The 71,371-nt window shown below is 45.8% G+C and overlaps 1 protein-coding gene and 3 long non-coding RNA genes across 4 annotated transcripts; 2 read left to right on the top strand and 2 right to left on the bottom strand.

The window, feature by feature from the left end:
• Positions 1-22,112: 22,112 nt before the first annotated feature.
• LOC128342190 (uncharacterized) lies at positions 22,113-26,323 on the top strand. The gene is made up of 3 exons (XR_008314825.1): positions 22,113-22,169; positions 22,614-22,770; positions 23,337-26,323. It is a non-coding gene; the product is annotated as an uncharacterized LOC128342190 (long non-coding RNA).
• Positions 26,324-31,991: 5,668 nt separating this feature from the next.
• LOC128342457 (uncharacterized) lies at positions 31,992-36,321 on the bottom strand. Its single transcript, XR_008314988.1, has 3 exons — positions 35,552-36,321; positions 34,383-34,550; positions 31,992-33,229 (listed from the first exon to the last, which is right to left on the bottom strand). It is a non-coding gene; the product is annotated as an uncharacterized LOC128342457 (long non-coding RNA).
• Positions 36,322-45,300: 8,979 nt separating this feature from the next.
• LOC128343702 (uncharacterized) lies at positions 45,301-51,875 on the bottom strand. Its single transcript, XM_053293138.1, has 10 exons — positions 51,836-51,875; positions 51,713-51,743; positions 47,930-48,144; positions 47,743-47,783; positions 47,370-47,462; positions 47,145-47,224; positions 46,685-46,775; positions 46,297-46,383; positions 45,537-45,641; positions 45,301-45,349 (listed from the first exon to the last, which is right to left on the bottom strand). Exons 1-8 carry the CDS (start codon positions 51,873-51,875, stop codon positions 46,342-46,344), a joined length of 633 nt encoding a protein of 210 aa, XP_053149113.1. The 3' UTR covers positions 45,301-45,349; positions 45,537-45,641; positions 46,297-46,341.
• A 1,133-nt stretch (positions 51,876-53,008) lies between these two features.
• LOC128341846 (uncharacterized) lies at positions 53,009-67,918 on the top strand. The gene is made up of 3 exons (XR_008314613.1): positions 53,009-53,070; positions 57,245-57,313; positions 67,856-67,918. It is a non-coding gene; the product is annotated as an uncharacterized LOC128341846 (long non-coding RNA).
• Positions 67,919-71,371: the final 3,453 nt, after the last annotated feature.

The following is a 71,371-nucleotide window of genomic DNA, read 5'->3' as shown; positions in this document are numbered from 1 at the left end:
CTTAATACATCGATAGTGTACCCTTTAGGCACCACAATCCTCTTTGTTTTTCATACAAGATGAATTGCTAAAGATTTTGGCCACAATCCTACAAAGCGATGTGTGGGAAATTAGTTGTTTCTGCAGCTCAACACAGCTTTGAATTTCCTCCCACCTCCCCACAGCAACAACCCCCCACCCTCCGCAAAGCCTCTTTGGAGCAGCAGCCAACAGAAGAGTCCACTTATTTTGCTTGGGCTAACTCTCTGCCTCCCCACATCCAGCAATCCTCTTGCTTGCCTGAACACCATAGAAAAAACCAGTCCACTGGTCTTGCTGCTTCTCTCCCACCCCACAACTCCTCCCAACTCCCCACAATACGAATATGACACATATTTATATACTGCTTTTCAACAAAAGTTCCCAAAGTGGTTTACATAGATAGATAAATCAATAAGATGGCCCACAATAAAACACCACCCCTTTTGGGAGCAGCAGCAAACAGAAGCATCCACTTCAGTTGCTTTAGCTGCCCCCCTTTCCCAACTCCATTGCCTTCCCACTTCCCCAAATCCAGCGAACCTCCCTCACAGCAGCAGAAAACATAAAGAGACAAGTCCGCTGTCCAGACGATCACTGAAAATCGAGATGGGCTCCTCTAGCCCGGTTTTCAGTGATCGTCAGAATAGCTTCAAAGGAGTGCGCATGTCGTCATATTTCTCATGCAGTTAGTGCTAAACCATGACATTCCTCTTGGGAAGCTGTGGCTCAGAAACGGACAGATATGTAAGCTGCTGTGACCACATCCATCCCTCAAACATACCCATGAAGTGCCGTTTGAGAATGGAAGCCTTCACCTGGGCCGGGGCTGCCCCTCGCTGAAGGTCTTGGAGCAGAGACTGGATCGTCAGCTGTGCTGGGGATTCTCTAGCTCTGGATTCCCAGCGTCATGCAGCAGATTGGCCCAGGTGGCCCAGGTGGCCCACAAGGCCCCCTCCAACTCCCCCATTCCCCACTCACTCCAGACAGAATCTCTGCTTCTCCTTGGGTTCTGAAGAGCTGAAGGCAGGTCGCCTGGTCTTCTGTGTGCATGATAGGTCTCTGTGTATTAGGATACCTCTTCCTTTAGTTAGGATGCTTTCTGAATTTGTGGCTCCAGGTCAACGTCAGTGCTGAACTGCTGTTTTTTCAAAATGTACCTTCTCGATTATTCTTTCTACAGAGGAATTTAGTTGTTTCTCTCAGGGAACCAGTCAAGGCACAGAGCAGAAATCCTGTTTTTTCTCTGCTACTTCAGTTTGCCAGAAATAGATCCATATTTTTAAAAACCAATGATCTTGCTGACTTCCAAGAATGAGAGGAGAGCTGGTCTTGTGATAACAAGCATGACTGGTTCCCAGAGCTAACCAGGGTCCGCCCTGGTTATATATGCATAGGAGACTAGATGTGTCAGCACTGTAAGATACTCCCCGTAGTGGCTGGAGCCACTCTGGGAAGAGCAGAAGGTTCCAAGTTCCTTCCCTGGCTTCTCCAAGATAGGACAAGATTTATTTATTTTTCATAGGACAAGATTTTTTTAATTGAACCAACAAACTACCAAAGCATACAGTACGTTGCCAAAGCACAATGATATACAAAGTGGTTGTTTGTACATGATATATCTACCAAGATTGACACACAATGATTTGGAAACCCACAAGGTTATGAAGTATATGCAGGTAGTACTGTAACTCGGGGGTGGGGGATTTCAAGGCACATCAGGTAACTGGGGGGGGGTTACATCCGACGTCCATTTCCACAATTTGTCCCATTGCTGTTTAGAAGAGATACTCTTGTCTTTTTGCACATAACCATACAAACTGTTCCAGAAGAGATTTACTGTCTCATCTGCGTGAACCTCTTGGTTGCGCCTTCCCTCTCTATTCCTATGCAGGAGCATTGCATCAATGACATACAGGTTTACTAACCTGATTACGAGGAGGGGAACATTCCAATTCCCTAGTATGAGTGTTGGAAAGTTAAAGGACTTTGCGCTGTCTCATGCCTCAGACAGTGGAGGACAGACTAGTAAGTCAGAGGGCTAGAAGGTCAAAGACATTTGCTCATCACTTCCCGCTGCTCTGATGCTATCCCTTTGAAATGTAGATGACAAATCTCAGGGACTTCCTTCCTTCTTCTCTTCTCTCTCTTGCTACCTGGCTCTTTACCTTGCAACATGGCAAGTCTCTTGCCCTGCACCATATGTGCAGAGAAGATGGTGAATCCATCTGCATCCACTTAGATAGATGGATTAGAGATCCTAAATCCTCACTTTCCTATCTAGAATGGAGTTCCTTAATAAATGCCTTTTATATTGATTTGAAACTAGCAATTGGCTCCAAGTTACTTTACTCTTAGCACACAGGCATGCCTCACTAAATCTGCTGTGTTTGTGCCTCTGTGCACTCTACTATATTGAAAAGAGATTCTCTCACCACAGAGAATTTCCAACAATGAGGGCACCCGTTGTGTCCCGTTTCCTTGAAGGTTTCTTTCTGGGACCTCAAAAAGAGGTTCTGTGGCTCAAACCCGGTGTTAGTTCTTCCCAAGTCTGTTTTTCCAAATCAGGCCACTCTAACAGCTTGCTTACTCCCTGCCACACTCTTTTGGCTGCCACACACTCTTTGAAGAAATGTGAGTGGGTTTCCCTGAAAGTTTTACCTAGCTCACTAGCTTTCTGTTTGCAAGTAATTTGAGGGCACTCTTGCTGCTCCTCTGGGAGCCATGGCTTGACCGCATGAAGTGGTAGTACTTGATGGTATAAGCACCACCTTGTTTCCCATCAATGGAAAGGGACTTTTTTCTCCTTGAAGAGAGCGATAGGGTGATCGGGTTGCAACAACAAGTACTGTGAAGTGCGGTGTTTGTAGCATTTACCTTCTAAATCAGGTTTTAAGAAACCCACTTCTAGAATCTCTCCATAAATTGTTTTCCTCAGCTGCTTAACTGAGGAGGATCCTTTAAATAGATCCGGTTCAACCTTCCATTTTTAAAGTGTGGATAACAAATCTCTCAAGTAGTCTGGGTGTTCTCTTTTTCATACTTGTGTGATATTACCATTGAAAGATCGTTTCCCCCCACCATGCTATGCCCCATGCTGACTTGCGCCAATGCAGAGCGAAAAGCGAGACCCAGGTTTTTTGCAGGAGGTTGGACATATCATGGACATTCACGAAAATCCAGTTTCCAAAATTGTAGGACATGAATTCAGTTACAAAATAGGGTTGCAGGGCAGGTAGGGCTAGGCCTCCCGGCTCAACCTCCTTAAATGCTAGCGCACGGGCCAAAGGGAAGGACGCTGTGTGCCATACTAGGTGGAAGATCTGGCTTTTTCAACTCTCTGAAGGAGATCGAGCAGGGGAGGATAGACTACCGCCAGGTTATGCACCGGGGTATCAGGTACGTCCGGATGTAAACCGCTTTCTGGTACATGGCAAGGCTCCATTTTTTCCACATGGTGATTTTAAGCATTACTTTTTCTTCCCAATCGGTCCAATTCCCCCAGCGCCGACTTTTCCCTTAATCCCATATTCAATCCCCAAAATGTTTACTGTATCTGCCCACTTCAGTTTGGACTCTGGGGCCCCTTTGTCTTTACATTCAGAGATGGGTAGGCACGAGAGTTGCTGACGTCCGGGCTCCATTTTAACAAATACACTTTTGTCAGCATTTGATTCTGAGCCCGAGATCTTGCCATATTCCCAGAAGAGGTCCAGTATTACAGAGATTTCATTTTCATTCGATAACAGTAATGTAACATCATCGGCATGAGCTACAAATTTTACCCTAAACTCAGAGTACGGTTCTGAGTGGACAGGTGGTTCGGCTATCCCCTCACTCTCCCTCCTCCTCCCTCCTGGGAAGATCTCGCAGGGCGGAGGGATAGATAGGGCTGAGAGAGATTCCTGCCTGCAACCTTGGAGAAGCCACTGCCAGGCTGTGTAGACAATACTGAGCTTGATGGACCTATGCTCTGACTAGATGGCAGCTTCCTATGTTCCTAAGAATCATGGTCACTGAGGTAATCTCTTTCATTGAACCAACTTCTGTTGGTGAGAGCATACCCAAGCTTTTCAGCTTTTCAGAATTTTTCATGTGGACATGGTTTGCTCCGTGCTTTCCTTTGAGCTTAACATTGAGCCTTGACTTGACGGTCCCTTCGATTTCAATGAGACTGAAGGGCAACTAACCTGCTTTGGAATGGAGCAGTAGTACATTGTTCAGTGTGAAACCCTGTCAAGTGCCCATTGCTTTATGCTGGCTGGTCAGCATTTCAGACTCGTGTAGGGATGATGATACACACTGGCCACATTCACATGTAAGACAAAACCAACGGTTGTCGAACACGTGGTTAATTTTTCTGACTCTGAATCAGCTCGTAGACGTACACCCCACCTTGTTTCGGCTGGCTCCAGTTTCGGGGCAGGGTGTCCCCTCTCTCCTCCTGTGCCAAAGCACCCCTGCTGGATGGAACAAAGGTGTGGAACTGCCAGCAGCGTTGCCAGGGATGCCACGCTGCTGGACTGGGAAGAGGAGGGGGCGAGGACCTACCCATACTGGTGCTGGGTGTGGAACATGCGCTAGAAGTAGGTGTGCCAGCACCCTCCCCCTGGTTATTGAGCCTCCTCTGCTTTGCTTCACTAACCCACTCAACCAGGGCTGATGGCATTGCCCTTCATAGTTGGGTCAACACAGGCAGGCCAAAGTATGGTCTCCTGCGTCACTCAGTTTGTTGCATAGCTTCTCCACCCACCCAGTCCTCAGCCAACCTGCCAGGGCTTTGGCGTCCCTAATGGTCAGGGAGGTCTGGAGTTCTCTCATCACCTTCTCCAGGAGAAGTGTGGTGGGCAGAGCCTGGCTAAAAGGCATTGCCTCAGTATACTCTTTGTGGCAAACAGGGAGGGCTCGAGTGCCAAGACTGGCCCAGACATGAGCTACCACTCCAAGTTGGAGAGGACACACACACACACACACACCCCACGATACTTTGCCAAGTTGTGGATGGCCACCTGTTGCTTTAGCAGGTGCTGGAGCAAGAGAAGGGTGGCGACCCACCAGTTCTCAACATCCCCATGGATGAGGTGTCGAGGGAGGTCAAGCTCACGCTGCTGCTCACAGAGCATGCGCCTGCCCTTCTCACTCCATTGGAAATGGGTTGCAATCTTGCAGCACTTCTCCACAAGCGCAGCCGTGGAAGCAGAAGGACCCCTTCAGGGGCTCCAGGAGGAGACCATGATCAATGATATAAAAAACTGCTGAGACTCAAGAGATGCAAAAGGATCAACAGAGCCTATGGATTCCTAATTAGAGACTCCTATGGATTCCTAATCCAACAGGCCGACCAGGGGCGGAGCCACCATCATGCGAACGGGTTCAGAGAACCCAGGCCACCAATGGAAAGGACTGCTGAATTCTGCAAGGGGGGGGCGTGGCTCGGGTTCTGGAAGAGCCCCTATCAAACTCCCCCCGCCCATGCCCGGGCCCTGACCAAGCACTCCAATGTTCTTTTCAGGCAGCGCTTGCTGCCTGAAAGCACCTATTTCCCTGTCTCTCCCTCCAGCAAGGGAGAGAAAGGGAAATAGATGCTTTTAGGCAGCAAGCGCTGCCTGAAATGACAGGGGAGAAAGGCAGGTTGCTCACCTGTAACTGTAGTTCTTTGAGTGGTCTTCTGTGCATTCACACATGGGATTGGAAACTGCACAGATCCACGGTCCGGAAACTTCTAAAGCTTTACCTTATAAGGAAAAAAGAGTGGGAAAACCAGCTCCCCCTGTCTGACAGCTTGCCTGATTCCCTCAGTCCTGAGACCTCCGCAGCTCCAAACCTAAGCACATACAAGAACACGTTGCAGCAGGGAGGATGGGTGGCTTGTGTGGTCTTTGAGAAGACCACTTGAAGAACTACAGTTACAGGTGAGCAACCTGCCTTTCTTCTTCATGGGCTCTGTGCACCACACATGGGATCATAGCAAGCTATCGTACCTGGATGGAGGGTGCAGCCCAAACCCAGGAGAGAAATAACGCAACAAAGGAAATCAAAGAAGCAAACTTTATTTCTCAATGGAAGCAGAACGCAGAACAGAGGCATCAAACATTGCCTGAGACCTGGAGTGAAAGTCCAAAGCATCATGTCGGATGAAGGTAGTTGGACGTGACCATGTAGTGGCCTTATAAATGTCAGACATAGAGACAAGGTTATAGAAAAGCGATGAGGTAGCCATTGCCCGCATGGAGTGTGCCCTAAAACAGACAGGCAGGGGTTCTGAAGCCAATTGATACGCCAAGGAGATAGCCTCCTTGACCCAAGCGGCAATCCTTTGCGATGAGACTGGTAGTCCCTTTGATGGGTCTGCATATGAAATGAACAAAAACTTAGATTTGCAGAAGGATTGCGTTCTGTCTTTAAAGAAGGCAAGAGCCCTCCTAACGTCCAGTGAGTGATATGCACGCTCCTCATCTGAGGTAGGTGTAGGGGGAAAGGTAGGCAAAGAAATATCTTGCAACATGCGAAACTCAGAAGCCACCTTGGGCAAAAAAAACATCAGGCTCTAATACAACTCTATCTTTATGGAACACCAAATAAGGGGCATCAGAGCGCAATGCTTTAATTTCACTCACTCGTTTAGCTGAGGTAATTGCAACGAGAAACACTCTTTTTAAGGACAACAGTTTAAAGTTACATGTAGCCATGAGTTCGAAAGGAGCCTTCATTCACTGCTTCAGAACCAGTAGAAAATTCCAAGGTGGGACAGATTTAGGGCCAGGCGGAAACAAATGGAGCATCCCCTTCAAAAACCTGTTAACCAATTTGTGAGAGAACAAACCAGACACAGAATGCCTGTCGGCTATAGCCGCTAAGTGAACCCTTAAGGAAGAAACAGACAATCCTTTGTCTTTCAGAGACAGCAAATCATCAAAAATGAATGACAAAGGAGCTTCAGTCGCAGAACCACCCTTGTCAGCCATAGACTTAGAGAAGCAAGTCCATTTGGCTGAGTAAGATTTCAAGGTGGAAGGCTTCCTTGCCGCCATCAGCACTGCCTGCACCGGCTCACTGAAGGAGGTTGCGCCTCTATCCACCAGGCAGTCGGATGCAGAGACTCCACGTCCAGCTGGAGACAACAGCTGCCTTCCCCCATCAGAGGGTATGGTAACGATGGAAGATGCTGGTACGTCCTGAGTGACAACTGAAGAAGTGTGGTGAACCAGAGTTGCCTGGGCCACCATGGTGCGATTAGGATACATATGGCCTCGACCAGGACAATTTTCGGTAGGACTCTTGGTATCAAGGGGAATGGAGGAAACATGTCCAGGAGTTGGTTGCCCCAGTGCAGGAGGAAGGCGTCCTCTTCCAACTCCGGATCCCTTCCCACCCTGCTGCAGAATTGCACACACTGAGAATTCTGGGCTGACGCAAATACATCTAAACGCAGAGCTCTCCACTTGTGGAAGATCTTGCACAGCATGCCTGGATCCAGGCACCATTTGTGAGAAAGGATGTTTCACGACTCAGTGCATCCACCAAAGTGTTGACATTCCCTTGGATGTGTACTGCCAAAGGCCAAATTCCCCACTCCAGGCACCACATCCAGAGTCGCATTGCCAGACTGAGCAGAGAAAGAGATGCTGTCCCTCCCTGTCTGTTCAGGTAAGATCCGGCCATAGTGTTGTCTGTGAGGAGTACAGCAGATCCTTCTATCCAATGACAGAAAGCCTTGAGCACCAAGAAGATCACCCTGAGCTTGAGATAACTGATGTGATGGCATCGTTCTGCCTTTGTCCAAGTCCCAGCGACCACTAGGTCTTTGAAAGGCGCTCCCCATCCCGTACTGGGGATGGCATCTGTGGTGATCATAAGGGTGGGCCTTCGCATGTGGAATAGAGTCCCTTGAGTGAGGTTGGACGTGCATGTCTATCAGGAGACTGCCCCCTGCGAGGCGCTGCAAGGAGCCACTGTTGAGAGTGTCTTTGCGGGCGAAAGCTGCGCAGAAACCAGGCCTGTAAAGTCCTTAGGCGAAGAAAGGCCTGGGGCAGTGCCACAGGGGATGATGCCATCAGCCCAAGCAAGTGTTGGATAAACCTGGCCTGGTGTCTAGGATAGCATATTCTTCTGGTTTGAACAGCAGTTATCTCTCACCCTGCAAAACCAAACAGAAAACAAAACATGAAGTCTCTGGCATATCAAATGGCTCTTCAATCATTCCCACTCTCTCCTTTCTGATGCTCATACATTTACCAAACTCCTCCTCTTCGTCAAATTCTTCCAACACAAGGTCATCTGAAGAGAAGAGAAGAGACTTGATTTTCTTATTTGAATTGACTTGGATCAGAGGTAAGGAGGGACTCGTGCATATTGAATCAACGAAGGAGGGTCTACAGGGATACAGTTCCGCCCTCCCCACTTCCCTGGAAATAGCCCAAGTTACCTTGGATGCTGCTCTTGGATGCTACCGGGAAAGCATCCTTCCGTGTTTTCAGCTGCAGAGATAGAGATGCATTTTATTTATTCAATATGTGGACTTCTTTTTCCATGTCTATGAGTATCAAAAAGATGATCCAGTTGGGTGCAAAGCTGAGGATTACCAAAGATGGAGCGTGGCTCTTTGGGGCACTGGGCAGCCAGAAGAGACCCAGGGGGAACCCAGCTCTCTGCTGTTCCTCCTGCCACTGCTGCTGTCCCAAGGGGCATTGGGTGAGCCCCAGTGGAAACAGCCCTTCTGCAGCAGGTGTGCTGCCAGGCAGCCCCAGGGTGACCAGAGACCAATAGGAGGTCTTCTTCTGAAGCTGGCACCTGGCAGGGGTCCCAGAGGATTCTGAAGAAGAGCCAAGCCATGTCCACAGAGGGGGACTTACATGAAAAGCTGGCAGGCTGGCCGCATGTTGCAGGAGACAGCTGCAGGCTTCCTGGGCCAGAGCCTGTAGCTGGGGATCCTTTGCAGTGCTGTACCTTTGGAGCTCCTGTGGGTTGAAAGAGCAGCTCAGTCATTGCACTGGCCTCAATCATCCCTGGCCATGCGACTGAGAGCTAAGCCCGGAAGGAATTGGCCCCATTACAGGATACCCATTGACTGACTGCCCAAACAAGTTTCAGAGGGATCTATTCCTGTACAAACATCCCCCCCAATTCAGTTCAGTCAAGGATGAAGACAGAAGCCCCATTCACACCTGATCTTCAACATTTGGACGACGACTGGACAGTGCACAAGTGCAGAAGTGTACACAGGGACAGCTATACAGACAGGCTGTTGAAGGCAGGCACTGCTAGACTCTTCCCATCTGGAGGACCATGCCATATTGGGGCCTCTACCCTGGTTCACTTTTTAAAGGAATGCAACTACAGTCATGCAGACAAAATCACGTCCAAGTGTTCAGACACCTGTACACACGTACTGCCTAATGTCCGAATAGGGCACATTACACATTCAATTGCACATTACACATTCAATTGCACTTACCGTCAAGATGCTGGTCAAGTTGTGGACCGAGGGGGCCTCCTCCAGAAACCCCCTAATCATTCTCTGAAGAGATTGAAAGGTCTCATTCTAGGGGGGAAAGAGAAGATCAGGCATGAGTAGGAGAGACAACACATCTTAAGAACACAATACTGAAAAAGCACTCATGCTTATGGCAGTATGGTGTTTGATTCCAGTTGGGCCGAGAAACCACCAGGCTATTTGGAAATAGGAAAGGCTACTCACAATGATCCCGGAAGATCAGAAATGTAAGGAAGAACCTCTGCAGGCAGTCAAACCATTGCAAGGGCCCCAGGAGTAGAAGCAGCAGGAGTCTGTGCCGCAGGAGGAAAAAGCTCAAGGAGAACTTACCTGTGTCCCTGGCTCCAGGTAGTTGGCCCCGGACACCGCCACGTGCAGCACTGCCGACCGCAGCTCCTCAGGCAACGGCGGCTTGATTTTGCTGGAAGGGGGGAGGGGGAATATAAGATTTCATCGTGTGAGCAGGGCTGGTGATTCAGCCAAGGGAAGCTCATGGAGAGAAGAGGAACAGGGCAACAAAGCCAGTGTCAAGACGGTTGGTCTGTGACGGTTTCTCCTCTTTTTTCAAAAATGACCAATCCAGGCCTGGGGAGGCCTTGATGCCGATAAGGCTAGAGGACTTAACAAGATGTTACAAACCCCCTTATAATTCATTGTCATCTTTTTTCAAAAGGGCAGATCCAGTTACAGATCTTGTCTAGTTTGCCACTGCCCTTTCCTGACACAAACCCCTCCGATTTAAGCCCTGATGACTATGAGTCTACCTCAGCTCCGTGACGGTGTCCAGGGTTTTCCTGAAGAAGGAGCCAGGGTCAGGATGCGCGGTAATATCCTCCATTATCTCCTGGGAGAAGGTAAAGAGCAGAGGAGAGTTGATCACTACCCACATGGACCTCATTGGGATAGCTCCAACAACAACAACAACAACAACAACAACATTTTCACACTGTCTTTCAACAAAGGTTTCCAAAGTTGCTTACATAGAGAAATAATCAATAGAACAACAAACAAACAAACAATCAAGATGATGCCCCAAACACACAGTCTTGGCAGTCAGGTTTGGACTGAGCCTGCGCTTGGTCATTCTCTTCCATTCTCTGCTGCATCTCACTCACCAAAATGAATTCGACAATCTTCAGCTTGCTGAACTGCAATGTATCCGACTCTGCGCCATTGACTTGCACCGCAATGGAATTAAGAAAGGATGTCCACCAGAGAATGAGCTGAAAATCAGAAGCATTGAGCTGTTAGTGATGGAAGGACTTCTCTGTGGCTTCCTGGAAATGGACCAGACAGCCTTACTTTGTGGGTTGCTCTCAATCCCTTTCTGGGGACCCCACCCCCTCCATGGATTATTCTGCTGCTTCTCAGGGAGATTGCAGAACTGGGAAAAGGATCAGAGCAGAGGGTGGGTGCTCCCAGAGGGGCAAATGCCTCTCACAGAAACGACCTGGGCTATGTGGAGAAAGGCCCTCTACTCAATGATACCCTACCTTAGCTCTTTCCTTTTTTTGCCATGTGGTGCTCAAGGCTGGAAGGGAAGAAGAAATTCAGCCCACACATTTAAAATGAAGGCCCACAAATCTGCCAGTTTGCTAAGCACTAGCTGTCCCACCCTCCCCAAAGAGCCACCCGCAGTCCCAACCATTCCCCAGGAGCCTAGGGCACCTCCTCACCAATTGTGACTCCTGACGATGTTTGGAAGCCCTCTTCTGCAGTTGGAGGAGAAGCCAGAGTTGGAGGAGGAGCCGAAGTTGGCTCAACACGGTTCCTCCTCTTGAAGAACCTCCGTCTGGGGGGCTTCCCCTTGGAGTCACGTGTGGGGGAGGTCTGAAAGAGCTGCCTGCAGCACTGGCAGACCCTTCGCAGCCTAGAAGAGAGCAGGGAGAAGGTGAGAAAGAGACCCTTAGGCAGACATTTGGAGGAGAGGGGGCCAATGGGACAGGGAAGGATTGCAGAACAGAAGGAGGGCAGCAATACAGGTAGCCCAATAGGCTTCCAGGTATTGCACCGTCTTCTTTCTGGCTGAGGAATGACGTAGAGACAGCTGCCAAAATGCATTGGTGCAGAGACCTTTGGAACACTGTGTGCTGTCCTGTTCAACCCAACGCACCAAGCTTATGTTAGCGCTTGGAAAGGTATAGGAAAGGACCATGAAAGAGCTCAGGGGTGCAGCTCCTTCCCGGAAGGGAAGAGGTGGAGGCAACTGGGACCTTTTCATTTAGAAAGAAGAAAAGAAGCGGGGGCATGACAGAGGTTCACCCTCTCTTCACATCGTGCATCATGTTTGGGATGGGTTTGGGGACTATGCTGCCACAAGATGAAGTGAAGGCCAGTGCCCTAGCCAGGAGTCACTTTTCACTTGCAACTCACACAGTTGTGCCGGCTGCATTGGCGCTGCTAGGGACACCCTGCTGCTGGACTAGGAAGTGGAGATGACACTGCCGCTCGGTGTGGACTGCACACTAGAAGTAGGCACTCCCCCAAAAGGCTGAGCAGTCCTAGGCCTCCAAAGGCGTGTGACAGACCCAACATGAAGAGTAGCACACTTCAGTAACAAGGATTTATGATTAGATAAAAAGGAAAAGGTGTGTAATAAGAACAAGTGTCTTTTCATAAGACAGTCTGTAAGAGAGAGTTTTCATTCAGCATACTGATAACACCCTGCACCAAATCTCTGGAGGATCTCTCCCAGCGGTCTCATGTAGGTGTTAAAGTACTTTGGAGACAATATGGAGCCCTGAGGAACACCATAGGAAAGTTCAGATTGGAAAGAGCAACGGTCTCCAAGGGACCCCGTGTGGAATCTGCAAAGCAGTGCCTCCCACCCCCAAAGCCACCACTGCAAAGCAGTGCCTCCCACCCCCAGCCCCCTCCGACACTCCATCACCAAAGATGATGATTTCAGTATGACAGCCGATCTGCGTAAAGATGTGCTTGTTTGATTGGACTGTGTAACTGAACAGGCCAGGCTTGCAGCCTCTTGCAAACTCAAGAAGTGTTCTACCATATGGCCTGAAAGACTAGAACATAGGCAAATCCATGTGATCAATGAGCTTGGGGGAAATGGACTTAGGAAGGACTTTAAAGTGGAGTCATGCAGAGAAGCTGCCACAAGGTGTCAGTGTTGCATACTTAATCAAGGGGTGAGACCCAGCTTTTCTGCATGCCAGACACAGACAGAGTCACAGCGTCCTTTGGAGAGAATACATTCTGATGTCATAGGAACATAGGAAGCTGCCATAGACGGAGTCAGACCATAGGTCTATCTAGCTCAGTATTGTCTACACAGACTGGTAGTGACTTCTGCAAGGTTGCAGGCAGGAATCTCTCTCAGCCCTATCTTGGAGAAGCCAGGGAGGGGACTTGGAACCTTCTGCTCTTCCCAGAGCGGCTCCATCCCCTAAGGGGAAGAGCTTACAGTGCTATTCTCCCATTCATATGCAACCAGGGTGGACCCCAACTTTGCAGAAGCCGCTGCCAGTCTGTGCAGACAATACTGAGCTAGATGGACCTATGGTCTGACTCAGTCTATGGCAGCTTCCTATGTGTTTTCTAAGTCCTTGCAAAGCAGATTGTCAGCTAAAGCAATAGACAAGACACCATTGGGCTTGGGCACAAAGCCTCTCTAAACCATGTCAAAATGTTGGGATCAAAGGCTTCTGCATACGTCCGAAAGGCCAAGAGAACCAAACTCAATCACAAATGCGAACTGGGAGTGTTGGCTGGATATGCGCCTGGCCAAAAGGGATAGAGAATCCTTGATCCTCCAAGTGGAGAGGTCAGGATCTACAAGGTGGTGTCATTTGATGAGAGACAAGGGCCAACTAGAGGTGATGTACCAGAACTTGTGCCAGAGATCCAGGTGAAAGAGGAACCACGTGGGTGGAGTCTCATGATGCAAGAGCCAGACCGTGAATCCAAAGAATCTGTGCCACAAGCAGAAGGAGGTTCAGAAGGGGATACAGATTCAGAAGGGGCTGCACAGCCGGAGCCCCAACTGAGGCACTGCCAGAGCCCCAACAAAGGGGCTCCACCCAAAAGGTTCTCACTCGGGACCAAAGGAGGAGAGCTACAAGAACCCACCACATGGCGAGAGAAAGAAAAGATGCCAGCTGACAAAAGGTGAGGAAATGCAGCATTCGAAGAAATTGACACCCTGCACAAAAATGAGACTTGAAGACTTGTGTCAATCCCCGCAGGAAGAAAGACTGCGGGATGCAAGTGGGTCTTGAAAGTCAAGCAGGATGCAGAAGGGGAGGCAGAGCGCTACAAGGCGAGGCAAGTAGCCAAGGGATACTCCCAGAACTATGCTGAGGACTACAATGAGACCTTTGCACCACTTGTGACAGACACTTCAATTAGGACACTGCTCAGCGTGGCAGCGGCCAGAAAGATGCAAGTTGAACACATGGATGTAAAGACTGCCTTCCCTCATGGGGAAATCGAGGAAGACATCTACATGCAACAGCCACCAGGCTATGAGCTACCTAGAAAGAAGGGGCTTTGTGCAAACTAGAAAGGAGCATCTATGGCTTCCAAACAAGCAGCCAGAGCGTGGAATGAGAAACGAAATCAACTGCTCCTTTAGGAAAGGTTCTCGTAAGGAAAAGCTGACCCCTGCCTATATTCAAGAAAAGCTTTGCCATATATGGGCAAAACTTAAGTACCCCCAAATATACCTAGGATACCAATAGGGCTGGCTCATTATTAGAGAATAGCAACTCAGGCTTGTATTGTGCCAGCTCAGATGCAGCTCTTTGATTAGAACCTTGAAGTCCACTCCCCTCTTCCACAATCAAGCGTGATTTCAGTGCATGACAAGCAACACCAAACAGCTTGGGATGTCCCATGTGCAGCCTGGCTTGCTCTGTACAGGCCTCTGCTACGGGGGAAACTTGTCTCAGGCTAGTTAGATGGTCATGAACATGTTCCAAAGCACAGCTTGGGGCACTCCCTTCTTCTTTGTCTGCTCCGCTCCTTCCTTCCTTCCTTCCTTCCCTCCCCATGAAGGAAGTACAAGTTGCAGGCTTTTAATCTAAGTTTGTAACTTCTTTAGAACAATCTGTTTTAGAACAGTTTCTTTTTAAAAAACACTTTAAAAAACACTTAAAAACACTTTCTCCAGGCCTCTACTCTGAGCTCATCCAACTGGATTACTCTGCTAAATGAGGGAGGTGGATTCAAATTCCCCTCTACAATTGGGACATCCGCCAAGCACGTCACAATAGGCGTGTTCACAGCTGGTGCCCTTCCTGATCGGGCAGGCAGGTGGGCGGGGGACTCTAGTCAGACCTGGCCAGGAAGAGAGGGAGCCAGGCAAAGCTGTTATGGAATCCTACTTACTTTGCAAAGAAGTCTTTCCTCATCTTCTCCCCCATTTCCCTCCCTGTCTAACTATTCCCCCCTGACTAACTATCCCTCCTTTTACTAAAAGCTGACTGTCCCTCCCTCCCCCGCTAGACCCCTCCCAAAACCACAACAAACAAACAAACAAACAAACAAACAAAAAAACAAACAACAAAATAACAAATACTAACACTAACACTGAATAAATAAATAAATTGATAAATAAATGAATGGATGAATAAATAGATGGATAAATAGATGGATAAATAGATAGATGGATAGATAGATAGATAGATTTGACAGAAACAGAAACGGACTCTCTACACTCTCTTTCCTCGCTATCTCTCCAACTCCTCTCCACCTCACCTCCTCCCTCCTCGCCTAACTCAACCACAAAGAGCAGCTGAGCCCTGGAGGTGTCATGAAAGAGGATGTGTCATCAGCCTCAACAATGGCCATTGGTCCTCTTGCCTCTAGAGGATGTGTCATAAGCCTCAGCAATGGCCATTGGTCCTCTTGCTTTCAGGACTTGGAGGCATCTCCTGCCAACTGGGCAAAGAGGACCCTTTTAAAAGTGGGGATTCTCTTCACTGAGCAGGGGAGGGGAGCACCTGGCTCTTTCCACCCCCTGCAGAGTAACCCCCCAGTGATGGTTGCTGGTGTCTATCTTATATTTCTTTTTAGATGGTGCGCCCTTTGGGGACAGGGAATCCATCTTCCTTCCTTTCTTATTACTCTATGTAAACTGCTTTGGAAACTTGTGTCAAAAAGAGGTGGTGAAGAAGAAGAAGAAGAAGAAGAAGAAGAAGAAGAAGAAGAAGAAGAAGAAGAAGAAGAAGAAGAAGAAGAAGAAGAAGAAGAAGAAGAAGAAGAAGTTCTTTCAAACCTCACCCTTCATGTTCTAATGTCGGTTTATCTGAGAAATCAGAGGGCTCTCTTGACCACCATGTTTAAAGCAAGACCATCACAGGTCCCTCATAGCAGACACCCACACCACCATCCACTGCCCTTCATCCAAACAGCTACCTTTGTGGCTGAGCTCTGCTCTTGTTTCTGCAAGACACAAGGACTCCTTCCTTCAGTGCCATCTTGACACCCATTCACACCTGCGCGGACACACATCTCTTTGCTTTCTCCCCCCTCCCCCACACTGGCTCTGTCCTCTGCTCTTTCCAGAGTGTGGCAATGCTATCATGTGCCCACCAGGAGGCAGCACAGAGCAGGTCGGGCTACCAATTTTACTTTAATAAAATAAAATAAAATCAATCAATAAAAATCTGGAGTTCTACAAACCTTTTCTAAAAAGCGTGTTTACTGTTTTGGTGGGAAGGAATTCATCAATGAATAAATGTTTCAAGTGTAAGGCAGACATCCAACACATTGAGTGAAGCTATAGTTCTTTTGTTTAGAAGCATGATTTATATCCTGTTTTTTCAATAAAAAATTCTCAAGCAGGGGCGTGGCTACAATTGAACAATGGGGGATAAATGTCCCTGAACGCCAGGGGGAGAGGGACCAGCTGGCTTTGGTGACAGCTTGTCCTTTGCTTTCCTGCTCATGCCTCTCTGAAGAAGAGGGGGTAGGGGCCAATCTTCACTTTTTAGCTAGGGCCCACTTCAATCTGCCATGCCCCTGTTCACAGGACAGCTTGATTTTGCATCTCATTCTCAAACGAATGATTGCACGACTATTGCTGTCATCATGAAATCATCATCTTTGGTGATAAGAGTGTCTGAGGGGGTTGGGGGTGGGAGGCACTGCTTTGCCACTTTCATATGGAGAAGACATCACCTCCCTAATTTGCCTGCCTGGAGATGGTGATGGGCTGGACGAGGGATAAGAAACTGAGACTGAATTCAGATAAGACGGAGGCTCTTGTTGTGCCTCTTTGGAAATCGGGGGGTGATTTTGATCTGCCAGTCCGGGATGGGGTCACACCTTGCCAGAAGGAACAGGTGCGCAGTCTGGGAGTGCTTCTGGATCGAATCTTCTCCTTGGTGTCCCAGGATGAGGCGGTGGCCAGAGGTGATTTCTATCAGCTTCGGCTGATACGCCAGCTGCATCCATTGCTTGAGATCAATGGCCTCAGAATGGTGGTCCATATGCTGCTACATATATCTCGGTGCTTACATTTGCTGGTAACCTCCAGATTTGACTACTGCAATGCACTCTATGTGGAGCTACCTTTGTATGTAGTCCAGATACTGCAGTCGGTACGGGTTGCCAGGTGGGTCTCTGGGTCCGCTCAGAGTGACCATATGATTCCAGCATTGATAGAACTACACTGGCTACTTATAAGTTCCAGGGCAAAATACAAGGTGCTGGCTATCACCTATAAAGCTCTGAACAGGTTAGTCTCTAAGAGAACATCTTCTTCGCCATGAGCCCCACTGCCCACTAAAGTCATTGGGAGAGGTTCCGCTGCAGTTGCCACTGGCTCGTCTGGTGGCGACTAGGAATGTGCATGGAACCAGTTATCCCGGTACTCCTCAGGCTCGAGCGAGCTGGGCCAGCTCAGGAGTACACTTGTCAAGGGGAATCCAACTAGGATGCCTCTTTAAGAGTACCGGCAATTCCCTGTCCTCAAAAGGGGGAGTGGGCAAAAGGCTTGGAAGGTGGATTTAGATTAGGGATACAAGAAAGGCCCTTGTGGTTGACTGCTGCACTATTCCGTCAGTAGCTTCCTCCCTCCTTCACTTCCACTGAGTCTCCTCCTCTCCAAGCATGGGAAGGAGAGCCCTGCTGTTGCCCAAACAAGAGAGTCCAGAGGGAAGCCAGGCAGCTGCTGGGAGCTTCCTTCCGCTTGGGGCATCAGCTCTTGGCTTTGAGACTCAGAGGCAGGGAGGGAGGGAGGGGTGGAGGGGTGGAGAATCCTGCTGCTGCTGCTGCTGCCTCTTCCGCCGCCCTCAGATGAATGATGCAGCAGTCAGCGATGAAGAGGCAGAGCGGAGAAGGCCAAGCAGCCACCGACCTGCTCCACGCTGCCTCCTGTCAGGCAAGTGACATCATCGCCACACTCTGGGAATCCTGTTTTTTCTCTGTCATGCTTTTCTCAAGTCATGTTTGCCAGAAACAGATCCATATTTTTAAAACAAATGATCTTGCTGTCTTCCAAGAATGAGAGGAGAGCCGGTCTTGTGATAGCAAGCATGACTTGTCTCCATAGCTAACCAGGGTCCGCCTTGGTTGCATATGAATGGGAGAATAGCACTGTAAGATATTCCCCTTAGTGGATGGAGCCGCTCTGGGAAGAGCATCTAGGCTCCAAGTTCCCTCCCTGGCAGCATCTCCGAGATAGGGCTGAGAGAGAGTCCTGCCTGCAACCTTGGAGAAGCCGCTGCCAGTCTGTGTAGGCAATACTGAGCTAGATGGACCTATGGTCTGATTCAGTATATGGCAGCTTCCTATGTTCCTAAGCAGGGGCGTAACGAGGGCGGGGCAGGCAGGGCACATGCCCTGGGCGCCATCGCAGGGAGGGCGCAAACTGCCTGCCATGCCCCGCCCCCGCCCTGAGGTCCGGAGAGGCGCCCGCCCCCTAGCGAGCACTCGCGTTATGAAAGCATCTCTTCCCATTTCTTTTCCTCCAGAGAGGCAGAGAAAGGAAGAATAGATGCTTTCAGCCAGCAAGCTCTGACTGAAATGACTCCAAAGAGCTTGCTCATGCTCTTCGGAGCTCAAGGCCACGCCCCCTTGGCATGTGGTGTCAAAGGGGGCGTGGCCTCAAGCTCCAAAGAGCCAGAGCAAGGAGCTTGAGGCCCCTCCCCTTGGCATGTGACTTCTAAGGGGGCGTGGCCTCAAGTTCCGAGGCCCTGAGCCAGCTCTTCAGAGTCATTGGAGGGCTTCCTTTCAGGCAGCAAACACTGACCAGTGCTGGGGAGGGGGCATCCTAGTAAGCTGGGCGGGGTTGCTTGTTCCCATTTGCAAGCACTGCGACTGCCTGCCCTGCTGTCTCGTCTTATGTTCTTGCTGCAAGTCCTGACCCACCCCAGAGTCCAGAGTCAGTCCATTGCCTGTGCCCCGCCTGCTCTCCAGTCGTCTCCAAGAAATTCCATCTGACTGGTGCTTTCTCAGGCTGATGCCTCCCCCCTGCCCCCGCCAACGAGGTTTCTTTCTTTTGTAAAATGTAGACAATAAAAGAAATGTAAGAGAACTGCAACAAACTAGTTTTTCAGGAGAGGCTGAAAGGGTGAAATGAACAGTGAGTTTGTGCCTAGAGAGGTCCAGAAATGTGAAGGCTCTCCAGGTTCCATCCTGTCCCACCTCCTTCTTGTTAAAAAAACAACCACTTGTGTTTGCATTTTCCAACCTGTGAGCAGTTGTGGCTTGCAGTTTGCAAGGCAGGAGGTTTTTCAATGGAAATCGTGCAAGAAGAGGGTGAATTCAAGGAAGAGAAAGGAAGCCTTGACTGTATAGAAGAAGGGAAAACCCGTTGCTGGTGGGGAAAAGGCCGGAACAGGGCTGCAGATCCAGTGCTCAGCTGCAAAGGAGGAGAGAGTGCCTTCCTTTTAGTTGTATGTGGAGGAAGGGGATTTTGGTAGGTGCAGCTTTTAAACTGAGAAAGCTGAGTTACACTTTCATTTTTATGAATTCAAAATTCTCTACATCCAACACATTGTACTAAATAGCCATTTAGCTCTAAAAATACAAGATGTTTGCAATTGATGTCAATATTTGCTTCCCTCAAACTGCCAAAAATGTATATTCAGTGAAACAGAATTAAAATTAACTAATTTCCTTTGCTGAATTAGATATTATTCTGAACTTCATATGATTTAAAAAAAAATTGAAATGTAAATAGTCATTCATTTAAATAAAGCCAGCTTTACATTTCTATTAATGTAATTTCATTTCAAAGGAGCAGGTTAAAATTAACCTAGATTCAAATTTTGTGTGTTCAATATTAATACAAGCAAATGGATCTAGATTTAGATTTTGAAACATAAATAACACACCTAGCTTGCTTCCACTTCTAGTAAAATTCAGTAGAAAGTTATCCATAAACATAGGAGATATTCCAGTAGAACATACATGACCCTATTCTGGTCATAGGGAAAAGAACTGGGTGTGTGGGGCGCTGCTTCTTAAACACTGTACTTTGCTTATCCTTTAATTAAATAGATGTATATCATAAAGTGAAATGACTTTTAGAGACAGGAATTTCCTTGCAAATATGATCGTTCCTTGCATATAGAACAACATATAGAAGACCTTGCTGTTGCCCAGGGTCTCTGATGCACTTCCTGCTTTATTGTATCCAGCTTTACGCTGACATTGTCTGTGTTTCTTGGTAAATGGAACATCATTTTATTTTATTTATTTCACATATTTTATACAACCCAAAACTTATGTGTCTGGGAGGTTTACAAGATAAAAACAAATATTTTATTTCTTTCACATATTTTTACACTGCCCAAATTCTTTTGCCAAATTCTTGTTCATTGCCTATCACCCAGAACTAATTCATGTGAAGCAAAATTTCCTGTGGGGATGTCATTTTTGTAGGAAACTGTGCGGAATAGATACATATGTATTGATCACTACACATGGGTTTCTGCACAACACCTGCACAGAAGAAACTTCCATGTAGAAAATGTGTCTCTTGTAAATTGACCCTATATTTTCCATCCGTGACTGAGATGTCTGAGAGTTAGGCTATCTGAGAGTCAATAATAGAAGAACAGCACACTGCTTGTGACAGGAAGGGGCAAATTACAATGATGTCTTAGTCTGGCCAGGGCTGGTTTTGGCCCTGGCAGAACTTGGCTGTCTGCTCCTGTTGCAAATTCCTCTGTCTAGTGTGGCAAACTAGTGTATCCTCCTCCCTCCTGGTGCCAAAATAAGCACTAGTGTGGTGAATGCACATATACCCCATCATGAGCCAACTGTCATCACAAGACAAAGGCTGTCAGGAGTTTGGGCAGGTGATCCTTTAGGACAAAGTCATGGTTTTTAAAAAGCATGAGATGAGACAGAAAATGACCCTGGAATCCTCACATAATTCCTGACGGTTGTTCTAAGTCTTTAATAAAAATGGCTCATGTTTTCAGGTTTTGATCAGCAACCATGTCTAGATGGTACAGTGTTCCTTTTAACAGGGATTTCCAGATGTGGTTGACTACAAGTCCCATCATCCCTGCTTGGACAGGGGCGCAATTTCAGTGCTTGCCCTAGGTGCTATTTTCCCTCAATACGCCTCTGTCAGTCTGGACAAGATTGGTTGAATTTCCAAGGTGCTTCAGCAAAATTCTTTTCTAAAAGTAAGCAGAGGATTTGATATGTCATATAGAATACTTCAGATTGTGCTTCAATAGGGGCTGACATACCATCCAGAGATCTGTAGGTCCGAGGGAGGGGCACACACACTGCTTCCAAGGCCCTCTGCCAGAGGCGTATCTAGGGAAAAGAGCGCCTAGGGCAAGCACTGAAATTGCGCCCCCTGTCCAAACATCTGACACCCATCTTTCAGATAATTTTACCATAGTATCAGCTGAAAAATAGAAGTCAAGTTTGTTAATCTTTGAATCTTTCAAAAACTATTTAGCAGTGGACGTAGCCAGACCCAAAAATGCTCGAAAACTACAAATGTCAGTATGCTGGGGCTCATGAAATACCCAAATACTATCTGGAGGTGTACTTAGAAAACTAAACGGAAGTGCCTTCTAATTCTCTACTATGCATTGTAGCATCACTATGACATAAGTTTGAAAAATAAATGGAGAATTTGACTTGTGCATAAGAAAAAGAACACTTCATAAGAAGAAGCATAAGAAAAAGAACTTGTGTCCACAGCACAACAATTAAACCAAGGTTGGTGCAGGGAATTGTCCAAGATGTGTCCTCCAGTTGACTGTATCTTGGAAATGTGGTTTTTACAACTTTTACAACCCTTCCAGAGAGTTTCAAAAATCAAAATCTATCACAGAGAGGTAGTAAGAAGCAGCTTTTGAAAGGGAATCTCTTCCCCTGCAGATTCGTTTAGCCCCTTCCTTACTGATCTTCAAATCTCTATTGAAGACTTTTCTTGTTCGCCAGGCTTTTGCCCTGTAGTTGATCTATTTGCTTTTGGTTGGTTACTTTCATTTTTAATTCAGAATGTCATGCTTAATGTTGTCTTGCTTGCATGTTTTTGTGCACCGCCCGGAGTCTTTGGAGTGGGCAGTATATCAAATGTTTCTAATACATACATACATACATAAGAAAGACAGAAATCTTCCCCTCTCTTTCAGATGTACCCTGATGAGGCCTCTCTCGTGGCTCGAATTCAAGGAAAAAGCCACGTCTCAGCTGCATCAAGTGATGAATATCAAGTGTATGTGAATTAGCCTTTAATATTGCTTGCTGTTGGGGACGTGGGGGGGGGCACATTCTTTTCATTTGGTCGGCCAGTTGGATGATCTCCAAAAAGGAATCCATAGGCTCTGTGGATCTTTTTGGATCTTTCGAGTCTTGGTGGTTTTTGATATCATTGATCATGGTATCCTCCTGGAGCGCCTGAAGCGGGTTGGGAGTGGGAGGCACCGCTTGGCAGTGGCTCTGTTCCTACCTCTCTTGTAGGTTCCAGATGGTGTTGCTTGGAGATTGTTGCTCTTCAAAAGAAAAGCTATTGTTGGGGGTTCCGCAGGACTCCATTCAATCTCCAATGCTCTTTAACATCTACATGAAAGTGTGGGGAGAGATCATGGGGGATTTGGTGCAGGGTGTTATCCATATGCTGCTGATAACCAAATCTATTTCTCCATGTCAACTTCATTAGGAAATAGCCTATCTTCCCTAAATGCTTACTTGGAGTCAGTAATGGGCTGGATGAGGAAAAACAAACTGAGGTTGAATACAAGGAAGATGACTGGAAGATAGGAAGTGGCTTAGATCTGTCTGTTCTGGAAGGGGTTACACTCCCCCAGAAAGAGTAGGTATGTAGTCTGGGAGTACTTCTGGACGCAAACCTCTGCCTGGTCTCTCAAGCTAAGGAAGTGAGCAGGATGGCTTTCTATCAGGTGCAGCTGATATGCCAGCAACATCCATATCTGGAAATCAATGACCTTAAAACAGTGGTGCATATGCTGGTAATATCCAGACTTGACTACTGCACGGTATGTTGGGCTGTCTTTGGACGCATTCCAAGAATTGCAGTTGGTACATAATGCAGCAGCCAGCTTGGTCTCTGGTGTTACCCAAAGAGATCATATTACACCCATTCTAAAAGAATGACATTGGCTGCCCATCAGTTTCCAGGATAAAGAGAAGTTTCTGGTTATTACCTATAAAGCCCTGAATGGCTTCGGCCCAATGTATTAACAAGCAAGCCATCTTCTTCATGAACCCCGCCGCCTAGGAAGATCATCTGGGAGGTCTGGTTTTAGTGGCTACTGGCTCAGTTGGTGGCGACCTGAAATTGGGCCTTTTCCAGGGTTGCCCTGGGACTTTGGAATGCGTGTCCTAACTAAATTGTTTTTTCTGACTTTCTTTCTCTTCTCAGAGTTTTCCAGCCAATTAAAAATGAAGACCTTTCTAAGCCAATGCACACACTGGAGCAGCTCTTCACTCCAACCCTGATATCTCAACTGCCTTCAATCAAAAAAAATCTCAGTCATCGACTCTGATTCCAAAAAAGGTGTTTTCTACCTAAGCCTGAACAGGGACTTCCAGTCCAAGACATGGATGATTATGAACTCAACAGAGCCTCCAGAGACTGCTCCACTCCCAAAAAAGGGAGACCAGAGAAGCCACACCAACATCACCCTTCATTCCTGAACATGAGGTAGATCATGATCTGCTTCACTTGGAAGGCGATACCATCAACCCTAGCTGCTCTCCTCAACACTGACCTCCTCCGGACTGAAGAGCCTCTCCTATACGATTCTGACGATACAGAAGAGTGTCTACATGATACCAATACTCTCCGGGTGTCAGAGAATCTCCTTGCCGTCGGTACTCTCCAAAACACTCATCGGATTGGGTATATTGTGACTGAGAAAGTTGACATTGAGATGACTCTACATCTGATCATGCCTGATCATTACGCTTACTTCTTCGACAACAGATATGGCATTGATCATAGGAAAAACTATCTCCAGCCTTGCTCTTGGGCTTCACATCAACACCAATCTCTGGGGAGATTGGACCATCCAGACTCTTGGTCCCGATCACACTCTCCTCAACACTGCAGTACTTGGTCTCAGTCAAGAGAGAAGAGAACTCAACCATGTAAGCAGCCGGATGTTGACTCTCTACCACCGGATTCCTTGATTGAAGAATCTGCCTCAGAGGAAGATGCAGAAACATCCCTGAACATTGCATCAGGTTCCACACCTTCAGATCTAATGGGAGATCCAAAGCCTCTGTCTCCATCAGAGTACCTGAAGCTCTTCACTGACCAAGTGGTCCATATGGCTAACTCTTTAGGTATCCAGATGAACAAACCTCCTAAATCTTCTCCTGATCCCATTTTGGGGCCAATTGATGCGGACACTTGGCACTCTAACTTCCTTCCACTGAACTCTGCTTGAATGGACATTGTCAAAGCTTGCTGGGGGAAACCTGCATCGTTGCCACCTACTTCTAGGAAGCTGGAAGGTTTTTACAAGTTTCAAGCTAGGGACAGTCAGTTCCTTCTGCACCATCCTACTCCTAACTCCATGACAGTTGAAACTGCTCAGTTCCAATCCAAGAACAGAATCCTTTTGGCGCTGACAGTATGATTCAGTCAATATCTGTTGTGGTAGCTCTGCACCAGCACACGTGGATGTGTTCAACTAGCTTGGCACCTGAAACAAGAACAAGAATAGTGTCGTGGGCATGCTGGAAGAGTCCGAGGAGGAGTTGGAAGTGGAGACAGAGCTGAGAGCAGAGGAGGGTGGGCAAGGACCAGAAGTTGCAAAGGAGAGTGGGTGCGACGCACAAGGAGTCGAAGATGAGTTAGAGCTGGGTGAGGCAGCTCTTGTGGAGGAGGCATGTCCAGTCTCAGCTGTGGAGAGGCGCCGGACCACGAGACAGCAAGAGTTAAGGAGCCGCGCGCGTAGAAGAACAGGCAAAGCTGCTGACTCAGCAACTCTTAATTCACAGCACTGGGGGTCAGCCTACATAAGATGCTACCCTGCTGATAGCAACAAGAGTTTCCTGCGAACTAATCGGCTGTGTTTGTGTATTATTTGGACTGTGTTTGGAGCCTGCACTGTGTTGACCTTGCCTGTGGATTTGGCTTTGGACTCTGTTGGATTGATTCGGACTGGACCTGGTTTGGAGAATGGATTCCTGTTAGATTTCGCTCTTCTGCTTCTGCCTCTGTTGTGCTTCGTCTGGCTAGCCTGACAGATTTACGACAAAGAGAGAACTTGCCTCTTGATGGCCAGGCTCTTGTTGGAAAGGATACAAAACGGAAAGGATACACAAACTGAGAAAGACAGGGAATTCTATGAACTCTCAGCAAGCTGCCTACAATTTTTCAAGGGGTAACAAATATTCTGCTCTTCTTCTGCAACATCATTTTGTCCTTCCAACTACTCTCCCTCTGCCGATCATTCCCTTCATCCTTCTCAGATCTCCCAATTTCAAAAAAGACAGGACTCATTGGGGAAAGCCCAACATCCCAAATCTAAACCATCAGTATATCACCAATCTAAACCATCGATGTACAGCTCATGACTCAAGGATCTGCAAATATTCTTCCTTACAGCAATGATGTGGACTTGGGGTTTTTTGTTCAGGACTACACAACCGATATTTCCCCAGTATTTCAGAAGGCAGGATTACTACTAAAGCACAAGTTTGGCAAGACTGGTGGATAGTATACAACTGCTTGTCTGTAGTCTTTTGCTCCTCTTGGGGAACCCCTCCTTTCAAAGTGTCTGCAATACAAATTGACCACAAAATGTGACAGGGAGAATGTTTTGTGCCCTCCTCCTCCTCACACAACATTGATGTGCACAGATACCTCAGAAGCCCTATTCAGACATTATGTTGTACTAGTTCAAGATCTCTGTACACTTGTAGATGGTTTTCTGTGAATGACTGTATGGGGTTCATTTTTAAAGGGAACCTGGGTACTGGACCCTCAAATGTATGATACAGATAGGAAGTGTACTGCTGTCCCTGTGTCCAATGTAACATGTCTATCACTCTAACTGTACACAGATCTTTACCTGCGTACACTGCACCCTCATTGTACAGATATTGAACATAACATACGAATAAAGCTACTGAGTTCTCAACCTTCTGTTGAACTGTAGCATGCTAAGAAGCAGAATCCATGATGGGGCCATGCGGATAGGAGCAGGCTTGGTTTTGGTTTAGCTGTCACCCCACTGACGTGCCTGAGTGCACCTCCTCACTTCCCCCCATATCAGTGCACCATTTCTGTCCACTCCAATGGGCAAACGTACAGTGCTGGACTTGGAAAGGCGATTGCTCTGAAGGGGAAATGTCCCTTCTATCCAGAGGCGTCGTGTCCCAGCCCTCAGTGACATGGATGCATCTGTTATCAAGTTCAGGGTCTTGTTAGTCTCTAATCTTGTGCTTGTTTTGTGCCTGAGTCGTCTCCTCAGGCACAAAACGAATACTGGTGAATGTTGATGCTGGGGGTCTCAACAAATTCAATGGCATGAGCATTCTTATATACAACAAACACTAGAGAAAAAGCAATGTTCTTTCAAGCCTGATTCTTCACGTTGACTGTAAAAGGTTTCCGGGCCAAATACAAAGTGCTGGTTATAACCTATAAAGCCCTAAACAGCTTAGGCCTACGGTATTTAAGAGAGCGTCTTCTTCTGCATGATCCCCATCGTCCACTACGTTCATCAGGGGAGGCTCGTCTGTGGCTACCTTCATGTCGTTTGGTGGCCACCCGGGGACGGGCCTTCTCTGTTGTCACCCCGAGACTTTGGAATGCACTTCCTGTGGGAATAAGAGTCTCCCCATCTCTAGTGGCTTTTAAAAGGGGTCTAAAGACTTATCTTTTTACCCAAGCTTTTTAACTTTTTAAAACTTTGGATTGTTATTATTTATTTTAAATTGTTTTCAGTATTTGTTTGTTGTGAACCTGAGACCTTGGGTTAGGGCGGTATAAAAATGTGCTAAATAAATCAATAAATAATAAAATGGATTCCCTTTCGATATGATCTTAATCCGGTAGGTGCTGCAATTCTGTGGGTCGGTGGCTCAGCTCTACTGTCATGTGGAAAGGCCTGCCGCCCGCTGGACAAAGCAGGTCCAGGTGGGCAGTTCCCTGATGCAAAATGGCTGCCTGACTGAGATTGGGGGCAACAGGTTTGTGTGAAGCTGCTGTGCAATGAGCCCTGCCCATTGGTTGTGGGCCTTTCATTACATTAGCAGCACCATGGGATGGACCCCAGGGAAAACAGGTTTCTTCCATGTTTTAAAGGTCATGTTTAAAAGGGGCAGGAGTTAAGTTGTATGTTCCATCTGGTAGGTGGGCTCATCAGCAACTGGAGCTACATCATCATCACCATCATCATCATCATCATCATCATTATCCAATATCCAGTAATCCAATTCATGATGGTCTTGTCTATATGCATTTGAGTATAAAAATGTCCATAAAGTATATTGGCAAATGAATCCAATCTATACCTGGGGCTAACTTAGAAATAGCTGGCTATTTCCAGTGGAGAGATAAAATGTACCAGCAAGTACTGAGGTCCTATCTGAAACATCCATGTTTGGGGCTACAAACCTCAAAAGGAACAGAGGGAGACAGGCAAAGCTGTGATGAAATCCAACTTACATTGCAAATAAGTCTTTCCTCATCTTCTCCCCCATTTCCTTCCCTATCTAACTCTTCCCCCCTGACTAACTATCCCTCCTGTTACTAAAAGCTGACTGTCCCTCCCTCCCCCCAGACCCCTCCCAAAACCACCCCAAACAAACAAACAACAAACAACAATATAACACTAACACTAACTGTAACACTGAATAGATAAATAAATTGATAAATAAATGGATGGATGAATAAATAGATGGATAAATAGATGGATGGATGGATGGATGGATAAATAAATAAATAAATTTGACAAACAGAAACGGACTCTCTAACACTCTCTTTCCTCTCTATCTCTCCAGCTCCTCTCCACCTCGCCTAACTCACCCACAAAGAGCAGCTGAGCCCCGGAAGTGTCATAAAAGAGGATGTGTCACGAGCCTCAGCAATGGCCATTGGTCCTCTTGCCTGTAGAGGTTGCTTCAGGACTTGGGGGCATCTCCTGCCAACTGGGCAAGAGGACCCCAAGTGGAGGGCAAAGTGGGGATTCTCTTCATGGAGCAGGGGAGGGGAGCACTTGGCTCTTTCTACCCCCTGCACAGTAACCCTCCAGTGATGGTTGCTGGTGTCTATTTTATGTTTCTTTTTAGATTGTTCTCTCACTTTGGGGACTGGGAATCCATCTTTCTTTCTTTCTTATTACTATTTCTTTCTTCTTATTATTACTTTTCGTTTAGAAAGAAGACAAGAATGGTGGGCATGACAGAAGTGCACCATCGTGCATCATGTTTTGGATGGGTTTTTGGAGTATGCTGCCACAAGATGAAGTGAAGGACAGTGCCTTAGACAGGAGTCGCTTTTCACTTGCAACTAACACTGGTGTGCTGATTTCCTTGGTGCTGCCAGGGACACCATGCTGCTGGACTAGGAAGTGGAGATTACACTGCTGCTGAGTATGGACTGCACACTAGAAGTAGGCACTCCAGCACCCTCCTCCTGGTTCAGAGCCAGCCTCCTCTCCTCTGCCTGCCTAACCTCTTGAACCCAGAGGGCCCTCCACCTGGGTGTTGCCCTTCACAGTTGGGTCACATTGGCAGGCCAAACCATGCTCTGCTGATTGACCAAACTTGTTGCTGAGCTGCGCCACCGCTCCAGTCCTCAACTGACCTGCCAGGGGGGCATGTGCAGAAATGACCTGGGCTATGTGGAGGAAGGCCCTCTACTCAATGATACCCAACCTTAGCTCTTTCCTTTTTTTGCCATGCGGTGCTCAAGGCTGGAAGGGAAGAAGAAATTCAGCCCACACATTTAAAATTAAGGCCCACAAATCTGCCAGTTTGCTAAGCACTAGGTGTCCCATCCTCCCAAAACAGTTACCCCCAGTCCCAACCATTCCCCAGGAGCCAAGGGCACCTCCTCACCAATTGTGACTCCCGAAGATGTCTGGAAACCCCCTTCTGGAGTTGGAGGAGAAGCCGGAGTTGGAGGAGGAGCCGAAGTTGGTTCAATACAGTTCCTCCTCTTTGAGAACCTCCGTCTGGGGTGCTTGCTCGTGATGGAGTCACATGAGGGGGAGGTCTGAAACAGCTTCCTGCAGCATTGGCAGTTCCTTCGCAGCCTAGAAGAGAGCGGAGAGAAGGTGAGAAAGAGATCCTTAGGCAGACATTTGGAGGAGAGGGGGCCAATGGGACAGGGAAGGATTCCAGAACAGTCGAGGTAGCAATACAGGTAATCCAATAGTTTTCCAGGTATTGCACCATCTTCTTTCTGGCGGAGGAATTAAGTAGAGACAGCTGCCAAAACGCATTGGTGCAGAGACATTGTGTGCAGTTCTGCTCAACCCAACTCACGGAGCTTATGTTAGAGCTTGGGAAGGTATAGAAAAGGACCATGAAATAGCTCAGGGGTTCAGCTCCTTCCTGGAAGGGAAGAGGTGGAGGCAACTGGGACCTTTTCATTTAGAAAGAAGAAAAGAATGGGGGGCATGACAGAGGTGCACCCTCTCTTCACATTGTGCAGCATGTTTGGGATGGGTTTTTGGAGTATGCTGCCACATGATGAAGTGAAGGACAGTGCCTTAGACAGGAGTCACTTTTCACTTCCAACTAACACTGGTGTGCTGGTTTCCTTGGTGCTGCCAGGGACACCATGCTGCTGGACCAGGAAGTGGAGATGACACTGCTGCTGGGTGTGGACTGCACACTAGAAACAGACACTCCAGCACCCTCCTCCTGGTTCAGACCCAGCCTCCTCTCCTCTGCCTGCCTAACCTCTTGAACCCGGAGGGCCCTCCACCTGAGTGTTGCCCTTCACAGTTGGGTCACATTGGCAGGCCAAACCATGCTCTGCCGATTGACCAAACTTGTTGCTGAGCTGCGCCACCACTCCAGTCCTCAACTGACCTGCCAGGGGGCCATGTGCTTCCCCAGTGGTCAGGGAGGGCTGGAGCGCACTCATCATCTTCTCCAGGAGAAGAGCAGCCGCCTCGGCACACAAGCTGCTCGTTGCAAGAAGGAATGACTTGAGTGTCAAGACAAGCTTGGAAATGAGCTGCCTATCTGCATTGGACTGTTGGCCCGCTCCCAAGCCCCAGTTCCTTGCCAGGGTGTGGATGTGTCCACCTCTTGCTTCTCTATGCACTAGAGCCAGAGAAAGGTGGAGTTCTACCGCGTCTCAACATACTCCAGATGTTGCTGAACTACAACGCCCATCATTACTTAGCCACAATAAATTGCAGCTGGGGGTGATGCGATCTGTAGTTCAGCAACATCTGAAGTACCACTGGTTGGGAACCTCTGGTCTAGAAGAGGGAAAACAAGTATTTACAGAAGGCAGAGGGCCTGCAAAGTTGCACTGGGAACTGGAAGAAATTGAGAAACCATTAAACCAAGAGTTGAAAACGCTTCTATGGTCCCATACTCAAAGCCAGTTTAATGTCCGTCAAGTATGCTACTGAGAAAGACTCTGAAATGTTCAAGGGAAAGAATTGTTTTGTTATAACTGGAAAGGAATTGCTTATGAATGGACTCCATAAGAACAGCCCTGCTGGATCAGGCCCAAGTCCTATCTATTCCAGCATCTTGTTCCACACATTGGCCCACCAGATGCTTCCAAAAAGCCCACAGGCAAGAAGAGGTGAGGGCATGCCCCGTAATTTTGTTGTTGCTCCCCTGAGAGTGATATTTGGAGGCATCCTGCCTTTGAGGCTGGAGGTGGCCTACAGCCACCAGACTAGTAGTCATTGATGGTCATGTCCTCCATGAATTTCTCTAAGCCCCTTTTAAAGCCATCCTAGCTGGTGGCCATCACTACATCCAGTGGCAGAGAATTCCATAGGTTAATTATGTGCTACGTGCAGAAAAATATGTCCTTTCATTTTCCTGGCCCTCAGTTCCACAGGATGGCCCCTAGTCTGAGAGAGGGATAAAATTTCCACTCTTTCTACTCCATGCATAATTTGATAAACCTCTACCATATCATCCCATAGTTGCCTCTTTTCCAGACTAAAAAGCCCCAGATATTGTAGTCATGCCTCATAGAGAAGATGCTCCAGGCCCCTGATCATCTTGGTTGCCCTTTTCTGCACCTTTTCCAGTTCTACAATGTCCTTCTTAAGATACAGTGATCAGAACTGTATGCACCACAGATTTGTATAAGGGCATTATAAAATTAGCATTTTTATTTTCAGTCCCCTTCCTAATGATCCCTAGCATGGAATTTGCCTTTTTCACAGCTGCCGCACACTAAGTCGACACTTTCAATGAGCTGTCCACCAAAACCCCAGATCTCAATCCTGCTCAGACACCGACTGCTCAGACCCCATAAGCATATATGTGAAGCTGGGTTTTTTGCCCCAATATGCATCACTTTACACTTGCTTACACTGAACCACATTGGCCATTTTATCACCCACTCCCCCAGTCTGGAGAGAGCCTTTTTGAGCTCCTCACAATCTCTTTGGGTGAATAGCCTATTTGAAGTAGACTATGGGAAAGAAAAAGCCAAAGCTGCAAGACTGTGCTCACACAGAGAGAGTTATTGAAGCTGTGGCACAGAAGATGAGGTCATCCAGACTACATAAGACCCAAGACCCAAGCTATATCTTAGCTGAAGAAAGAGGCTTTAGTCAGAGGCCTAAATACAGACACCTGCAGTGTACAATCCAAATGCATATGCGGTGTGAAAGCAAAGGGAATCGGATTCACTATTTCCAAATGCAAGGAAAAAGAGAGAAATCATGCCCTTGAAACAACTCACTCTGATATCTGTGAACACATGCAAATTAACACCTGCAAAGTGTTAATGTTGCAAAGGTGAACAACAAACTTAGGAGAAAACCTCAAATTCTGCACTCAGACAAAGGAAGAACACAGCAAGGGACATGGTGAGATACCTGAAGGAAGAGGTTATTGAGCACCCAATGACAGTGTGACCCCTTTTGTGAGCACATGACATGTTATGGTGAATAGGCACAGAGCCTAATGAAGGTTTTTATATATATTTATAAATCACTGACTTTTCAAAAATAGATATACAAATATATATACAAATATATAGTTCTACAACATACAAAACATATAAAAGAGCCCTCATACATCAATCCCACAAATTAATCACAATTACCTAGAGGATTAAATACAGAAATGGACTCAAGATTTATTGCAAGAATGAAATCAAATATTTTGTTTGTCAGATGATATTTCCAATCAGTTTGCTATTTACCATGAACATTTATATTCTTCTAGTAGTTTTTCTGAATCAACTTAGCAGTTAAAAACATGTAAAAATTCTTGTAGGGATGAGTTACCATCAGATTTTTGTAAGAAATTTCAGAAAGTGTGCAGGACAGCCAACTGGAGCTGTTGGGACAGAGACAGCTTCATTTTGCTGGAGCTGGGGGAAATATAAGATTTGGTAGTGTGTGCAGGGCTGGTGATTCAGCAAAGGGAAGCTCATCTAGAGAAGAGGAAAGGGCAACTAGGCAAGCATAAAAACGGTAGGTCTGTGATGGTTTCTCCTCTTTTTCAAAAATGACAAATCCAGGTCTGGGGAATTCCTGATACAGATAAGGCTATAGGACTTAACAAGATTTGACAAAAACCCTTAGAATTAATTGCCATATTTTTTTAAAAGGGGAGATCCAGTTACAGATCTTGTCTAGTTTGCCACTGCCCTTTCCTGACATAACCCTCTCTTATTTAATCCCTTATGACTATGAGTACACCTGAGCTCCTTGACGGTGTCCATGGCTTTTCTCAAGAGGGAGCCAGGGTCCAGATGCAACGTAACATCCTCCATTATCTCCTGGAAGAGGTCAAAGAGCAGAAGAGAGTTGGTCAGTACCCATGGACTTCATTGGGATAGTGACAACAACAAAAACCACCACAACAAATATTTACATACTGTTTTTCAACAAGGGTTTCCAAGTAGTTTACATAGAGAAATAAGCAATAAAATAAAATAAAATAAAGATGGCAGTCAGGTTTGAACTGGGCCTGTGCTTGGTCATTCTCTTCCATTCTCTGCTGCATTTCTCACACCAAAATGGTCTCAACAGCCTCCTCTTTGTTGTACTCCAGAGTATGTTGGCCACTGGACTCAGCATCTTTCACGCTTTCCACGATGGCATTCAAAAAGGTTGTCCACCAGAGGATGAACTGAAAATTAAAAGCATTGAGCTGTTAATGACAGAAGGACTTCTCCGTGGCTTCCTGGAAATGGACCAACCCTTACTTGATGGGTTGCTCTCCTTTCTTGGGACCCCACCTCCTTCATGGAACATTCTGCCGCTTCTCAGGGAGTCTGCAGAACTGAGGAAGGGATCAGAGCAGAGGGTGGGTGCTCCCAGATCTTGTATGGGGCAAATACAAAAAACCTATTTATAAAAACCTATTTATTTGGCCTGGCCTTCCAAGGCTTGTAAAGTGCTGTTGTTTTAAAATGTATTTTAATTGATTTTAAATAGTTTTAATCATTTTTGAATTGTTTTTATATTGTTTTTAGCATTCTTTTGTGAGTTTTATGTCTTTTAAAAGTTGTTGTACACCGCCCAGAGCCTCTGGATAGGGCAGTTTATAAATGGGGGGGGGGGAATGCTTCTCACAGAAATGACCTGGGCTCTGTAGAGGAAGGCCCTCTACTCAATGATTCTCTTAGCTCTTTTTCTTTTCTGCTCTGTAGTGCTCAAATCTGGAAGGGAAGAAGAAACGGCGGGGTGAGGTGGGGTGTACCATTTGTTGGAATTAAGGCTGGCTACCATTTATTGGCTACCGAATAAGACAAGGATCCATTGGTGAGACCGCCAGCCTGCTGCCAAATGGAAAAACCTAGCTGGCGTGTGAGGCAGAACTTTTGGAAGGAAGGAATGCTCTGCCACCAATGTCTTGGTCTGTTGAGTCTCACCAGCTAACTGTGCCTGTTGGTGGGGGCTGGCTGGCCCATAAGCCCATATTTACTTGGACCATTAAGGGGTGGGGTGGGGTGGGGTGAGGTGAGGTGGGGTAGGAGAAAGGCTAGTTTCCTTGCATCCAAGATGTGTCTTGCTTGGACATGCTGCAAGCAGGACCTGTGTTGCTTTTTAACCTTAGCCAAAGGACTTCTAGGTGTGACCATAATAATAATATGAATAAGGAGATAGGAACATCTCCCAAAGGGAACCTACTTCTCACCAAAGGCCTTTTAATTCAGGCCCAAAGGTCTGCCAGATTCCTAAGCACTAGCTGTCCCACCCACCTTCCCAAAAAAGTCACCCCCCCAAAAGAGTCACCCCCAGTCCCAACTGTTCCCCAGGAGCCTGAGGTACCTCCTCACCGATTGTGACTCCTGAAGAAGCCTGAGAGCCCCCTTTCTGCAGTTGGAGATTGTTCAATCCGGTTCTTCCTCTTCCAGAAGCTCCATCTGGGGGGGTTGCCCTTAATGGAGTCACTGGTGGGGGAGATCTTTCACAGCCACCTGCAAAAGCTGCCAATTCCTCACAGCCTAGAAGAGAGCAGGAAGAAGGTGAGAAAGAGACTCAAGCAGACATTTGGAAGAGAGGGGACCAATGGGACCAGGATTGGAATCCAGTAGGTTTCAAGGTATTGCGCCATCTTCCTTCTCACTGAGGAAGTAGGTAGAGACAGCTGAGCCAAAACCTTGGTGAAGAAACCTTTGGAATATTGTGTGCAGTTCTAGTCAGCCCAACTCAACAAGATTATGTTAGAGCTGGAAAAGGTGTAGAAAAGGACCATAAAACCGCTCAGGGGTGGAGCTCCTTCCCAGAACGGAAAGGCAGAAGCAATTGGGATTTTTCACTGAGTAAGAAGAAAAGCATGGGAGGCATGACAGGGTGATGAACCTGTGCAGAGTTTGGGACTGGATAGTCCCAACTTGGGAATCATCCAGTGAAATAGATTGGGGGAGATTCAGAACAAGACAATAAAATAAAAAGGACCCTCTTTTGACATCATGTGCAATGTTTGGGGTGGGATTTCGGAATTTGCTGCCACAAGATGAAGAAAAGGCCAGTACCTTAGACAGGACGGAGTAGCTGTTCACTTTGAACAAACACTAAAAACTTAGACATTTTAAGGGAGAATAAAGGGGTCATAGCCATGCTAGCAAAATGTCCATGTTGAGAGGAAGTCTGACATGGGAAACATGCAAAGAGGGATAGCTCTTGCCTTCCTATCCCACTTGTGCCTTCCCCAGAGATATTGGTGCTTTATGAAGCAGAACTCTGCGCTAGATGGACCTGGTCTGATCCTGCAACCCCCTCCCTCCAGTTTCCCACAAGCACATTATCTGTTGTGTGCTTCTGGTGTTCTTTTCATCACCCAACTTCTTGGAAATTCTGAGGATGGCTGGCATTCTTTATATTTGCCATTTAGGAGATTCTCGCTACTATTGCTTGCTCATGAGCATGCAAAATGAGTACAGATTTCAAGTGCTAAATGCCTAATATAGAAGTGGGATTCTAGAAGGAAAGCCATGTGACCAACCAAAAGGAATTCTGGTTTTCAGCTGTCCTGCTGGCAACCCTTTGTCTACAGGATGGAGAGGATCAAATGAGGTTCCTTGATGTTCCAGACAGTAGGAATCGAGAAAACCCTTCCATCACTCTCATGATTCTGCTGAAGATGCCAGTGAGGGGAAATGCCAGCTCCTGAAAAACGACAAGCTTAAGCAAGGGACATGGAAACCACATGAGGGGGGTGCTTGGGGGCAGCTTTTGAAGCCAGCTTCAGCTGGAGGGCTTATTGCCCCACAAACCCCCAGGTAGTTCTTCAGTGCTGCTGCTTCACACAGCCTAGAACCTGACCACAAAATCAAGTGGCAATTACCCGAGCATGCGACCTCTGAGGGTCCCCTGCTCTCTGAGAAGCAGCTGCATTGTATGAATACCGGAGATGAAATTGTGTTAGATGGGGAGAGCAAAGCGATGGGTGAATGCACCCGGCTGGACTCCGGATCTCACAGCTCAGGCAAGGGAAGACAACTGAAGGATATCTTTCAACACTAGACACAGGCGGGCCTTCGGGTGTGCTTTGCCCTGCCATCCCAGACTTTACCTTGGTTGGCAACAGCCACCCATCTTTAAGAACAGTTAAGCAAGCCAACTTAATGCTCTGGAAGATGCTGGTGTGCATTGTAATCTCTTCAGGATCACTAGTCCTCATTGCTTTAGATGTCACTTACTGTACATACATACCTAGCTGAGCAATTAATTGGCCAGCAAGGCTGCAGGGAACAGGGCAGGAAAAAGTAGGGATGTGCACGAATTGGTTTTTGCCATTCAATTTGAGGTCGAATTGAATCAGGCCTAACTCTGAAGCCCCAACTCTGCTTGCACAAAGCCTTTCCAGGGAAAGCTGAGGTTGTTGGGAATCTCTTGCCCCACCTCTGCACAAACAGCAGGTTTGCAAACTGTGTGCACTCTGCTTGTTTTGCCCATAAGGAACAACAGGGAACTTGAATCAGCCCATTGTTCCCCATGGGTAGATGCTAGGGACACCAAAGGGAGTTGGGTGGTATGGGTGATTGACAGGCATAGGTGATTGAGGGCTCTGCGAAATCCAACCTCTGGCCCTATTTCAAGATGTATTGTCCTCTTGGGACTCAGGTCACTATCTGCAAGGACAACAGAAGCAAATCTCTCTTCTATGGAACTGAAAGTCACATCACTCCAGTCACGACCTCGATGGTAGGCCAAGCTACCTAGCCCCTTCACCCCTTCCCCAGGACCTCCTGGTCTATTTCAGCCACCACAAAGTTGTCTAATTGTTTCAGAATCATCTGTATGCTAGTGAACATCACCACATCCTATTTGCATGGACTTCATAATTTCAACCTCTCTCCTCCATCTTTTCCATATTCCTTCTCCCTCTTGTTCTCTCCACTGCACTGGCCAAGTTCCATGCTTCTTGACTTTCACTGCCCACTTCCCTTTCCTGTCTCCTAGTAGAACACTTTCTTTACACTATGTATGGGTGAGTTTACAATTGGCAGTGTAATCCTGTCTTGTGGGATTTTCCCCCCTCTAATTCTCCATAGAAGTGAACAGAATGATAACAACAAATGATACTGTATATGTGCACTTTGAAGTGTATCTTTCTTAACACAAACAACAGAATTGGCAAAATAAAGAAAGAGTTATAGAGACTTGCTCAGACTCATGTGTCCCAAACGGAGGTTTTTGGTTGCAGTTGCTGGCTTCTTTGTTTGAGAGTTCTTTCTTTCTTGGCTGTGGCTGTGAGATACAGTCTGCTGTTGTTTCTGCTCCCTCTTCTTGAATTCTAAAAACAATAAATATAGGCTTAGCACACAACCAGCACACAGGAGCTTTCCAGGCATGGACCTTCTTGTACAGGCCTCTGGATCCTCTGAGGATTGTGCCTGGTGTTGTTGTTGTTTTGGTGGTTTTTTACTATATATGGTAGTCCCTATTCAACTCGCCTCCCCCTACTGGATAAGCCTATATTACCTAATGTTTTCACCCTTAACCCCCCCCCCTTTAAACCATCTAATCTAGTGGACATCACCATCCCTTGTAGTAATGAATTCTGTTTCACTCTTAGGAGATGAGTAGGGCCTCAAAAAGACTCAAAATATTTGCATTTAGGACCAAGACAATAGAGCATTTGCACTGGCCCACTTTGATGTATTGCCCTCGGCGGTTCTATATGGTAGACATGGTCAGGTCTCCAGTTCTGAATGCTACTGTCCATGTGCTGCAAAGGCCATAGAGGATGTGGGTCATGTTTTATTATACTGCAATTTTTATAGGGACTAGTGAGAGTTGTTCATTTTACCACTGATTAAGGATATATCAGGCAGAGAAGATGAAGCATATTTCTTTTGTCAAATCTTCAAGCCAATATTACTTACCATGTGGCTAAGTTTGATTTAATAGCAATGAATGTATGACATCACCTGATAACCAATGTAGTGGAATCATTCACTGTGTCATTGAATACATGTAAAACTATACTGATGCTATTATAATTGGTGTGACATTATGTTGTTTCCTTCATGTTTCTGTACTGGTCAAAGACTGTAATAAAGTTTATCTATCTATGTTTCAGGCTCTCTCCCCTCCATCTGCTTTGTTGGGCTTTGCAGCTCCTCTCAGCTAAGCAGAGATGCCCTTTTCCCTAAAAGGGACAACTTCTTCCAAGATTGCTTTACCTCTATTCAGAGCGTTGCCTAGTCAACCACATACTGGCTGGGATCTTGGTGTCCCCCATCATGTTCCTCTGCCCTCAGCTTTAGAATGTAGTCCTTGATATGAGAATGTGAAACACACCAATTTTTGCATTATACGGAAAACAAAATCCCTCAATACAACAGTTAAAAGATGGTTTATAGGAATTTTTTGGGCAAAATGAAGAAAGCATTGGGATTGGCAGTGTTCTGTTGGGGGAAAGACAGGAACCGCAGGGGAAAGGACTGGGTGATGGCTCCCCTTGGCCGTGAGTTCCTGGCCCCTGCTCATTGGGGGAAACACAGGCAAGCTGGCAGGGGAAAGACGGGGGCTGGATAATAGCTGCTTTTTGGTCATGGTGGTGATTGTCTTATTGGCCCCTGCTCAGGCAACGGGGAAAACAGTGAATGTGTCTGCAGTCACAGCAGGGATCAGCTGGACCTGCCTGGGGGCTGGAGCTTCACAGGCCAGATCTGTTCCTCAGACTGGGAGTTTGACATCCCTATTCTAGGTGGTTATTTCTTAGAGACAGGTTAGTAGAGCTGAATGACTTCTTCCCATTCATCAGTTGGCCAGATCCCACTGGACTGTACATTGGCTGGCGAGGTCTTCCAATCTCATCAGTTCACAGGTATCTTCCAACCTTTTCCATAGCTTCAATGTTCTGGAGGGTTTCACCTGGTACACATACCCTGAGTTCTCTGAACTTGGTCCAACAGAGTGTGAATTGGAAAAACAGGGACCTGAGTAACAGAAAGTACAGGAGGGTTAACAGAATGCAGGCTTTAAAAAAAAAAAAAGCCTTGCCACTCTCTGGAGAACAACTTCTTGCTATGTGGAATAACTGCATACAGACAGCACTCTGTGTACATTAAAGAAACCTGCACTAACAGCCTACATTCGGCAACAAACAAGGTTGATTTCTGTGATGGGATAAATTATAACTACTTCCCATTGTTCCTCTCACTTGGAATCATCAACACACTTTGAAGCACTTTTTCAAAATCCGAACAGCTCAACATTGGCTTTTTGTTTAAAAGATAGGCAGAAAGCTGAGCTTCTTGAAGCCGAAGTCTGTAACCTGATTCTGAAGACATCTTTGAACTCCAGAATTGCTCTACATCACCCCAATATTCTTAAAATTTGGCCAGAATTGAAGAGAGTTAATATGTTTAGATTGTGAGCCCTTTGGGGACAGTAAGCCATTTTATGCATTCTTTTCCTATATAAACCACTTTGGAAACTTTTGTGGGAAACCAGTATATAAGTAGTAGTAGTGAACAGGAATCACATGCTGCCCCAGGAATGTTGACAGCAGTAGAATGCCATCCATTCTCAGGCAGTCCAAGCTCCACATGATTGACTCTTCCAACAGAATTAACACTTCCTTGTGAATAGCATTTGTATGTCTGAGGGCAAGTTTGATTCCAGCATTTGAAAAATTACAGGGAGTGTGGTATTATAGACAGTGAGGCGGGTCTCACAATCAATGAGACTCGCCTCGAGAGGGTTAGTGGGGAGAGTGGGCTTAGCCCGCTCTCCCCGCAGATAAGATGGGAGGCAGCCCTGGGTGGCCGCAGCCCTGGATTAACCATGAGACAAAACAAGCACGTGCTTAGGGCATCAAGGGAAGGGGGGCACCACAGAGTTTTCCACTTGTTATCATGCCCTTAACTCTTTCACTGAACATAAGAACATAAGAATAGCCTTGCTGGATCAGGCCCAAGGTCCATCTAGTCCAGCATCCTGTTTCACACAGTGGCCCACCAGATGCTGCTGGGTGCCTACAGGCAGGAGTTGAGGGCATGCCCTTCCTCCTGCTGTTACTCCCCTGCAGTTGGTACCCAGAGGCATCCTGCCTTTGAGACTGGTGGCGGCCTATAGCCCTCTGACTAGTAGCCATTGATGGACCTCTCCTCCATGAAGTTATCCAAACCCCTCTTAAAGACATCCAGGTTGTTGACTGTCACCACATCTTGTGGCAGAGAATTCCACAAGTTGATTATGTGTTGTGTGAAAAAGTACTTCCGTTTGTTGGTCCTAGATTTCCTGGCAATCAATTTCATGGGACGAACCCTGGTTCTAGTGTTCTGTGAGGGGGAGAAGAATTTCTCTCCATCCACTTTGTCCACTCTATGCATGATTTTATAGACCTCTTTCATGTCTCCCCACAGTCGTCTTTTTTCTAAATAACCCCAGGTGTTGTAGCCTTGCCTCATAAGAAACATGCTCTAGGCCCCTGATCATCTTGGTTGGCCTTTTTCACAGCTGCTGCAGATTGAGTCGACACTTTCAACAAGCAGTCCACCACAACCCCAAGATCCCTCTCCTGGTCAGTCACCAACAGCTCAGATCCCATCAGGGTATACTTGAAGTTGGGTTTTTTGTCCCAATGTGCATCACTTTACACTTGCCAACATTGAACCACATTTGCCATTTTGTTGCCCACTCACCCAGTTTTGAGAGATTCTTTTGGAGCTCCTCACAATCCATTTTCAATTTCACAACCCAAAAGAGTTTGATATCATCTGCAAATTTGGCCACCTCACTGCTTACCCCTACTTCTAGATCATTTATTTATTTATTTATTTATTTATTTATTTATTTATTGTTGCATTTATATACTGCCTTTCATTAAAAGACAACCCCAAGGCGGTTTACAAAAGTTAAAACATACAATAAAAAGACAATAAAAATATTAAGCTAAAAAAATATAAAAACAAACCAAATTTAATATCTATAAAATACAAGCATAAAAAACAATACAACAGGTGAAAACACACAGAAGCAGCAGGAAAAACGATTATGTAAAAGCCTGGGTAAAAAGCCAAATTTTAACAAGCTTTCTAAAAGCCGTGATGGAGTCCGAGGAGCGAATGGCTTCCCTGACTGGGAAAGCATTCCAAAGTCTGGGGGCAGCAACAGAGAAGGCTCTGTCCCGAGTGCACAACAGCCAGGCCTCTCTCATTGTTGGCACCCGGAGCAGGGCCCCCTCTTCTGGACAGTGGACTTGTCTCTTCATGTTTTCTGCTGCTGCTCTCAGGCAATTACAGGGTGGGGAGAGGTTCGCTGGATGTGGGGAAGTGGGAAGGCAATGGAGTTGGGAAAGGGGGGCAGCTGAAGCAACTTAAGTGGACGCTTCTGTTTGCTGCTGCTCAAAAGGCGGGGGTGCTATTGTGGGCCATCATATTTATATTGCTTTTGTTGAAAAGCAATATATTAATATGTGTCATATTCGTATTGTGGGGAGTTGGGAGGAGTTGTGGGGTGGGAGACAAGCAGCAAGACCAGTGGACTGGTTTTTTCTATGGTGTTCAGGCAAGCAAGAGGATTGCTGGATGTGGGGAGGCAGAGAGTTAGCCCAAGCAAAATAAGTGGACTCTTCTGTTTGCTGCTGCTCCAAAGAGGCTTTGCGGAGGGTGGGGGGTTGTTGCTGTGGGGAGGTGGGAGGAAATTCAAAGCTGTGTTTTGCTGCAGAAACAACTAATTTCCCACACATAGCTTTGTAGGATTGTGGCCGAAATCTTTAGCAATTCATCTTGTATGAAAAACAAAGAGGATTGTGGTGCCTAAAGGGTACACTATCGATGTATTAAGGCATGATGGAGAGACACACCTCTACAGGCCACTAAGCGCTCCCCCCTCCCTCCCCCCGTCTCTTTCTCACTCTCTCTCATATTCACATGCACACACCTGAACCGCTTCTCAAAAAAACACCACAAGAAAAGAGTCCACATCCCATACAAAAATGAAGCCTGGCAGTGCAGGTTATATGAAATTCTGTTGCACAAGTAGCCCTGGCCTGAATACAACTGGCCATTGTATCCACAGAACAGATATTCCGCTCTGGCCGGTGGGCTTCTCAGGGGCATCTGGTGGGCTACTGTGTGAAACAGGATGCTGGACTAGATGGGCCTCCTTGGGCCTGACCCAGCAGGGCGGTTCTTCTTCTATTTTGATGTCGGAATACAATCCTCATTGCAGTGGTGTACCGGGGAAATAGAACCATGGTGGAAATTTGTCGTTTGAAAGACAAATGGCCAGATGGATTCTTACACAGACCGAACATTTGTGAAAAGGAGAGCAATGAAACATTCATATGATTAAGAATGAAACTTAGCATCAATGTTCATGACATGTGATTAGACATGTCTTTTCTTAGATGTCTAAATTTATATCCCGCTCTTCCTCCAAGGGGCAGTGTATATGCTTACCTTATTTATCCTCACAACAAGCCTGTGAGGCGGGTTAGGCTGAGAGAAAAGTCACTGGCTTTTCAGTCTTGTCAGGGACAAGTCAGTGCTGGCCAGTGAGTTAAGAGTTGTTGTTGTTCTTCGTGACTTAAGATCTAGTTTGGAGCTAGAGATGGTTATGAATAGCAGCAGGGAAGTGAGAGAGCCATGCCTGGATTCCTGTCCCTGTTTTATTTTTAATGTTTGGTTAATAGGTGCAATAAAAAGGCTGAAATTGTTTGTTTGTTTGTTTGTTTGTTTGTTTGTTTGTTTGTTTTCGCAGTCACACAGGTGTTATTGACTGGTTTGTTTTATCCGGACATCAAATCCTTCCCAAGGACCTGGGGTTTCTGAATTTTATTGTCAATGTTGTTGCTGTTTTTATAGATATCATCACAGAATATAGGCTGTTCCCAGTAAAGTTGCTTTTTGTAATTGGCTGATGGTGATTTCTGTGGCCCCTATGGTGTTGAGGTGCTCTTCAAGGTTTTTTGGAACGGCACCCAGGGCGCCAATTACCACTGGGATTACTTTGGTCTTTTTCTGCCACAGCCTTTCAATTTCAATTTGTAGATCTTTGTATTTGGTGATTTTTTTCTATTTCTTTTTCTTCTATTCTGCTATCCCCTGGTATTGCTATGTCGATTATTTTGACGTTTTTCTTTCTTCTTGACTACAGTTATATCTGGTGTATTGTGTGGCAGATGTTTGTCTTTGTAGTCGGAAGTCCCATAATATTTTTACATCTTCATCTTCTACCACTTTTTCAATGTTATGGTCCCACCAATTTTTGGCTACAGGTAGCTTGTATTTTTTGCAGATGTTCCAGTGTATCATCCCTGCTACCTTGTCATGCCTTTGTTTGTAGTCAGTCTGTGTGATCTTTTTACAAGAGCTGATTAGGTGGTCCACTGTTTCATCTGCTTCTTTACAATGACAGCACTTGCTGTTTGTTGTTGGTTTTTCTACTTTTGCTCTTATTGCATTTGTTCTTAGTGCCTGTTCTTGTGCAGCCAGTATTAAACCCTCTGTTTCTTTTCTCAAGTTGCCATTCTTAAGCCATTGCCAGATCTTGGTGATTTCTGATTTTCCACTTATATTGTGCAAATATTAACCATGCAGTGGCTTATTTTTCCATTTTTCTGCTCGGTTCTTGACTTGTTCTTTCTTGTAGGCCTGCTTTCTTTCATTGGTGTTGAATAGTTTCTCATTATTGACCATTTTAACCATCTTGAAGACTGACCATTCTTCTTCACTGTCCTTGATAATGAACTGTGTACTCCACATGCTCATTGCATTTTTTATAAATGTTTGAATGTTTTTGCTGACACCAGTTGTTTCTAAATATTTTAGTATCCATGTGTGAGGCAATGAGTTGAAGGCTTTCTTGTAGTCAGTCCATGCAACACTTAGATTTGTTTTTCTTCTCTTGCAATTTTCTAAAATCATTTTGTCAATCAGCAGCTGGTCTTTTGTGCCTCTGGTGTTCGGGCAATTTCCTTTCTGTTCAACTGGAAGCTGTTTGTTAGTTAATAAGTGTTACATTACTTCATCTGCTATTATTCCAGTTAATAATTTGAACATGGTTGGCAGGCAGGTTATCGGTATATAATTACTTGGAACTGCACCTTTTGCTGGGTCTTTCACTATGAGATGAGTTTTCCCAGTTGTTATCCATTGTTCAATATCACCTCCTTGCAAAATGTGATTGAACTGTTTAGATAGTTGTTTATGAGAGCTTGTTAGGTGTTTAAGCCAAAAGCCATGCAGTTCATCGTCGCCTGGCACAGGCCAATTTTTAATTTTCTTTGCTCTTTCACTTATTAATTCTGGTGTTATTATTACATCTTGCAGATGCTACATCTGAATTTGTCAACTCTGCACATGTATTCTCTGTACCAGTTTGAGAGAGAAGTCTTTAGTGGATTTGAAGAGATGTAGAGATGCAAGAATCTAATTAAAAGAATGTCGACACCCCCTGTCCCCAACAGCAAGCAATTTTAAAGGCTATTTCACTACACATATTCATCACTTGATGCAGCTGTGATGTGGCTTTTTACTTCAATCTGGCAGCATTGAGAGAGGCCTCATCAGGGTACATCTAAAAGAGAGGGGAAGAGAGGGGATTTCTGTCAATTTGTTATTTATTTATTTATTTGAAACATTTGATATACTGCCCACCCCATAGACTCTGGGCGGTGCACAAAAACATGCAAGCAAGACAAGATTAAACATGACATTCTGAATTAAAAACAAAAGTAACTAACCAAAAGCAAATAGGTCAACTACAGGGCAAAAACCTGGCAAAAAAGAAAAGTCTTCAATAGAGATTTGAAGATCAGTAAGGAAGGGGCTAAATGAATCTGGAGGGGAAAAGATTCCCTTTAAAAAGCTGCTTCTTACTGCCTCTCTGTGATAGATTTTGATTTTTGAAACTCTCTGGAAGGGTTGTAAAAGTTGTAAAAACCACATTTACAAGATACAGTCAACTGGAGGACACATCTTGGACAATTCCCTGCACCAACCTTTGTTTAGCTGTTGTGCTGTGGACACAAGTTATTTTTCTTATGCTTTTTCTTATGAAAAGCATATCTCTCAACCTACAAAACAAAACAGGCTTCTCTGGCTTATATCAAATGGCTATTCAATCATTCCCACTCTCTCCTTTCTGATTCTCATACATTTATCAAACTCCTCCTCCTTGTTAAAATCTTCTAAGACAAGGTTGTCTGAAGAGAAGAGAAAAAACTTGATTTTCTTATTTGAATTGACTTTGATAAGAGGGAAGGAGGGACTCGTGCATATAGGTTACCTTGGATGCTGCTCTTTATTTCTTTTGGCAAAGGATCCTTCAGTGTTGTCATCTGTAGAAATAGAGATGCATTTTATTTATTCAATATCTGGACTCCCCCCCCCATCTCTATGAGTATCAAAAGGCAGCCCCAGGGTGACCAGAGACCAATAGGAGGTCTTCTTCTGAACCTGGAACCTGACAGGGGTCCCAGAGGATTTTGAAGAATAGCCAAGTCATGTCCACAGAGGGGGACTTACATCAAAACTTGGCAGGCTGGCAGCATGGCTCAGAATGCAGTTGCAGGCTTCCTGGCCCAGAGCCTTCAGTTGGGGCTCCTTAGCACTGATGTACCTGCAGAGCTCCTGTGGGTTGAAAGAGCAGCTCAGTCATTGCACTGGCCTATATAATCCCTGGCCATGCGACTGAGAGCTAAGCCCGGAAGGAATTGGCCCCATTACAGGAATATCAATTGACTGACGGCCCAAACAATTTTAAGGGTGATCTCTTCCTGTACAAACTTCTCCCAAAATTAAGTTTAAAAGATCATAAATATTTGTGAAGTGTTGTTTATTGGATTGATGTTTTTCTCCTTCTTCTCAGCCAGTTTCCTTTTAACTGGGAAGTGGCATAGAAATACTCTAAATCAACAAAGAGAATGGGGTCTGCTGCTTCTTTCTTTCAGACCAGGTGCAGATGTCTGAAAGGATGAAGACAGAAGCCCCATTCACACCTGATGTTCAACACTTGGACAATGAGTGGACAGTGCACAGGTGCAGAACCGTACACAAGAACAGCTATACATATAGGCTGTGGAAGGCAGGCACTGCAAGAAACTTCCCATCTGGACCATGCCTTGGAGGGGCCTCCACCAAGGTGCACTTTTTAAAGGAATGCAACTACAGTCATGCACACAAAATCACGTCCAAGTGTTCAGACACCTATACACATGTACTCCCTAATGTCCGAATAGGGCACATTACTCATCAAATTGCACATTACACATTAAATTGCACTTACCTTCAAGATGCTGGCCAAGTTGTGAGCCGAGGGGGCCTCCTCCAGCTACCCCCTAAGCATCCTTTGGAGACAGTGAAAGGTCTCATTCTAGGGGGAAGAGAGAAGATCAGTCATGAGTAGGAAAGACAACCTGTCTTAAGAACACAATACTGAAAAAGCACTCATACTTATGGCAGTATCGTGTTTGATTCCAGTTGGGGCGAGAAAAAACCAGGATATTTGGAAGTTGGAAAGGCCACTCACAATGATCCTGGAAGAAAAGCTTGCACGTTATATCTCAGAAATGTAAGGAAGAACCTCTGCAGGCAGTCAAACCATTTCAAGGATCCCAGGAGCAGAAGCAGCAGGAGTCTGTGCCACAGGAGGAAAAAGCTCAAGGAGAACTTACCTGGGTCCCTGGCTCCAGGTAGTTGGCCCCGGACACCGCCACGTGCAGCACTGCCGACCGGAGCGCTTGGGGCAACGGCGTCTTCATTTTCCTGGAAGTGGGGAGAGGGGAATATAAGATTTCATAGTGTGAGCAGGGCTGGTGATTCAGCCAAGGGAAGCTCATGTAGAGAAGAGGAACAGGGCAACTAAGCAAGCGTAAAAACGGTTGTTCTGTGATAGTTTCTCCTCTTTTTTCAAAAATGACCAATCCATGCCTCGGGAGGCCCTGTTGCAGGTAAGGCTACCTCTAGCCTTATCTACCTCTAGCCTTATAACTTAAGAAGATTTTACAAAACCCCTTAGAATTCATTGTCATCTTTTTAAAAGGGGCAGATCCAGTTACAGATCTTGTCTAGTTTGCCACTGCCCTTTCCTGACACAGACCCCTCCGATTTAATCCCTAATCACTATGAGTCTACCTGAGCAGTGTCACGGTGTCCAGGGTTTTCCTGAAGAAGGAGCCAGGGTCCGGATGCGCTGTAACATCCTCCATTATCTCCTGGGAGAAGGTAAAGAGCAGAGGAGAGTTGATCAGTACCCATGGACTTCATTGGGATAGCTCCAACAACAACATTTTCACACTGTTTTTCAACAGAGGTTTCCAAAGTGGTTTACATAGAGAAAACGGCTTTCACAGCCATCACCTTGTCGAATTCCACTGGATACTCCCACCAGGACTCAGCGTCATGCACTCTCTCCACAATGGAATTCAGCAAGGTTGTCCACCAGAGGATGACCTGAAAATTAGAAGCATTGAGTGGTTAGTGATGGATGGACTTCTCTGTGACTTCCTGGAAATGGACCAGACACCCATCCTTTGTGGGTTGCTTCAAGTCCTTTCTTGAGAACCCACCCCCTCCATGGATTATTCTGCTGCTTCTCGGGGAGACTGCAGCAGAACTGGGAAAGGGATCAGAGCAGAGGGTGGGTGCTCCCAGATCCCCTATGGGGCAAATGCCTCTCACAGAAATGACCTGGGCTCTGTGGAGGGCTGCCCTTTACTCCATGATACCCTACCTTATCTCGTTCTCTTATCTTCTCTGCTGCAGGGCTCAATTCTGGAAGGGAAGAAGACATTCAGGCCCCTCAATTTTAAATGAAGGTCCACAAATCTGCCAGTTTGCTAAGCAATAGCTATCCCACCCTCCTCAAACAGTCACCCCCAGTCCCAACCATTCCCCAGGAGCCTGGGGCACCTCCTCACCGATGGTGACTCCCGAAGATGCCTGGGAGCCCCCTTGTGGAGTTGGCGGAGGAACCGGAGTTGGCGGAGGAGCCACAGTTGGAGGAGGAGCCAGAGTGGGCTCAATCCGGTTCCTCCTCTGCCAGAACCTCCATCTGGGGGGCTTGCCAGTGATGGAGTCACATGAGGGGGAGGCTTGAAACAGCTCCCTGCAGCAGCTGCAGGCCCTTCGCAACCTTGCAGAGAGCGGAGAGAAGGTGAGCAAGAGACATTTAAGCAGACATTTGGAGGAGAGGGGGCCAATGGGACAGGGAAGGATTGCAGAACAGCCGGGGCAGCAAGACAAGTAGTCTAATATGTTTCCAGCTATTGCATTGTCTTCTTTCCGGCTGAGGAATTAAGTAGAGACAGCTGCCAAAATGCATTGGTGCAGAGACATTGTGTGCGGTTCTGCTCAACCCAATGCACCAAGCTTATGTTAACGCTTGGAAAGGTATAGTAAAGGACCATGAAAGAGCTCAGGGGTGCAGCTCCTTCCCGGAAGGGAAAAGGTGGAGGCAACTGGGACCTTTTCATTTAGAAAGAAGAAAAGAATGGGGGCGGGGATGACAGAGGTGCACCTACCAATTGGGTTAATGGTTAGACTAGTCCTCCCAGAACACCAACTGGTAGACCAGCTCTCCCCACATTGAATTTTATCTTACAGTCTTCACGCTTGATGAGAGATTATGGGACCCATGTTGGAAATCGGACTGCATAAGCATCAATTCTCAGCACTCATAGATTAGGAACAGAGGCAGAGAGTGTAGGACTGTCCCCTTGTTCGCTTGCTCTGTCCATCTCTGAGTTTCATCTGATGGGCTGACACTCCTGGTACACTCCCTTTTTCCTTCCTTCCTTCCCTCCCTCCCCATGAGCTAGTTAGTACAGGGTGCAGGCTTTCTATCTAAGTTTGTAACTTCTTTGAAACAAACCCTTGCTGTTTTAGACTTTAAAAACCACTCATCTCCAGACCTCCTCTCTGAGCTCTGTTCTCATCCAACTGCTAAATGAGGGGTGGATTCAAATTCTCCCCTAGAATTGGGACATCTGTGGAGCACATCACAATAGGCGTCTTCACAGCTGTTGCCCTTCCTAATTGGGTGGGCAGGGGACTCTAGTCAGACCTGGCCCAGGAACAGAGGGAGACAGGCAAAGCTGTTATGGAATCCTACTTACTTTGCAAAGAAGTCTTACCTCATCTTCTCCCCCATTTCCTTCCCTATCTAACTCTTCGCCCCTGACTAACTATCCCTCCTGTTACTAAAAGCTGACTATCCCTCCCTCCCCCCCAGACCCCTCCCCAAACCACCCCAAACAAACAAACAACAAACAACAATATAACACTAACACTAACTGTAACACTGAATAAATAAATAAATTGATAAATAAATGGATGGATGAATAAATAGATGGATAAATGGATGGATGGATGGATGGATGGATGGATGGATGGATGAATGAATGAATGAATAAATAAATAAATAAATTTGACAAACAGAAACGAACTCTCGAACACTCTCTCTCCTCTCTATCTCTCCAGCTCCTCTCCACCTTGCCTCCTCCCTCCTCGCCTAACTCACCCACAAAGAGCAGCTGAGCCCCGGAAGTGTCATAAAAGAGGATGTGTCACGAGCCTCAGCAATGGCCATTCGTCCTCTTGCCTGTAGAGGTTGCTTCAGGACTTGGGGGCATCTCCTGCCAACTGGGCAAGGGGACCCCAAGTGGAGGGCAAAGTGGGGATTCTCTTCATGGAGCAGGGGAGGGGAGCACTTGGCTCTTTCTACCCCCTGCACAGCAACCCTCCAGTGATGTTTGCTGGTGTCTATTTTATGTTTCTTTTTAGATTGTTCTCTCGCTTTGGGGACTGGGAATCCATCTTTCTTTCTTTTGTATTACTCTTTCTTTCTTCTTATTATTACCTTTCTTTATTATTATTACATAAACTGTTTTGGAAACTTGTGTCAAAATGTGGAATATATGTAGTAGTAGTAGTAGTAGTAGTAGTAGTAGTAGTAGTAATGGTTCTTTCAAACCTCACCCTTCATGTTCTTCTATCTGTTTGAGAAATCAGAGGGCTCTCTTGCCCACCCTGTTTAAAGAGACACCACCACCACCGCAGGCCCCTCAGAGCAGACACCCACACCTCCATCCGCTGCCATTCATCCAAACAGCTACCTTTGTGGCTGGGGTCTGCTCTTGTTTCTGCAAGACACAAAGACTACTTCCTTCAGTGCCATCTTGACACCCATTCACATCTACTGGGACACACATCTGTTAGCTTTCTCCCCCCTCCCCCTCCCCCCCACGGGCTCTGTCCTCTGCTCTTTCCAGAGTGTGGCAATGCTCTCATGTGCCCACCAGGAGGCAGTGTAGAGCAGGTTGGTGGCTGCTGCTAGATTCCCATAGGGGTAAGGTTCCGTTCTCTATAGGTTAGAACGGAACCCCACGAATAACGAGGGTCACCTCTAAAAAAAACCCCAACACAGTAGCAAATGGTTCTGCTTAAGCATTAAGACTGTTCCCCTCAGGCTCTTGAGATGTTAACTTTCCCCATGATTACAGATATGGCTAGCATACCAAGAACCATTGCCACTCATTTAGTGAGAGCAGATGACTGTTCCTTTTGATTTCTATGGGGGAAGTCTACAGGGTTCCAGAACTTTCTTTATTCATTTATCATCTGTATATACCACCCTACATAAAATCTCTGGGCAGTGTACAATTAAAACCCAACAACTATCCATCATATAAAACAAATTAAATCAACCATCAATAAAACTTGGACGCACTTAGGGTTGAGTCTTTGGGGTAGGTTTTGATAGTGCATTGAAGAAAGTAAGCAGTAAACTTTATTTCGGTCGTAGACCAGCAATACAACAATATTAAAATAATAATGATAATAACAATAATAAGATGGTAATATAAAATCAGACTACATTTATACGCATTTGGCATATTATATAACAATATTTGGCCACGATATGAATAACATCCGGATTAGGATTAGTGAGCAAATAGTTTAAATTGAAGAAAGTAATACGCTGCATTCCTTCAGAACTGCCTCGAAGAGCTAGTGGATTCCTCCTGTTTTCTTTCTCTCCTCCTCCTCCTCCTCTTCCTGTCACTTCCTGAATGCTGTAACCTCCTTCGTCTATAGTGCCACAGCTGCCTGTGTTGCTTGCAATTGCAAAGGAGCCTTCACAATGCAGCCTAGAATAGCCACTTTCCTTGTTCTAAGGAGGCACTGTCTTAAACAATTCATACACCAACTAGAGTGTGTCAGATAAGATGAAGAAAAGTAATTTAATCTCTCTCCCCACCCCGACCAATCTTACTTTTTAAAAAAAAAAAATCTTGTTGAATTTTTTTTACCTGGCTTCAATGCTGCTCTTACATTTATTTCTCCTTTCAGCAACCTCTTGCTTCTTTTTTGCGTTTGATTCACAGGCTGCCATTTTATGAAGTGTTTCCTACTTTTGCAGTTCAGCCTGACAAAGATTTTTTAAAAATCTGGAGTTCTACAAACTTTTTTTTTAAAAGAAGTGTGTTTAGTGTTTTGGTGGGAAGTAATTCATAAATGAAGAGATGTTTCAAGTGTAAGGCAGACATCCAACACAGACATATTTCGTGCAGCTAAAGGTCTTTGTCTAGAAGCATGATTTCTATCCTGTTTTTTCAATAAAATATTCTCAAGCTGGGGCGTGGCTACAATTGAACAATGGGGGACAAAGGTCCCTGAAGCCCAGGGGGAGAGGGACCCACCGGCCTTGGTGACAGCTTGTCCTTTGCTTTCCTGCTCATGCCTCTCTGAAGAAGAGGGGGGTGGGGTAGGGGCAGGGGCAGGGGCCCATCTTCACTTTTTAGCCAGGGCCCTCTTCAATTTGCCATGCCCCTGTTCACAGGGCAACTGGATTTTGCATCTCATTCTCAAACGAATTATTGCACGACGTTTTTCTTCATCTGAACTTGATATATCCAGCAGCATAGACAGAATTTTATAGCATAATATGTTGTGTCAATGGAGCAGCTTCTTTCTCGAGTAGATTGAGGTAAGTGAAGCTGTGGCAGTGTAGTCTCTGATGGTATATACAGTTCCTACTAACATCCCTCCCTCCCTCCCTCCCTCTCCGCATCCCTAAAAACATCAGTGTCTCCAGTGCAGCACAGAAGAGGTTCTCCTAGGTTTCCTTTGCCTAGCAATTCCTGCTGCGATCAGCATGAGCAAACGACCATACATTACAGACGATTTGGAGAATAATTCACCCGAGTCCACCCCACAACAGAGATGAAAGTTCATACATCTCCTCATCCCAGCATTTGTTCCACAAATTTTGTGTGTGTGTGTGTGTGTGTGTGTGTGGGTACTTTAATATTTGGAATGCATGTAGAGGGGTAGTTAGGAACTGTGGCGGTGTTAACTAACAGGTTACTATCTACTTGGTAGATGATAGACAATTTTGTACATACCAAGGAGGAGAAAACTTTATAGTTCCAAGAAGCTTTATTGAATGCTGCAGAGTTAACAAAGTGGCCATCTAGGGCACAGTTTCTCAATGGCTGATCCGCGGACCGGTTCCAGTCCACGACGAGTTGAGTGCCGGTCCGCGACTTGAGGAATTTCCCCCACCCTCCGCTGCAAAGCTCCATGTTTTTTAAAAAAGCTATTCCAATTCCAGCCGCTTCGCGGCCGAGCAGATGGCCATGGGTGTGTGTGAGCTGTCCAGTGGTCCTTCTACCCGGCTCCCCTGGCGGCGGGCGGTGGATACCAGAGCGACGCCGTGGCCTTCCCTCCAGCCCGGCGTCGCTTCCCAATTTCGAGTCTGGCAGTTAATACAGTTCACTGCGCAGGCATGCCTCGCAGCGGGAGTGACACCGTGGCCTGCCCTGCAGCCCGGCGTCACTTTCCCAATTGCAAAGCGCCCGTGTATTCTGTGAGGCTTACTTGGCTCAGGTCAGCAGTTGGGCGGGAGCTGAGAAAGGGAAGGTGGAGCGGGAAGTCTGGACGCAGCAGCAGTAGTGACGAGGCTGGCACGATGAGATGGTGTTGCGTGGGGACCTGGGGGTCCAGCTCCACTAGCGTGCAGCTGGCGAAAGAACCGATGAGCGTTGGGGTAGGCAAGGTAAGAGGAGGATTTTGTTCCCTTTCCCACCCCTTTTTTAGGGTTCGGCTTTCTCTCCAGTCAGGTCCTAGGACGGGCAGAAAGACAGACTCCCAGATGCTGCCGCTCGAACAGGGGGTCCTTTTCTCCCTCTCCTTGTGCACCCCCCTCCTGAGCCTTTATTTGCTCAGAAAGCAAGCAGGGAAGGTGGGGAGGCTAGCAATGAGAAGGCAGGGAGCTCTCCTTGCTTTTTCCTCCTTTCCCTGGAGATCTTTTAGCTAAGTCACAACGAGAGGGTCTGCTGCCCATAGATCTTCTTTTCTCTGTTGCATCCATGAAGAGAAAGGGGCGGGCGCAGCCGTTTAGGAACTGGCCTAAAACTGGGTTTGATTGGCAAGATTTCCCTTGAGAAGAATCACGGGGACAGCGGCTGCTAAGTTGGGTAGGCAAAATCTGGTGAAATCCTAGAAATTGCTGCTTTAAATTTCCACTGGTCAGATATGTTTGGCAGCTGTGTACTATTTAGCTCTGTTCTCCACCCCATTGCTGGAAGAAGAAGAAGAAATTCTGCAAAACCAAAGCTTGCTGTACAAAATTACTATATGTTGCGGAATTTTGCTTTTCATATTTTCCCACTATTTAAAAAGATTTTTTTTTCACTGCTGAAATAATAATATGATATGTTTGAATCAGTTGGATACAACCCTTATGGCCCTAAGCATTTTTAGAATTGCTTCCTTTCTGCCAACAATATTTTGCTCACTAAACCAATATTCACATTATTAAATTGGATTAAGTAACTCTGGTTCAAGAGTTGCTAGTTGCTAGTGTGTATTGCACATTTGACACTGTCATTCACCCGATTCAGATACTATAATTGCACCACTGTAGCTGTTTCTAGCAGCCGAAAGGGGGAGGAAGTCCTACCCCTACTGTATCAATCACCTATGCACCCCACCTCTTGTCCGTACAGCAGAGCATGTCTGATGAGCCCTACTCGTGATGGCCAGTGCTCCTGTGATTGCATGTCTGAAATGGGAAGAGCTCGAAGCATGATGGTGAGTGCTTTCAGGATTACAAGGTTGGATCAATCCAACCTTGCAATCATAGAAGTGCCCGCCATCATAAGTACCATGAATATTTGTATACAGCTCTTCAACCAAAGTTCACATAAAGGGTTGTGTAATCAAATTTTTATTTCTCCCTGGCTGCCCCCACCCGGCAGCCATCCCCAGCCATCCCCTCAGTTGCACACTGGCTGGCACTGGAATTTTTAAAAAGACATGGAGGTTCACAGCAGGGGAAGGCAAGTGGCAAGCAGAGCGAGGTACGGCGCGGTGGGGTGGTTCTTCCATCAGTTTTGTTTCAAACTTTCTCTCTCTCCCTCAAGTCAAACCTACCTATCCTCTTTCAAACTCTTTCTTTTCTAGTTTTTTTCTCTTTCTTTCTCTTTCTCTCCCCCTTCAAGTGTGCCCCATCCCCTTTTTCTATCCCTCTGTCTCTCTGTCTGTCTCTCTCTCGCTCGCTAAGCCTGCCCCATTCTCTTTCTCAAGCCAAGCCTGCCCTATTCTTTCCCACTTTCTTTCCCAGTCTCACTTCTCTCTTTCTTATAAAAGCCTGTGTGGTGAAGGATCAAAGTATAATCTTCTTATCGAAAATTAAGATAAAAACTTCTCTTATTTTTTCCCTTACAAGTGCTCTGTGTTAAGTGTGATGATTTGGCAGAGGTGGAAAGGAAGAACAATGCATTTTATTATGTATTTTGTACAGATTGTATTGTGTTTATTTTATTAGCATTTTAATTGAATTTATTTTATTGTAATTTAAATTAATCTTGGCCTGCCAGAACTTCAAAAGTTAAATTTTGATTAAATTCATTTTAATTAATTTCACTTTAATTTTATTGATTTAATTGATTGATATTAAGTGTTACTTTACTAACTGTTGGTCCAGAAACTGCACGAAGAACGTAGTGGTACTTGAAACTCCACACAAAGAATTTAGCGGTCCTTGACTCCAAAAAGGTTGAGAAACACTGATCTAGGGGATAGCTACCAAAGACAAGACGGACCCAAGATGGTGTCTGTCCAAAGCTTGATACATCTGAATACATCATCATTCACAACAAGCCAGCCAGGTAGTCTGGCAGTACAACTCCATATTAGGCCATCAGGCTTACAATACTACCATTGTTAAAGGAGTGCTTATGCAGCCTCTAGGAGGCAGTTCAGATACCAGCATCATCACCTCTCCTGACCAGCAGGCCAGAACAAAGCAAGGCATAGAGAATACATATTATGTTGCAGGTTACAAGGTCTGCTTAGTATGAGAACCAAAGCATACTACGCAGATTCTTTCCCACTGACATATGTTCAGGAATACAAGATGGAGGGGACTCTCTTCAGCTACCATCCAAATGGTGTAGCAAGAGCTCAGTTCTCCATTAACAACATACCCTAGGATCAATACATAGAGATCAATATGAAATGCTTAGATTCCCAGGTAACAGTTCAAAGGCTGCAGGGGTGCCGCCTTAAGAGTGGGGAAGGGTACACTCAGCCCTCCCACCACTTCCTCCTGCCGGAGTAGTTTGCTTAGAAAGCTCATCGGGGCAGCAGCGCATCTCCCTGCCACCCCATTGCCCCCGTTGGCCAGACATCCCTGATGTGCCTGCATGCACCAGCGTGCACACACGCCCACGTGTGCAGGCACGTCAGGGACTTCCAGCCATATCCGGCCAACGGGGTGACAGGGAGGTATGCTGCCGCCTCGATTAGCTTTCTAAACAAAGGACGCCGGCGGGGGGAAGTGGCAGGAAGGGTAAGTGCACCCTCCCCCGCTCTTAAAGCGGCACCCCTGCCGCCTTTGAACTGCCCCGCCACGGTTCCATGCGAATCCCTAATCCTAACTACCTCTCTGCACTCTGGGACAATAAAATCCTAGGGTGCACATGCTATGAGTGGGATAAGCTAATCATCTCTAGTTCATGCAGTATTTCTGATTCAACTTGACTGCCTTGTCCTTGCATACCACACTTTCCCTTGGATTCTAAAGCACGTTATCTTCCATATCACCCCTCCACACACGCTGCAAAACCCTGTTCAGATTATCACCATCTACACCTGCAGCCCAATCATGAAACGCAACAGTCGTAACTGGGGAATCACACCTGATCATGCTGGGAGAAGGGGGACGGACTTGAGCTACTTGAAAATCACCTGAGATTTCCTGTCTATCGGGAGCAAGGAGTGGAAGTTAACCCTTTGTGAGCCGTGACCTCCTACCCACTTGGCTCTTTTGACACCCTCCCCTTCCCTAGTTCGCAAACAGGGCCACGTCTGAAGTCAGACTCGGGGTGTGTGGCTGGGACACTAGGTGTGGCCCCTGATTGGTGGTGGCCCGGGTTCTTCGAATCCATTCGCTCAATGGTGGCTCCGCCCCTGATCCAACGACCGCTTCCCAACTGCACTGATATTTAGCTGAGAAGTGCTGTTACCTCTCACTGCACTTGTTGGAAGTGAAGGACTTTGCACTGTCCCTTGCCTCAAAGACAATGGAGGACAGACTAGTGAGTCAGAGGACTAGAGGGTAAAGATATTGGTCATCCCTTCTCTACTGCTCTGACACTATCTCTTTGGAATTGAGATTGCTACTCTCAGGGACACTTCCTGCCTGCCTGCCTTGTTAATTCCTCTCTCCCTTCTCTCCCTTCCTTCTCCCTTGCAACATGCAAGCTCCTCTCTCCCTGCACCATGTGTGCAGAGATGCAGAATCCATCTGCATCCAGCTAGATAGATCAAGATCCTATCTCTTCCTATCTAGAATGGAGTTCTCTAATCAATACTCCTGATATTGGTTTGAAACTATGAACTGGCTCCAAGTTATTTTACTCTCAGCATACACGCATGCCTAAGCAAATTCCGCTGTGTTGTGCCTCTGTGCACTCTGTTATCATGAATAAGGGTTTCTCCTACCAGAGGGAATTCCCAACAGCACTGGTGATTCCTTGCTGAGTATGTCAGCTTGATTAATTTCATGTGTTACATTATTGTGAAATAGAAAAGAATAGAAAACATTACACAATTGAAACAATATAGGTCTCAATATTCTACTACCAGAAATATATGACTACCCCACTTAATATGTCATCCTTTCTTCCGATCTATATTTCATCATATTTCTGTTTTTATTCCAGTCTAAGAGAAATCTATTCAACACATTGAGATTATTGTTGTTCCTTCTTATCCACCCTTCTACATAAGAGGTAAATTTCAAGAAATTAATAATACCCTAGCTATTATTTTTCCCATTATTTAATAATTGGAGTTGCTTTTTGTTTCCAGCATTGAGCTCCTAAACTCCTAGCTGTCACAAGCAAAAGAAAACTAATCTGTACCTCTTGTTTTCTTCCCAATTAAACCTAATGGCCCAATACTTGATGTTTAGAATCTAGTGGAATAAGAACGCTCACTATCTTTTGGATTCTATCTAGTCATGGTTATGTTTTGTTAATTAGACGTTTGTCCAAGTGGCGATCCTGCGGGAGTGTTGGGGGGGGGACAGGAACAAAAAGGAGGGAAAGGAGAAGGAGAAAATGGAGTTGTTTCTGAATAAAGACTTCGTTAAATCTACATAAGATTGTTTTGTGTTTACAAGGGAAGCAATTTTAAAGTGGTGAATTTTGAGCCAGCTATGCGTGTGAGCCTGCAAAGCTTGTGACTGTCTCTGCATCTTCATTTCATTTCATTACTGGGCCTACATTTCTGAACTACTGCATTCTACTCTTGGGAATGCAGGAAATACTCCTGGCACTGCCATATATTTACAAACAGCACAAACTGAGTTAGCTAGATTCAGAAAATGAAGCAACAATCCACAGACAATCCAATTATGCCCCTAAAATATATATTAATGTAATGTATGCCATCGGGTTGGTGTCAGGTATAGTGGAAAAAGTGATTAACCTGGATCAAATTGACCTGGTTTAAGTTGCTGCTCTATCAAGTTGCTTGCTGAGTCACCTTCAGCAAGAGCTTTTTCAGGGAGCATCTTCACTTTGGGAGGGTTAGTGTGCGGCCACATATCGGCCCGATTAACCCAAAGTGCCTGAAATATTTCAGAGGGCACTTCACACACCATTCAGGGGTTTTCCACCATATTGGAACCTAGCCTGGTTTATGTCCAGGGTTAAAAAATCCTCTTCTTGCATCGGCATATCCGTTATGCCCCCAACTTGCAGTAAAGCCTCGTGGTAAGGCCTGCTGTCTAAAAAGCCTCCCGGATGCTTTCCAGACTGGACACTACAACAGTGTCACTACATGTCCATTAATTGTCCTTCCGCACTGCCTGGGTTTCTGCATTGCAGTCCCTGCGCTGTCAGCAAGGTGCCGTCCACATCTCCAATGCCTTTGTCAGGATATATCTCTGTAAGGTGTTGTGGTAATATGCTTTCAGGTGAAAATAGCAAGTCACTGTAATTCCTGTGATTAGTGACTAACAACATGTGAGGCCAATTACAAGATACTGAGTAATGATCTGCAGTGATTGGCCAAGGCCAGTATAAGAAGGAGGCCCAGAGAGGAGCAGAGTGTCCACAGTGGCAGATGCTGCTACACTGTGGTCCACCCGGCTGAACTATGTACATTCTGTATCCATGTGCCTGATGTATATCTATATCTATGTGTAAATGGACTTACTGAGCTGCAATATCATGTGAGCACTTTTTCTACAATATATTCTTCAGTTTAAATCCTTGCCTGTGTATTGGAGTCTTCTTACATTTCCACTGGGGTACTGGAATGTAACTCTGTGAGTAGGGCACATCACCAACAGGTTATGGGCCCAGCACGCTTCCGCTGCGCCCTGTGATGAAACATGAAGCAGGAGAAGAAGGATTGAGTACCCCTAGTAATGTGAAGAGTAAGGTGTGGACAAACACATTACATCCCAGTAAGCAAGTTAAACGGGATGAACTATTTGGCTTGGAGCCTGAAAATGCAAATGTACCTGCGGAAAGAAGGTTTGTGGGGAGCTGTGATCAACCCCCCGATGAACCAGATGCTGAAGAACAAAGGCTGGATGAGAAGGCGTTGGCCAGCATAGTGTTATGTTTGGAGGATAACCTGCTGGTTCATGTGAGAGGCCTCGATACAGCTTTGGAATGTTGGAATGTGTTAAGAGAGCTGTTTATGCATAAGACTGCATGTTCCAAGGTCATGTTGACTAGGAAGCTATATCGCAAGCAATTAAGAGCCACGGAATCCTTGGGAAAGCATCTGGAATATATGCTTGCAACATTTTCTGAACTATCTGAGTGAGGGATGGACTTAACAGAGTGTCACAAGGCATTTGTGATTCTGTCCTCCTTAAACGAGTCATGGGACACACTTGTTATGTCCCTGGAGGCTTTGGATGAGAAAGAGTTAACTGTAGATCTGCTATCTGCCCGGTTGCTGGAGGAGGAAAAGAGACAAGAAGAAAAAGCAGAGCGTCGAATGGACAGCTGGAAAGCTTCAGGTCGTGAGGAGGCTGAAAGCGTCCAGAATGTGAGGAGGTGCTTTAAATGTGGTTCCTGTAAACACTTACAAAGAGACTGTAAGCAGAGATTGCTTGCAGCGCGAAAAGGAACTCAGCAACAAAGAGGCGGTCGTCACGTGAACCTGATACGCGAGAGAGACAATGTGAGTAGCTCAGAGTGGATAATAGACAGTGGATGTTCTCAACACATATACGTGGATCCTGAACTTTGTCCAGAACTGAGGCCAGCTACCAGCAAACACGTGAGCCTGGCTAATGGCAAGTGTTCGGACATTATGGGGGAAGGAACAGTATGTATTCCAGAGTTATGTGATGAAGTAAATGCTTTATGTGTACCAAGCATTAGGCAGAACCTAATCAGCGTTCCTCGTTTAGATATTGCTGGATACAAAGTGAGTTTCAGCAATAAGGAATGCCTAATAACAAAAAATGGCAAAGTGACAGCAAAAGGAAAAATGCATAATAACCTATATTATTTAGAACAGAATGAAGCAGCCTCAGCTGTGCATGATAATATACCTTTTCAAGACAGGTGTATTCATCTCTTGCATAGAAAGCTAGGTCATGCATGTTTTTCCACAATAAGTAAAATGCCTGAATTTGCAGAGGGCTGTGATACAAAGAAGTGTACTAAATACCTTGATTGCGCTATTTGTAAGCAAGCCAAAAGTAAGGTATTTTCAGTAAGTAAAAGGAGTAATAGAGTAACCAAAAGGCCATTTGAATTGGTACATGCTGATCTGATAGGGCCACTGAGTCAAACTAAAGGAGGGGCCAAATATGCTATGGTTATTGTTGATGACTTTTCCAGATTTGGGTTCTGTTACCTATTAAAAGACAAGAAAGAGGTATTTGCCAGATCTAAAGAATGGTTTACCTATGTGGAAAGAAAATTTGTTGCTTTCTGTTGCTGAGATACAGATAGAGGAACTGAGTTTCTCTCTCATCAGTTCCAATTTTGGTTGAAAGATATTGGGGTATCGCACAGAAAAACCAATCCATACACCCCTGCTGAGAGTGGGGTGGCTGAGAGGAGAAACGGGTTACTACAAGTCATGAAGGATGCCCTGCTCCTGGATGCCAACCTTGAAAGAGTGCTCTGGGGGGAGGCAATTTTAACAGCTAACTATATTGTGAATAGGCTGTGGAGCTCTGCAATTCAGCAGAGCCCCTATTACATGTTATATGGTAAGAAACCATCTGCTAAACATCTGCGTGTTTTCGGGAGCTATGCTTATGTGCATATTCCCAAGCAGTTAAGGAGAAAGAACCAGAACAAAACCAAGAAGCTGAGGTTTGTAGGATACGATCCAGCTACCAAAGGATATAGATTCCTAGACAAAGATAGGATCGTTATATCCAGTTCGGCCAAGTTTGCTGAACAAAGTAATTGGGAACATGTGCACGATAATACTCTCCCTAAAACAGAGGCACACTCTGAATCAGAGGATGAGGAAGAGGTAGCGTCAGATGAGGATGTACAACCTAGAAGGTCTGAAAGGGAAACAAAAGGAATACCCCCAGAAAGATTTAAAATAAACAAAATAGAACATGTGCTAGTGGAGCCCATGACATACTGGGAAGTTTTGAAGCTGCCTGTAAGTGAGAAAAAAGAATGGGAGAAAGCTATGAAAAAAGAAATGCAGGCAATGGAGAAACTTCATGTGTTTGTTCCTACGAAATTACCAAAAGGTGAAGTTGCTGTAGGATGCAAGTGGATATACAGGAAGAAAATCACACAGAGTGGAGAGGTGATTTACAGAGCGAGGCTAGTAGCACAGGGCTTTATGCAGCGCATGTTCATACACTATGATGAAACTTATGCTCCTACCATTAGAGGGGAATCAGTGAGAATATGTTTGAGCTCGGCTAAGCAGAGAGGTTTTAAAGTATACCATTATGATATTGAAACCGCATACCTCAATGCTGAGCTAGATGAGGTTTTGTACATGAGAGAAGCACCAGGCTACGAAAGCAATGAGCCTAACGCGGTGTACAGACTAAAGAGAGCCATATATGGGCTGAAGCAGTCAGCTCATAACTGGAATCACTGTCTAGATAAAGAACTGAAACATCTGGGTTATAAAAAGAGCATTGCAGACCCCTGTATGTATATTAGAGGATCAGGAACCAATAGAACAGTAATATTGGTCTATGTTGATGACTTGTTAGTGCTCGTGCATGATGGAAAAACAAAGAAAGAGAATTGAGGTGGAACTTGGCAAGGTATTCACCCTCAAAAGTTTAGGTTTGATTCAAACCTATATTGGCATGCATGTAGAGCATACAGACGAGGGGTACATACTAATACAAGACAATAAGATTGCACAGATGTTAGCAGAATGTAACTTGGAGCAGTGTAAAACAGTAGAAACACCAATGGTGACTGGTTTCTTAAATGAAGACAGTTGTACAAGTGAACCATTTGAAAATGTGGAGCTATATCAATCTATAATTGGGAAATTATTGTACTTAGCCCAGTGGTCAAGGCCTGACATATCGACAGCTGTAAATATCTTAAGCAGATATTCCACCAAACCCACGCAAAGACATTGGGTAGGTGTTAAAAGAGTCTTAAGATAACTAAAAGGTACAATGAGCAAGGGGTTGCACTTGGAACCTGATGAAAGCCTAAAAATTGAAGCCTATGTGGACAGTGACTGGGCTGGCAATGTACAAGATAGAAAGTCCACCACAGGATATGTCATATTGCTTGGTGGTAGCTTAATTGGATGGAAGACGCGAAAGCAGAATAGTATCGCGACATCCACAGCAGAAGCAGAATATGCTTCATTATCTGATCTGTGTACAGAATTGACATGGTACAAACAGATGTTAAATGAGTTGGATGAACATGTGAATTATCCAATTACTGTGTATGAAGACAACCAGACCTGCATACAGATTGCAGAAATGGAAAAAGTAAAGAATAGAAGTAAACATATTGATATCAAGTTTCAGAATGTGAAGCATGCTGTTGATAATGAAATCGTGAAATTGGAATATTGTATGTCTGAGAATAATCTAGCAGACATTATGACGAAACCCCTATGTGCAGTGAAGCATAATGGAATATGTGAAAAGCTGGGCCTGCACAACACCTAAAAGAGATAGGAGGGGTGTCAGGATATAGCTCTGTAAGGTGTTGTGGTAATATGCTTTCAGGTGAAAATAGTAAGTCACTGTAATTACTGTGATTAGTGACTAACAACATGTGAGGCCAATTACAAGATGCTGAGTAATGATCTGCAGTGATTGGCCAAGGCCAGTATAAGAAGGAGGCCCAGAGAGGAGCAGAGTGTCCACAGTGGCAGATGCTGCTACACTGTGGTCCACCCGGCTGAACTATGTACATTCTGTATCCATGTGCCTGATGTATATCTATATCTATGTGTAAATGGACTTACTGAGCTGCAATATCATGTGAGTGCTTTTTCTACAATATATTCTTCAGTTTAAATCCTTGCCTGTGTGTTGGAGTCTTCTTACATTTCCACTGGGGTACTGGAACGTAACTCTGTGAGTAGGGTGCATCACCAACAGCCTTCTTTCAGGTTTTCTCTTTGCAATACAGCGCTACAACCTTGTAAATAAATAGCTGTATTTTCCCGATGCAAAAGTTTCGTGCAAGCTAGAAAAGACTCCTCCCCCTAGTGTTGGTTTTGCGCAACAACCTCTATTTACGAGTTGAAAACAATTTTGCCAAGCTGAAGTCAACTACTGCTGTTCAGCGGGAAACTGGAAAATGCCCTGGGAGCTTTCCAGATGACACTCTGTTCAGCAGTAAAATGCTTCGGCTTCAGGATCATTTAAAAAATGAAAATAGCTTGCGCAACCCTCCTACAACGGGAAAATACAGCTATTTATTTGTGATGCACATGCAACATTGTAGGACTAAAACAGAAGGATAAAATCCTAAAGAAGTCATCGGAAATGTGAATGGCACAATTCTGACAGCACAGGATTTGCAGTGTTGAAAGACAGGCAGTACGGAAGCACACTTAACAAACAGTAGTGACACTTTTGTAGTGTGTACTCTGGAAAGCACCCTGGTCAATTTCTCTTCCTCTCAGTCTAATCTCTCGTGCAGAATTGTTGTGAGGATAAAGTTGAATAACCCTGTATTCTGCACTGAAGTCCTTAGAGGAAGAGCAGGCTATCAGTATGAGAAATAAAGAAGGAAAAATTAAACATTTTCTTTGAGAAAATGAGTTTTTTCTCTTTTTAAAAACAGGAAGCAAAGCACAGATGTCGTGGAACGTGAGCATAAACGAAAGTATAACTAGCATGTTTTTGGAGAAGTTTGCCAAGTCTTTACTCCAAAGAAGAGAAACTTGAGCTACTAACTATTTATTCCATGTTATCCATGTCAGTGTTCAGGACCGTGTTCCAAATGACTGGTATATGAATGAGATGAATGAGATTTTCTCAATCAAAGGATTTGATAGAAGGTTTGGGTAGCATTCATATCTGTGGTATGATAAAAGTAAAGTGCATAAAGATTTTCTTAATCACTATGTGAGAAGGAGTCTAATGAGAGTGTGGGTAAAATATAAAAAATGGTTGGAATTTAAAACTCCATGATGGCTATCTCCAATTGAAGCTTTAGCATGTAAAGAGATCAATATGCAACCTGAATGGGGTACCTATAGGGATTTGTTCTGTTTCCAAGAAAAGGGTTGTAAGTTAAAAAACCTAACTGAAGTACAAAATCTGGTTAGTAACTGGTTTCAGTACCATCAGTTAAATGAAATCTATAAGAAGGATCTTAAAGTTGGATTTGAGGATCAAATGTCGAGATTTGAGAAGGAGCTGTGTGAAAATGCTGAAAAATTAGTTTCTAAGATGTACAAGCTGCTGCTTCTGGAGGAGACAAGAGATGAAGTGGTTAAAACGACTATGATAAAATGGGCTCAAGATGTGGGTCATAATATAGATATGGCAGCTTGGGGAAAACGATGGGAAATGGATTTAAAGTTTGCCGCATGTTATACTTTAAAAGAAAATGATTATAAGATGATTTACAGGTGGTATTTGACACCCCAAAAATTAGCATTACTGTATAAAAATGTTCCAAACAAATGCTGGAAATGTGGACACTGTGAAGGAACTTTTTTCCATATGTGGTGGTCTTGCAGGAAGGCAAAGGCTTTCTGGGATATCCTATATAATAAAGTCCCTGGGTGTGCGCCCATGTTCTCCGGTGTCTGTGCCCGTGTCTCCCTCGGCCGTTCTGGGCATGTGCAGAGCGCATGCCCAGTACGGCCAAGGGAGAAACGGCCGCAGGCACCAGGCGGCCATGTTGGCTGGGAGGAAGAGAAGCGGACAAGGGCTGACAGGGCCAGGAGAGGAAGTCACGGGGGGGACAGAGGCGGCCCGGCCGGAGACTGGGGCGGGGAAACAGAGAGGGTGGCGGGCCCGGCCCGGCCGCCGAGGCCACAGGAGAGTGGCAGGCCGAGAAGAAGCAAGGAGCCGAGAAGAGGCAGCGGCGGCCGGGGCCATCCATCCAAGGGCCCAGACTGGTGGCGGAGGCCGGCGGCGGAGTAGAGGCCAGCGGCAGTAGGGAGACCTGGACCTCGGCCTCCCCGTCACCCTCACCCCGCCCGCCTCCCCCGCAATTGCCGGCTGGCTCTAGCAGCCGAGTCACTCCCTGGAGTGTCCTGGGCATCTGCCGCTGCTGGATAGCCGAACCACCTGTCCACTCAGAACCGTACTCTGAGTTTAGGGTAAAATTTGTAGCTCATGCCGATGATGTTACATTACTGTTATCGAATGAAAATGAAATCTCTGTAATACTGGACCTCTTCTGGGAATATGGCAAGATCTCGGGCTCAGAATCAAATGCTGACAAAAGTGTATTTGTTAAAATGGACCCCGGACATCAGCAACTCTCATGCCTACCCATCTCTGAATGTAAAGACAAAGGGGCCCCAGAGTCCAAACTGAAGTGGGCAGATACAGTAAACATTTTGGGGATTGAATATGGGATTAAGGGAAAATTGGGGGGGGGGGGGGTAATTGGACAGATTGGGAAGAAAAAGTAATGCTTAAAATCACCATGTGATTGCTGCCTAAAAGCATCTATTTCCCTTTCTCTCCCTTGCTATCCACTCACTCTCCCTCCTCCTCCCTCCCGCGAAGATCTTGCAGGGCAAAGGGATAGATAGGGCTGAGAGAGATTCCTGCCTGCAACCTTGGAGAAGCCACAGCCAGGCTGTGTAGACAATACTGAGCTTGATGGAGCTATGCTCTGACTAGATGGCAGCTTCCTATGTTCCTAAGAATCATGGTCAGTGAGGTAATCTCATTGAACCAACTTCTGTTGGTGAGAGCATACCCAGCTTTTCAGCTTTTCAGAATTTTTCATGTGGACATGGTTTGCTCCGTGCTTTCCTTTGAGCCACCTCCTCACCGATGGTGACTCCCGAAGATGCCTGGTATCCCCTTGTGGAACTGGAGAACATGGAGTTGGCGGAGAAGACAGAGTTGGAGGGGAGCCTGAGAGGGCCCATCCGATTCCTCCTCTGCCAGAACCTCCATCTGGGGGACTTGCAGGTGATGGAATCACATGAGGGGGAGGCTTGAAACAGCTCCCTGCAGCAGCTGCAGACCCTTCGCAACCTAGAAGAGAGCGGAGAGAAGGTGAGCAAGAGACCTTTAAGCAGACATTTGGAGGAGAGGGGGCCAATGGGACAGGGAAGGATTGCAGAACAGCCGGGGCAGCGAGACAATTAGTCTAATATGTTTCCAGCTATTGCATTGTCTTCTTTCCGGCTGAGGAATTAAGTAGAGACAGCTGCCAAAACGCATTGGTGCAGAGACATTGTGTGCAGTTCTGCTCAACCCAATGCACCAAGCTTATGTTAGAGCTTGGAAAGGTATAGAAAAGGACCATGAAAGAGCTCAGGGGTGCAGCTCCTTCCCGGAAGGGAAAAGGTGGAGGCAACTGGGACCTTTTCATTTAGAAAGAAGAAAAGAAAAGAATGGGGGGGGGCATGACAGAGGTGCACCATCGTGCATCATGTTTGGGATGGGTTTTGGGAGTATGCCGCCACAAGATGAAGTGAAGGCCAGTGCCTTAGCCAGGAGTCACTTTTCACTTGCAACTAACACTGGTGTGCCGGCTGCATTGGCGCTGCTAGGGACACCATGCTGCCAGACTCGGAAGTGGCAATGACACTGCTGCTGGGTGTGGACGGCATACTAGAAGTTGGCACTGGATTCTCAAATCGATTCTGTTTAACCACAGAGAGCTGGTCTACCCATTAGAACAATTGGTAGAGCAGGTCTTCCCAGAAAAACAGTGCTATGTCAAGGACCATTTTTCTGGGGAGAGCTGGTCTACCAATTGGGTTAATGGTTAGACTAGTCCTCCCAGAACACCAACTGGTAGACCAGCTCTCCCCACATTGAATTTTATCTTACAGTCTTCACACTTGATGAGACATGATGGGACCAATAGATTGATGGGACCCATGTTGGAAATGTGACTGCATAACCATCAATTCTCAGCACTCATAGATTAGGAACAGAGGCAGAGAGTGTAGGACTGTCCCCTTGTTCACTTGCTCTGTCCATCTCTGAGTTTCATCTGATGGGCTGACACTCCTGGTACCCTCCCTCCCTCCCTCCCCATGAGCTAGTTAGTACAGGGTGCAGGCTTTCTATCTAAGTTTGTAACTTCTTTGAAACAAACCCTTGCTGTTTTAGACTTTAAAAAACACTCATCTCCAGACCTCCTCTCTGAGCTCTGTTCTCATCCAGCTAAATGAGGGGTGGATTCAAATTCTCCCCTAGAATTGGGACATCTGTGGAGCACATCACAATAGGTGTCTTCACAGCTGTTGCCCTTCCTAATTGGGTGGGCAGGGGACTCTAGTCAGACCTGGCCCAGGAACAGAGGGAGACAGGCAAAGCTGTGATGAAATCCAACTTACTTTGCAAAGAAGTCTTTCCTCATCTTCTCCCCCATTTCCCTCCCTGTCTAACTATTCCCCCCTGACTAACTATCCCTCCTTTTACTAAAAGCTGACTGTCCCTCCCTCCCCCCCAGACCCCTCCCCAAACCACCCCAAACAAACAAACAACAAACAACAATATAACACTAACACTAACTGTAACACTGAATAAATAAATAAATTGATAAATAAATGGATGGATGAATAAATAGATGGATAAATAGATGGATGGATGGATGGATAAATAAATAAATAAATTTGACAAACAGAAACGGACTCTCTAACACTCTCTTTCCTCTCTATCTCTCCAGCTCCTCTCCACCTCGCCTAACTCACCCACAAAGAGCAGCTGAGCCCCGGAAGTGTCATAAAAGAGGATGTGTCACAAGCCTCAGCAATGGCCATTGGTCCTCTTGCCCCTAGAGGATGTGTCATAAGCCTCAGCAATGGCCATTGGTCCTCTTGCCCCTAGAGGTTGCTTCAGGACTTGGGGGCATCTCCTGCCAACTGGGCAAGAGGACCCCAAGTGGAGGGCAAAGTGGGGATTCTCTTCATTGAGCAGGGGAGGGGAGCACTTGGCTCTTTCTACCCCCTGCACAGTAACCCTCCAGTGATGGTTGCTGGTGTCTATTTTATGTTTCTTTTTAGATTGTTCTCTCACTTTGGGGACTGGGAATCCATCTTTCTTTCTTCTTATTATTACCTTTCTTTATTATTATTACATAAACTATTTTGGAAACTTGTGTCAAAATGTGGAATATATGTAGTAGTAGTAGTAGTAGTAGTAGTAGTAGTAATGGTTCTTTCAAACCTCACCCTTCATGTTCTTCTATCTGTTTGTCTGAGAAATCAGAGGGCTCTCTTGCCCACCCTGTTTAAAGCGACACCACCACCACCACAGGCCCCTCAGAGCAGACACCCACACCTCCATCCACTGCCATTCATCCAAACAGCTACCTTTCTGGCTGGGGTCTGCTCTTAAGTCTCTTAAGTCTTTCTCTCTCTCCCCCACCAAGACTGCTCCATTCTCTCTCTCTCTCACACACACCAAGACTGCTCCATTCTCTCTCTCTCTCACACACACACACCAAGACTGCTCCATTCTCTCTCTCCCTCTCTCTCTCTCTCTCTCCTAGACTGCTCCATTCTCTCTCTCTCTCCGGCCAAGCCTCCTGCTGCATCCTTTCCATCTTTCTTTCCCTTTCTCCATTCTTTTCCAAAATTATGAGAAGAGGTTCTCTCCCCCCCACCTTAAAAGTGTTCCATGTTTTGTGTGATAATTTGGCAGAGGTGGAAAGGAAGAACAATGCATTTTATTATGTATTTTGTACAGATTGTATCATCTTTATATTATTAGAATGAATTTTAATTTAACTTATTTCATATTAATTTAAATCAATCTTGGCCTGCCAGAACATCAAAAGTTAAATATTGATTAAATTAATTTTAAATTCATTTTTAATTCATTTCACTTTAATTCAGTTGATTGGTTGATATTAAGTGTTACTCTAATAATCAGCACCCTCGGAATTGACCTCAGCCCCCATGAAACAAGTCACGGTTGGTTTCGGCCCACCAGGTCATTTGAGTTGTGCAGGCCTGAACTAGAGTGTGTCAGATAAGATGAAGAAATGTAATTTAATCTCTCTCCCCACCCCGACCAATCTTACTTTAAAAAAAAAAAAAAGAATCTTGTTTTTTTACCTAGGTTCAATGCTGCTCTTACATTTATTTCTCCTTTCAGCAACCTCTTGCTTCTTTTCTGCATTTGATTGACAGGCTGCCATTTTATGAAGTGTTTCCTACTTTTGCAGTTCAGCCTGACAAAGATTTTTTTTTAAATCTGGAGTTCTACAAACTTTTTTTTTTTTAAGTGTGTTTAGTGTTTTGGTGGGAAGGTATTCATAAATGAAGAGATGTTTTAAGTGTAAGGCAGGCAGACATCCAACACAGACATATTTAGTGTAGCTAAAGGTCTTTGTCTAGAAGCATGATTTCTATCCTGTTTTTTCAATAAAATATTCTCAAGCTGGGGCGTGGCTACAATTGAACAATGGGGGACAAAGGTCCCTGAAGCCCAGGAGGAGAGGGACCCACCGGCCTTGGTGACAGCTTGTCCTTTGCTTTCCCGCTCATGCCTCTCTGAAGAAGAGGTGGGGTGGGGTGGGGGTAGGGGCAGGGGCCGGGGCCCATCTTCACTTTTTAGCCAGGGCCCTCTTCAATTTGCCATGCCCCTGTTCACAGGGCAGCTGGATTTTGCATCTCATTCTCAAACGAATTATTGCACGACATGTTTCTTCATCTGAACTTGATATATCCAGCAGCATAGACAGAATTTTATAGCATTATACGTTGTGTCAATGGAGCAGCTTCTTTCTCGAGCAGATTGAGGTAAGTGAAGCTGTGGCAGTGTAGTCTCTGATGGTATATACAGTTCCTACTAACACCCCTCCCTCCCCGAAAACATCAGTGTCTCCAGTCCAGCACAGAAGAGGTTCTCCTAGGTTTCCTTTGCCTTCCTGCTACGATAAGCATGAGCAAACGACCATACATTACAGACGATTTGGAGAATAATTCACCCAAGTCCACCCCACAACAGAGATGAAAGTTCATACATCTCCTCATCCCAGCATTTGTTCCACAAATTGTGTGTGTTTGTGTGGGGGGTACTTTAATATTTGGAATGCATGTAGAGGGGTAGTTAGGAGCTGTTAACTAACATGTTACTATCTACTTGGTAGATGATAGACAATTTTGTATGTACCACAGAGGAGAAAACTTTATAGTTCCAAGAAGCTTTATTGAACGCTGCAGAGTTTAAAAAGTGGCCATCTAGGGGATAGCTCCCAAAGACAAGACGGACCCAAGATGGTGTCTGTCCAAAGCTTGATACATCTGAACACATCATCATTCACAACAAGCCAGCCAAGTAGTCCGGCAGTACAACTCCATATTAGGCCATCAGGCTTACAATACTTGTTGGAAATTCTCTGTGGTGAGAGAATCCCTTTCTCATTATAGCAGAGTGCACAGAGGCACAACACAGCAGATTTAGTTAAGAATGTGTGTTTGCAGAGAGTAAAATAACTTGGAGCCAATTCATAGTTTCAAATCAATATAAAAGGCATTTATTAAGGAACTCCATTCTAGATAGATTAGAGATCCTTACTCCTCACTTTCCTATCTATCTAGCTAGATGCAGATGGATTCTGCATCTTCTCTGCACATATGGTGCAGGGAGAGAGGCTTGCCATGTTGCAAGGTAGATGGGCAGGTAGGAAGTGGGAGAGAGAGGAAGGAAGTTGAATCCCTAAGAGTAGCAATATACATATTTATTTATTTATTTTTATTTTTACATTTCTATACCGCCTTTCGTTAAAAGAAAACCCCAAGGTGGTTTACAAAAATTAAAACATACAATAAAAGCAATAAAAACATCAGGCAATAAAAACATCAAGCTAAAAACATATAAAACAAGCATAAAAACAAGACAACAGAGGGCCGAGCAGTAGTCCCCCAGCAGCACCTTCTGGACCCTCCCCTCAAGAAAGGACTGGAACCACTGCAACGCAATGCCTCCGATTCCCATACTCGAGAGGCGGCCCAGAAGGATACCATGGTCGATGGTATCGAACGCCGCCGAGAGGTCCAGCAGAACCAACAGGGACGCACTCCCCCTGTCTAGTTCCCGGCGTAGGTCATCCACTAGAGCGACCAAGGCAGTCTCAGTCCCATACCCGGGGCGGAAGCCAGATTGCAAAGGGTCCAGATAATCCGTATCACCCAAGACCCTCTGCAGCTGGGACGCCACCACACACTCCATCACC

This window comes from Hemicordylus capensis, chromosome 2, assembly GCF_027244095.1.
Source record: "Hemicordylus capensis ecotype Gifberg chromosome 2, rHemCap1.1.pri, whole genome shotgun sequence".
NCBI lineage: Eukaryota > Metazoa > Chordata > Lepidosauria > Squamata > Cordylidae > Hemicordylus > Hemicordylus capensis.
The sequence above is the reverse complement of the archived record's forward strand: the minus strand, read 5'-3'. Positions and strand labels throughout refer to the sequence as shown.

Excerpts from the sequence above, each read along its gene's own strand:
- LOC128343702 (XM_053293138.1), bottom strand. The coding sequence starts at position 51,875 with ATGAGATGCAAAATCCAGTTGCCCTGTGAACAGGGGCATG. Across the intron at positions 47,463-47,742 it reads AGATAAGAGAACGAGATAAG|GTCATCCTCTGGTGGACAAC; the intron begins GTAGGGTATCAT and ends TCTAATTTTCAG. Across the intron at positions 46,384-46,684 it reads ACCTGGAGCCAGGGACCCAG|AATGAGACCTTTCACTGTCT; the intron begins GTAAGTTCTCCT and ends TCTTCCCCCTAG.